A 72,089-nucleotide genomic window follows, 5' to 3' on the forward strand; every position below is an offset into this window, starting at 1 on the left:
CCCGGCCGGGGCTTGTATGTAAGAATCATCGGCAATAGCTTCTCTAGGGACGTTGTATAAATTATATAATAGATAGACGTCCAGTACCTGCCCACGAGCATGCAGTTGGGGTGGTCATGTTTACAAAAAAATGACATTTCACCGCCATAGTTAGTCTCGAAATGTCATTTGAGGGATTTTAACACTTTTATGGCAAATGATGATTTTACATGTAAATAAACTAAAAAGGGTTAAAAGATCGGCTTTATCTCGATAGATATCTCCGGGGGCTGTCTAATGTTGTGCGTATATTTGCTATCATTTTATTAATATATAACAGCGAAATGTAGTCTATATATTTCGCGGTGAGTGAACTTGCGCGATCACAGAAACAAGTGTAATTTTACCCCTTTCATATATAGTTGGCTAAATACGTCAATATTATCGATATTATCGACATTTTATTGTATTCTGATAGAAACTGATACATATCTCGAGAAAAAGTGCCTGTGCTATCCAGACCTAATCTGATGTGAGCTTCCCAGGCCACAAAGAGACATTATCATTCCTCAGACCACTGATTTTTTTTAAATAGTGGTCTGAGAGTATTGTATAACCTGTACTGTACATGCGCCTACTTGTACTAGTTGTAGATTGCTCTATTCATCGGGAATGCCGAAACAACTGTCTTTCGTGTTGTAAACTGTTTGTACCTAATATAATTAGAACAACAACAAAAGTAGCGCCAATATTGTGTGAACTTGACAAAGTGTCTGTCAACGCTTCACTTTCTAAATATAGCAAGCGTTCAATTATGTACTCGTTAACACCATGGACAATGTTGTCTTTTGTCGACCTTACACGGTGTTAGTACATAGCCTCCAGCCGTAGATTGGATCACTGCATCATGTTGGATATATATTATAGTCATGGGGGTAGGAAGGTCCTTCTTACCCATGGTCTCACCAAGGATGTATTAATACATCCATGGTCTCACTGATACATCCATGATCACATTTACATTCAAGAAAGTGTGTTTGACGTAAATGCACGTATAATCCAAATCGTAGCTCTCATTTTGTTATTACGTCACAAACACGATTATGACATTTTGTAGATACGTCATCAAATGACAAATAATGACACAAGATGCTTAAGTATGCGAAGGACTCTAAGATGTTTGAAGTATTAGTCCCTATCCCTAGGGGTTTTTGTTCACAAAATCAATGCATTAAAACAATCGAGTTAGAGCGATGCCTTTATAAACCCAAATCTCGTAAACTGAAACAACAATGCTCCGTCTATTCACATATTCAGATTAGTTTTCACATTCCATTAACTCCTCCAAACATTCTTTGTTTTGACGCAACCAAGTAATCACTCCATAATTATTCCTCTGTGATCCTTTCAAATGAAGAAACGTCATTCTCTCAAGTTATTTGACAAGTTTAAGAGTATGGATGTACCAAGGAGAGAATCTACTATTACTGTACCCAGTATAAATACATCCATGGTTCGAGACAACAACCTGTTTTCACAACACCAGCTCTGTAAGTCTCCCTTGGCAAGTCAATATGTATTCATCAACACAGTGCTCTCTCTACTTAAAATCCATAGATATCCACCTTTAAGAATGCCCCCTTTTCAGCCAGAACGGACGAACAATGGGTGAGGTTATTTTTTTTTCAAAACGGATCTACATATCCCTGAAGCAAATCATTAATTGTATTAATTGAAATCCCCTTTATCCCATTTCCTCAGTAAGTCTAGTAAAGATCCTTAAGACTCAGTGACATTTGAATGCATATTGTGATTTAAACCATAGACCCTCCACCCACCTTGGTGGAGGGTCTGTGCTTAAACACCTAAATCTAATATGGTAGTAATGCGCATGCTTGAGAAAATTAGAAAATAGAAAATAGTTTGTTTACTAAATGTATACACTGAAACATATAGGGGGGCAAAAACGCTTATTTTAAGTATCTATGCCATATCATCATCATCATCATCATCATCATCATCATCATCATCATCATCATCATCATCATCATCATCATCATCACCACCACCACCACCACCACCACCACCACCACCACCACCACCACCACCACGTGTACCACCATCATCTTGGTAGAGGAATGACCCTGACATTCATGGCAATGGTATGTACGTAGAGTGGGTAAAGTCACACGTCAGTATCTGGAGTACCACACTCAAAGACGTGACGTATTGAGGATGGAACTTTGTCAAGTACGTCTTATACAATGGAAATGACGTTTGAGTACACAATGGAGAACCAAAATAACCATACATGCATACATACATACATACATACATACATACATACATACATACATACATACATACATACATACATACATACATACATACATACATACATACATACATACATACATACATACATACATACATGCGTGTGTCTAGTTGGTGGGGGTGGAATAGGAAGAGTTACCTGTTGACCAATGTTATTACATTAAGTGTCTCGTTTACTCCCAGATTCCATGAATAACATTTGCAGCAGGTTGTCTGTCCAATTATCTAAAAACGAATTTCTTGAGAATTGAATCAAATTACCAGTCGGTAATGGGGTCAGACCTCTCCTAGCACAGTTGATTAATGGCGAAAATAATTAAATGGGTGATGATTATTGACGTCGCTCTCTTCATTTTCGTCTACGGTATTTTCATGGAACTAAATTTATGATTTTTTTTAACAACGAAAAACATTATTTGAATATATACGGATAGGGAGACATCGTATTTTCAGTCATTGGTTCATTGGAAATGATGCATGCGAATCCGTTTACTAGTATTTTTTATGTTGACTTTAATGTATACAAGACAGATAGTCGTAACTGGATTCAGACAAACTTATTCACCAAATCGTCCTTTTTTTGAAACTTTTTACACCCTTGTCATAGCAGTCTTCAATGTACTAAACGTGGTTTCAATGCTTTGAATATCGGGGTGTCGACGGTTAGAGCAAAGAAGGTCTCCAATAGATGTGAATACACACAATTGTTATGGTACCATGGCAATTCATCGCAAAACCCAACCTCTTAAGTTTCTCATGCATCACTGGAAGTTGTAAACCTCTAATTTGCATATGAATGGTTGAAAGAAATGCGCTCTTCAATAAAAGGTGAGACCGTAGCCTTCGTTAGCAGAGGAACACTACCTAAATTTTGCTTACTGCCGTTGCTGAAAGACTGGCAATACATCTCTCATACCATTCAGTTCGTGCATGTTGTGGTCTGGATTTTTCCGAAGCTCTTTATATTACAAACCGGACGGACAGGCGGCCCAGTTTATAAGTGTGCTCGGAGTTGTATCACTGACCGTAAGTAAGATATGACCATATTCTAGTTGAAAACCCGGTCGACAAATTCCACAGAGAGTTGTCTGTAAGTGCTACGAGCAAAAGTGGTATAACGTCTCCCCCATTGTAATCCAAGAACTACACTTGAAAGAACTTTTACATTGGGGGTTAGATAACATCGGACGTACAGAGACAACTTCGCTGTTTCTCCGTCAAATTTGAACGAGTTTGGTTAGAACATGGTTCACCACTGATGGTTAGAATCTTCTCTTTTTTGAGAATTTTTTTTTGTAAAAGTAAGTTGAGTAAAAGAAGGTATATAAGCTTACAGTCAACATCTCCAGGGCGCTATGGATATGTTTGTGACGGTTTCATTAGTTGTTGTATAAAACAAATTTTATGAATAGAAATGGGTCAGCCAGGTAATATGTAGACTTTAACACGTGATGACTTTGACCTTCAATCGGGTTTTAATTTGTTGAGATCCTGAATGGTGATAAAATACATGTAAAATCATGTCGATACAAATACACACGGTTGGCGCTCCAAGATGCGACTGGCGAGAAAATGAATTAAATCGCCTCGTTCTGGATGGATTTCGAAAAATTGACCCTCGAACATAGTTTACACTTCATTGATTTTGGTTGTTACTTTTGACACGCGATCGGCGAGTGTATTCAAAATGAATCCTAAAACTTGTGTAGGCTTCATTTTGATGTATTCAACCAGTCTGAGATTGCTTATAAAAAAAACCCACTAGTTTTAGATAAAAAGGGTTCTCTCAACAGTGTCCGGCCGTAGCCGCTGTGTAGTGCTGTTTGTGGCGAAGGTGTGTTGTCCTGAAGTACTCGACCCCATACCTAAATTTTGGGACATACCATAAAACTATTCCTGTTTTAAGTTTACATACACACTTGTGATTATTGACAGAGAATGGATAAGTAGTATAATATCCCATATCCTTGATAAAGTAAATACATGTATATGGTCTAGACGGACGTATGCTCCGAGGCTGTTATCAATGACATATTGATAGATAGAGTGGACACGGCGCGGTGGGCGGATCTTTCTCGATTCGTTTCCGAGATGTGTATCAACAGGTGGCCCCGCAGTGTTCCACTGTGACATTCGACAACGACACTTAGATGAAAGACGGGGAAATCTTACAGACGACAGACGAATCAAACACAAGAGAACAATTTTGCCAATACGTTTAAAATCCACAGGAACCTTTCCTCGAGTGAATGGAATACCGAAGAGGTTCCTTCTTTTTTTTTCTTTTATCTCTGAAAGAGAGACAGGAGGAGAAAAGGCCGTGGGAGGGTCAGTGGTCGGAGTTCACAAATAACTCATCCGGTTTGCCACGAGCTATACGTGTGTTGCATTCAAATATAGGCAGTATTCAATTTGAAATGAAGCATCGGAAAGTAAGGAAAGTTAGAAGACACGCATCGCATTGTGTTTATTTTAGTCTACATGACGTGATGTTTACACGTTGTCAAGGGTTCGTGTGTAGTACCTATATAGATGAATCACTCGCACATCCAGCTAGCTAGCTGAACACGCCCTACATTGGTACACACCCACATAATTAACAAACATGCCGACAATTCGTGTCACTTGCTTGCTAGTTTTCACCTGTCACAATTTTGACTTGTGAGACAATTTAGACGACTGCCACCAACAAAGTCAAAGGAATCAATACATAACCGCACCCAAATGTTCACAGCGTTTTATATTACAACGAATTTCACAATACCACTCAGCTTCTCTCATACAACCACGCAGAAACCAATAAAAATTCCACATGTCATATTTCAATAGCAAGATCACGTTTTTTCAAAATATCTAGTCTAAATGAAATAAACTATTTAAATGTATGGCAACTCAATAACCTTCAATTGGTATAGATCCCCTATAGCCAAAAGTTTAATTTACTCCACTCATTATATTACATGTAAATTTTACATTAAAGTCATCGACACGTGAGTTTGGAATGGAAGTCAGTGAAGATATTGGACTGACATATATATTACATGTAAAAATTAGCAACATGACAGACAGTAGATTGGCATGACAGTGAGCGAGATTGACATGACATTGGTAGTAGGCTAGACATTATACAGTCATTATCAGCAGTGACTTTACAAATTGTACATAGTATTTGAAGTATAGTCCCTTACTTGCGTTTCTATGTTCACTACGTTAATCGTCTTTATTACAAAAAAAATGTAATATATTGATGAGGACGTGGACCCTTTTTGTCACTGGTATGGATCTATGACCTAAAAACTACTTAAAAATAAAACCAAACCATTGAATACTTCGAACGCAGGTACACGTGTTTAGTAAATTGTAAGGGTGGAGAGAAGTACTTATAGAAGTGTGTGGGTGATTAGAAAGCGGGTAAAGTACGAGGCTTTCTATATACTAGTATAGCACGACCTGTTGCAAGTTCCAAGATGCATTGCGCGTCTCTCCATACAATGCCATGTATTCTGTACGCGCGAAGGGGTTTGCACGCGCTACTCGGGGTGGGGGGCCCGGGGTGGTTGTCATGCACATTACGGTACCGTCCCCTTGGGTTTACTCGTAAAATCACACGCTGTCATCGATGGCGTTCGGTCTTTGTTCTATAAAATCACCCATAATTAAAGAGGTCAACATGTCTTACCATCATTTCCTGATGAAAAATGTTATTTCAAATGTAATAAAGACAAAACAAGACTAAATCTAACAACATATAAAGCGACGTCCTTTCGCGCAATGCATCTTATAATCGGAAAATCGACTATACAACACGTGTACGGTGATCACCTAGAACTCACATTTATCATTAACGATGGGACAAGATAAATTGTACCAAAAGTGTTTTAGTCCTAAATGCCACCATGATATAAATGTCTTGTTCGTTTTAGACTTGCATTGAAAAGCCATTGGAAAGTACGGCTAACGCCTGAAGCCGCTTTGTAGGACTGTAGTACACGTCGCTGTCTTTACATATGTATAATATATATAAATTTCCGATATGATACGAGTTTTAACGTTTGCCGCGCCATCCGTAATACTTTGTCACGAATACCATAAGTTTTCACTTCCATGGCTCGACAAGTTGGCGGATCGAAATTTATTATTTAGAGCATAAATATTTCTTGTTCAGCCCTAGTGCATAATTATTAATTCATATGCACAATGAACAGCAAATGAATTACAAGAATGAAATAAGGTCGACTTGACATACTTAACTTAACGTAGACAGAAAGTGTAAGTTTTGATGCTTTAAATTGCACTGCTGACAAAAGTTGATTGATTTGGGTATATAACTATAAATGTACACTCGCACACATGTTTGACCTCGGGATTAGGTGAAAGTTTTTGTTTACGGTTGGGGGGGGGGGGGGCTTGACAAATTCGCTTCTATTTTTGGCTTTTGGCGACAGAAAGGGTATTCGGAAAGGAAACTGACGTTGTAACAGTCAGATATAGATGTACCAAGGTAACAATCTATACTTTGGCGTGACGTCATAATTTTCCGTTTTCAAAATTACCTAGCCTGCCAGTGAGATACACGTTACTTGCATATTCGGTTGTAGCTTTCTTTTTGAAATCGGGAATTGGGTACGTCGACTGATAAATGATAACGTACCAACGTAAAGTACGGTGACACATGAAACCATTGACCGTGGGCGGTGTTAGTTCTCTCCGAGTGAACGCTATTCACAACCGTGACCGCGTTCACAAATTAGTGTATTGTACAATTAATATGTAGTTTACAATACGTATGGTGAAACTGACCCGTCGTCGCGATGGTGTGGGATGGATGGGTAGCCAAGATTTTTGGTGTATTTTATGTAGAATCTTACAATGCAATAACATTGTAATTTTATACATCATTCCCACTATAAGGATTGCAGTATCATAAGTTGATAATGCGTATTTCACGACAATGTTCGGCTATTATAAAATGATATCTACCGTGGAGGAGAACATCGTGTGTATGTAGGTGATATATTCCAGTCTTTATCATATGATTGCCATGTCCCCTACAAAGGTGCTCTACTCGGTTTCAACATCTTGTCTTTCACCCCGAGGAGAGAAATCGGAATATCACCCCCAGAAAGTAAGAAAGTGATCTGTCTTATTTTTGTTACAAGTCGGCACAAGAAAAAATACTGACAAAATACCCTCTGCTGTATACAACGGCCGGGTACGTGTATATCATATTTCATGGTTAATAATCGTTCAAATGCGCGGCAATACAAATTATCACGTGACCTCACTTTGTGAAAATAACGTCAGATGTCTTGCTAAAATATAGTCAATGAGCCCAAAATATGAGAAAATTACGTTACTAACATTTGATGTTTCGCGTATATCCCTGTAAATATTGGCGAAACTTTCGTCTGGGGCCGGCCGATGACTACATCTTTCCGAAAACCTTCGTGCCCAGTCAGGTTTTACGAATAAACAGAAGAGAGCATGCGTAGTGAAACCCCTGACTATAAACATACAGTGTCAAGGACACTTAGAATTTTAGATAAATTATCTCATTTTTTTTCCTGAAATTGTCCGAAGAACTATTTCAAGTCTATGGAGAAATGGGAAATTGTTAAGTTTCATCGAATTAAAAATAGGAATAGTAATTTTGTCCTCAATAATCAGAACATATTGGAGAGATGGTAAGCAGATTGGTTTTAAGAACATAAAAACTGGAGGAGTAGTATACTGCAGATATTTATTTCTGGAATATAACATCTCGCTCGCGGTTACCAACATATGGTCATACATTGTGACCAATCAGACATCAACTAAATTTCTTATCACTCGAGATCCACCAAAGGTTTCTGTAAATAGATATACCACAACCATAGTAGACGATTTTTAAAACTCGGAGGCCAGTAGATACTTTTCGTGTAGTGAGTGAATGACGTGGTAGTGGTAGTGATTGATAAAGGGTGTGGTAGCTAAGAGCATATCGACAAAACTACCCAACCTGAAAGCAGGCGACAACTATAAGCAGGTACGGTGATACCCAACCAACACCCAGGCGACACTCAACAGCCAAGCACCCCCCCATATCTCTCTCACTCACTCACTCACTCTCTCTCTCTCTCTCTCTCTCTCTCTCTCTCTCTCTCTCTCTCTCTCTCTCTCTCTCTCTCTCTCTCTCTCTCTCTCTCTCTCTCTCTCTCTCTCTCTCTCGCATACACAGTTCTTTACCACTGTTTGATTGTCCTTTGATCGTAATATTACAGGTATATAGTTCATTTGATTCTAGACTCCCTTCACATCTTTTCACAATAGTTACAACCAACATACCGACTCTTGCTTTCTTGAAAGTCGACAAATTTAATTTCGTTTAACTTATAATTGTCCACCCTTTGTGTCTTCCAGATTAAAGCAAGGATTATTATTTAGAAGACAAACATGCGTTTACCATTTCTCACTTTCTTGGCTGTGGTGTCCAGTCTGGTGGCGTTCGCAGAAGGAAGAACGTTGTCTGATTTGGTTGCTGTGAGAAGCAAAGTAAATGACAAAGGAGACTGGTTGGGTTTAGATGAGAATGCCAGAACTCTTGACGATGACAGGGAGGAAGGAGACGAACTCGTAGACTTAGAATTGTTACTGAAAGAACTCAGCCTGTTTTCCAATAAACTGATCGAACAAGATACTAGGGATACAGAGGGTTATACTGAAGACACTACATCTGATGAACAACCCGAAGATTCTTCGAGTAGCGAAAGCGAAAGAGAATCTTCTTCGTCCTTGCCTTCGTCTTCATCATGGTCATCGTCTGCAGGATGGAGTGATGAAGACGACGGTATCGTTGTTCAACTGCCTTTGTTGGTGAAGCTCATTACTTTACTGAAGGTAACACATTTCTCGAAATTAATGATAAGAATCCTTTCTCCTAAATTTCTTTTATCGATCACGTTCATTCAGAGCAAAATATCAATACTTTGTGGTTACCATAGCGACGTATATATTCTAACTATATATCACGTGAATACTTTATTTTCAACTCAACAGAATCAACTTATTTATAGTTTGTAAGTTTCCATAGTAACTGTTGCAGTGGTACAGTGTGCGTTATTAGGCATGAAGTAGGGCGATAATGTGATAAAATATTGATTCGATATTTAATGACATTTATGTATATTTAATCATAACTTTGGTACCAAAGCCTACATTCTTTGGATAACTCATAGAGGAAGTCTGACATTTCTTTTTCAGACACACAAGTACGAATGGCAACGAAGAAACACCGAGAAGAATGATAATATGATAGATGATTTACCACCAATGCCAATGAAGAAAGAAAATTGGTACGGTGACAACGAGAAAGATGGTTTGCCACCGATGACGATGAAGAAACAAAACGGTTACTATGGTAAACACAAAGAAGGTTTACCGCCAATGACGATGAGGAAAGAAAATGTTTACCATGACGACGAGAAAGATAATATGCCACCGATGCCAATGAAGAAAGAAAACGGTTACTATGGTAAACCTAATGGGGGTATGCCTCCGATGACAATGAGGGAAGAAAATGGTTACCATGACGACGAGAAAGATCATGATACACCATCGATGCCAATGAAGAAAGTAAACGGTTACTATGGTAAACCTAATGGGGGTATGCCTCCGATGACAATGAGGGAAGAAAACGGTTACCATGACGACGAGAAAGATCATGATACACCATCGATGCCAATGAAGAAAGTAAACGGTTACTATGGTAAATCTAATGGGGGTATGCCTCCGATGACGATGAGGGAAGAAAATAACGATAACAGTAAACGAATGCCACCGATGACGATGAAGAAAAAGAGTGATGAACAGATCGAAAAAGAAAGGGAACTATTGATGAAATTAAAGAAAGCAATTTTACAGAGAAGGCAAACATAGACATTGACGATGGAAGTATATCAACTTATACCGGAATACAGGTATCAAAATAGACAATTTATTTTTGTGCTAAACTTAAAGTTACTGAAGAATATTTGTATTTTTTGACAATACTTGACAAATCTGTAAGCTTTGTCGGGCGAACATCAGTCATTGTCAAGAGCCAACTCTTTTGGACTAGAAATCAATGACAAAAAGGTTTGACATTTAATGATTTGAACTCTGAATAATCCTATGGAAATGCTTTGCTAGTTGTAGGTTTGTGTCGTTGCCTTGTTTGACTCCATGCAGTTACAGAATGCAAGGTAGTCGGTGGTGGCGCGCTTTAAAAAAACAAACCCGGAACCCAATAACAGCGCCTCCAACGATAGCATTAATAAACCAGTACATGTCAAGAGTTGTCGAGGAACGATAGTTGGGCATAAGAATTCATCACGAACAATAAATTGCAATTGCCGCATTCATACTTTTGGTCTTCTTCGAATGACAGAGCGGTGTGCATTGAATGGAAGATGATAACCACCACATACCCAAGCCGCAACAACGATGATACATGTATATGTGCCAACTTTATACAACTTTTTTTCGACGTACTTTTGTTGTAAATATTTCGCTCATAAGCTTCGTATATTGTAAAAGTGTTGCTGTGTTACTAAGGGAAGACGTATCGAACCTCGTAGCGTATTCATTCAGAGCTATAATTACCCATAAGAAGGTTGAACATTTCCTTGCATTTCTCCGGAGTTCGTGATTTTAAGAGTTTTTTTTAAAAAAAATATAGTCACAGATTCGTACTTGGACACGGATGTTGCTTAAAATTAATATATTACACGAAAGAAAAAAAAATATATGGGTTGTGGGACCGGGTACACATTTCGTAGTTCAGTTTGAAATGAATTCTTTCACCTTGATTTTCTTGCAAAAACACTGCCATTTTTCCCCAGGCTACCCTACTTAATATTGTGTACATATGTTCAAGAGACGAAGTAACACTAGATTTCTCACAAGATACCTGGTCAATCCTAGATCCCATCTCCACTGACAGAACAGGTGTTTCCACAGACACCTGTGGTCTGCGTCCGCAGACCCCACGTGACCTGTGATATGTTTTATAATAGAAAACAGCTGATTGACTTGGTGAAGAAAAACGCGTACGGTACCTTTGGTCCAACAAAAATCTCACTTACATTGCTGCATCGTATGATCTGGCTCTGCAAATTCAAATTCTTACCAATATAGCACTGCATGCCTGAACATCCGGGTCCTCATTAATTGTACTGTGGCGTTTCTTCAAAGAGAAAAAACGACGGTTTGTTCATATTGCGTAAACTGTACTTTTGCACGAAACTATAATCTTGGTTGTAAAATATAACATAGCCAGACGACAGTTTGTTTTTTCTAATTGTAGAATGGAATAAATTATCGATAATATTGACGAGTACAGTCGATGATATGTGAAAGAAAAAATACATAATTACACAGGTGTCAAGGACTGTGAAACCCATCAACTAACATATAATTCCGTGGTATCATTTATCTGTGTAGTTCACATACTATCGATATATTTCAATATTATCCATCCATCACCTACTCCATTTTATTCATATGTCACGATCCACAAGTGCCTGTGGGTACGGAATCATTAGCAAATACACTTGTACTAGTATTACTGTGCACATGACACTGAGAATGTTTGCATTTGTCTTTTATTTAATATTATTTGTTTTAAGTCTACTTTCTGCTGAATTATTTGTAACTCAAGTGAAACTGAATAAAAAAAACTTTCTTACGACATTGTTTCCTGGGTACTTGCTCTACGTTAGACCTGCTGCAGGCGGAGTATTAAAGGCAAACAGATGCGTACATCGTCTCGCTGCCAGACTCGTGACTATCGCCCCTTTTATAGAATTGTAAGGCACACGGCAGCGAAGCCGCCAGAAGTAAGGGACTTGTCCCGACCTCAGACCACTCAAAGTTCCCTCACTTCTCGCGGCTTCACCGGGACAATAGTCACGAGTCTGGCAGTGAGACTAGTCTGGACTCGGATTAGGGCAGTGTCCCTTTAAATCACAGTCACCTGTGAGCTAATATAAATTATATATATTATAATATTCAATGTAAAAAAATATAGCAAATCATTTTTAAAAAATAATTGTCATCGGTGTTTGCACGGAAACGGTGTTTGCACCTATGTTTTCCGTGCGAACACCGGTGACGGTATTTTTTGATATTTGTGAATACCTTACGCCATTATTTTGTATCACGACCTCCATGAATAGATTAGCTCACAAGTGACTTGCCAAGCTTCCAGTGTCCACGATGCCTGGGTTCCTACACACCCGAATGACGTATCGTGACGTGATACACAAAGTTTGTGACGTAGGGGATTGAAAAAAATGTCTGTCAATGTGTATCGATAGAAGATTATAGAACTATCGCAAATTATAATGGCGCCCTCAACCAGCTTAACAATAATTTCATTTTATTTTATCTTTACAATTTTAGTTGTTTTCACTTTTTAAAAATATTGCTTTGAACCAAAAAACAAACGAAATATCGGTTAGAATACCCCTTCTGTGATAGTTTGTTGAAATCTGTACAGACATCAGTGGGGAAAGAAAACATTCATGAAGGTCGAGAAGACAAAGAATTTCTTAACTTTTTGTTTTTATAAAATATTTGAAATGGTTAGGGTCGGCGGCTTAAACTAGAGTAGGTCTGGTTGTCGGAAATACAATTTTCAGTAAAACAATTATCTGTGTAATAATGCATGTCCCTGTGATCTAAACTATTATCCTCACAGTACTACATGCATAAAAATATAGTAAAATATATATAAATAAATATTTTAAAGATATAGTAGTTGCTTTTATTTCTTTTTTGTTTTAAGACTCCTATAAGCATAATTTAACATCACGTGAGGCAATGCTTGCCCATGGCAAAGAACTGATCTGAACAATGAATGACGAACAAGGTCATGCGTATGTTTATGAAAGTCTTGATGGTTGTCAGTGGCCGAGTGGTTAAACCATTTACCTCTTACCACTGCAGTTGGGGGTTCGAACTCATTCAGGGTTTGATTAAATTTACCACACTGTAAGAAGACTGTCGTTCAGTTTGTCTACTGAAACCATGTAGGTCTTCCCCAGATTTCATTCTGCATTAACCTATGAGGAATGGCGCCCTCACTGGACTTCTTGGGAGACAAGTGTTTAAATACTTGAAGAACTATCCAGTATAATTAAAATATTATTATTATAATGTAAGTGAGTCAAATCATGAAATGAGTCTGGATCTCCAGAACCAAGAAATTTACAAAACTGTCTTTATTTTTGGGAGTGGCATTCCCTTTTTAGTTCAGACCATATCAAGGATATCATATTGTCTTCAACGGTGATTCATCTTAACACAGACACTGACACAGACACGCACACACACGTAGACAGCCATTTCACCATGCCTATAGTACCACTGAACCTCAGGTACAGTCAAAATATTTTTAAAAAAGACATGAAACTTTTTGTTTACTTACATTTGTTTGTTTTAATACCTCCAACACTTATAAACATACATAAGTTACAAGCATTTGCCATGTTTTTGTTCAAAATTTTTTTTTTTAAATGAAAAAGATTTTGACGAAGTATTTTCAATCTTTCACAAGTATATATATATTTCCTGTCCTTGCTACGTCGGCATACAACTGATGTAAATTATACACATTCTTTTTCTATGACTATCAAATATGATACATTCATTGTTCCTGAGTTTGGCAGAGCGGTAGTAGTATACAAGCTTTTTACATCACATCAAATTGGAAACTTTATATCTAAATGAAAAAAAAAAATCTGAATTGTTTCCATAATTAAGTAAATTGTTTGCATATAAAAACCACAATAGTTGTAACTTTGGCAGACTTGCTGATATTTTGTTAAGTGAAATGTGTATGTAAAAGCCAAGTTGTACAAGTTTGGGCAGAAAATACGGGATTCATACGATGGTTGTTGTGCATAATGATAACCCATGCCTATAAAACCGGTTCTGTGGAGCTCATATGTGAGTCGAAATATTCAGACTTGATATCATTTTTGTTTGGAAAATTACATGTAAGCTTGCACAGATACAGTTATATATCATTTTCAAATATTCCCCCCCCCCCCCCCCCGAAATACTTGTAACATAAAGGTATTCTCATTCCTCATCTTTGACTGGTAATGACAAGGCCCCTTAAGTCATTCAGAATTTCCTTGTCTGCATACAGGAAAATATTGGGGAATAATATCTAATGGTGTGCTGTTTTCTATTCATGAAAGCTTGTGCTATAGCAAAATGGCTTAGATTTGTATCTGGGTCACATGCTTGTCACATGACAAAGTTATGCAAATTACATTTGTCTGACATCATTTTTATCCACGAGTAATAATGGTGAATGGTTTATCAGAAAGGGCGGAATTTTTGTAATTACAGCATCATACATAATATATGTACTGGTACATAAAGCCACATTGAAAACATTTGTCACTCTCGTTTCTCTCTATGGGAGCAATAAAGGTGAATAAGCAGTAGGTTTGTAATTGAAGCATCACTCATATAATGATGCCAACTTGATATTTTCAACTCTCATTTCATTCCATGTGAGCAACTAGGGTGAATTATTCAGAGAGAAAGCAGTATCATTTATGAAGTGTTCATCACATTTCTACCCACTCGAAAAGGCCTTAAGTTACAACTAATGGGGCTTTTTAATATTCAGCATTCCAATATAACTGTACTTTGGTCATTTTTTTGGAAGAAAAAAAAAAAACTTTCAATAATAAACATGTTGGAAATTTAAGGAAAACTTGATGTGGTAATTGCTAAAAAAAGAAGTGGAAGCAAAAACAGGTCAATCATTCATTTTCAAAACGCAGACTTCGACCTTAACAAATTTGAATTATATACATAAGTGTGCAACCCTGTGCCGTAACGTTCAAAATCTACTGTATCATTTAACTGAATTCATCAAATCTGAATTGTGTCTAAAAAACCCCAAAATATTATAATTAATATTATGTAAATCATCTCAGGTAAAGACTGACTTTCACACAATCTGTGAAGCAAACATGTAGGTGAAAAAAACGTCCAAAACATTCCAACTTTCCCCCTACATATACAGACAGACTGCTGGATGATATGCATAATGAAGAGCAAAATCACTTCAAATGAATGCTTCTGACAGTGTAGTGTTCGTCCAACTAGAAAACAGAATGGATGCGTAACAATATGTACAAAATCTCATGTTATCTTTCAATACTTCTTTTAACACTCTTGATTAAACAATGTGGAAAAAAAAAGCTGTAAAAAAAAATTACTAGCTAAATATGTCAGTTTATAATTGCATAAGTTTTTAGTAAATCTGTGTTGGTCATTTGGAAGAAACGTAAAACTCAATATTTTTTTTTTTTTTTTTTTTAAATATTTTTGTATTTCTAATTTACAATAAAATACAAAAATCAGCTTTTCAAGGTGATGTCCTGCAGTGGGAAATATATTACACAATATTGATAGTGAACTTGACATTTGAACTGGTCATAAGAGTGTAGATGTTCGTGACGACAGATTAAGAGATAGGCAACTTTTAAACTTTTACTGCAGTAGATGAAAGTATCAAATTTCACAATTTAACATCAAGAAAGACAATGTCCCAAATAACTGTGCATCAGCTTGGTAAATCACGTGCAACCAACTGTCAACACTGCCCTCAAGTGGCCAGTTGTGTTCTGAAGCTCATCAACCAATACAAACAGTTGAATGGTAAAAAGTTGAAATGCTCGAGCGATAACTTTTTTAATCATACAGGGTCTAACAGTGTATCATTTACCTTTATTTACAACTGTCATCTCACAACTTTAATTTAGGTGAACAATAATAAAAAATATGTTCTGTTATATAACTGTATCAATATTTAAAGTACATATATGTTTTCAATATGAAAGAAATATTTGATTTTGGAATGTTTAGCTAAAAATTAATATCACAATAGCTAAAGTAATTATTTTGTAAAAAAAAAATCAACGCAAAATGCTGATGTATGGAATGGAAAACCAAAGGCTAGAATTATTGATATAGAATAATTAATATCAGGTATTTAAAATTTAAAAAAAAAAAGATAACAAAAATATGAATATAAGAAATACTAAATTTCAGAAAGGTGTCTACACTTCATTTAATATCTAGTAGTGGTGAGGTGATGTATACTACCTCTACAGGTGGGTTATCCAAGGTTTACAAGAAAAAAAAACAACCTTTTACATGATTTCATCAACTACAGTTTATGCCTATCTACTTACTAGATATTTGCAGTGAAGAGTGGACACCTTCATGGAACAGAATAATTGTAAATTAATATTGCATAGCATTCTGATTTGACCTTTGACCTAGACATCCTTCAAACTGAAAATTTACATATGCCAACCAAGACTGCATAGAGTAGCATATACAGTAGACTAAGATATGTCGCGTCGCTCCACCCTCATCGACTGATGTGTGAGGGCGCTCCGTCATGGCATACCTCACAGACTACTGTTACACATACAGCAAACGCTAGATGGATTACTAGTTGCCATGGTGGATTACTTGTTGCCATGGTGACTGACCTTCTCAGTATCATATGACTATACAATGTAGATTTCAAATGACTCAACTAATGGTACCACCTTAGACTTTGGTTGACCAGTGTTAACGGACGGTTATTTCTTACTATGTAAGGTCATATCAAGTTACTGGCAGGACAGATAAAATATCAAAAATTGACAGATAAAGTTATTGAGAAATTAAGTATCAAAAATATAGAAGGGTATGAAAAGTCCAGATCCTGAAGATACTTATTTACATAACAATACAGGCTTTACTCTCTGTTTTTCCTTTCTCCTTTCCACCAGATACATGTGTTCCAACACGAGTGCCTCTTGGTTTGATACCTTTTTGGAAACTCTGTTTGAGCAGAAAGAATAGAAAAAAACATTGATGTCAGTTGATGATTTCATTGTGTGGATGACAAAATATCCACATCGTTGATGTTGGTAGGATCATCAGTGAGTGTTCTGTCTGAAGCACAATTGCTGGTCTGTCTGTCTGTCTGTACATATGTATGTTTATGTGTGGGTGCCTTTCTATATATGTATGTATGTATGTATGTATGTATGTATGTATGTATGTATGTATGTATGTATGTATGTATGTATGTATGTATGTATGTATGTATGTATGTATGTATGTATGTATGTATGTATGCATGCATGCATGTGTATGTGTGTGTGTTGTGTGTGTGCCCACGTGCATGCATGCATGTGTGTGTGTGTGTGTGTGTGTGAGTGTATGTGTGTATGTGTATTGTTTGTAGAACATCATTTTCAAATATATACACTCTGTTCTTTGTCTTTCTACAAAGGAGCAATTGTTGCAAGGACTAGAATAATCACTGGAGTTAAGACATGGAAAAAAACAGCAAAACACACCAGTACATACATTCAAAAGCTACATTGTGTATTTAAAAGAAAGCTGATATATCCAGTCATAGAACAAACTCCAATGTAGAAAGCAAAGAACATAGTCTAGCTGTTAGTGGTAAGTATACAGATACACAATGTAAATACACGAAGATGTGTACATGGCAATCTGATTAAAATCCAATGTAGATGTCAGCTAATCGTTCATTGCTATTTTACCTTCTTTATTTTGCCTGAATTGACCTTTGTGGTACATGTTATGTTTTTATCCTGATCGACTCCTCTAACTCTAGTCGAGGAGGCGATCAGGATAAAAACGTAAACATGTACCACGAAGGTCAATTCAGGCAAAACAGAAATGAAAGATTAGCCGACATCTACATCGGATTTTAATCAGATTGTGTACATGGTAGTATATTAAAAGTTCATCCCAGTAGTTCATCATGTATGTTAAAGTAACATGATTATTTGAACAGAAAATGAAACAGTACATATGAACAGATATTACACATTAAACTTAAAACACAAGATATGAATTTAAATAAAATTAAATTTGATTATATACTTTATTATTACTATGGTAGCAGTTGTGAAGTTTTGACATTGCAATATGGTATGTGGTAGGTGTTATATGGTAAAATGTGTGCATCGTTCCTTATTTACCAATACTTTGGGGGTTTATTTTTATCTATACTGGTATTAATTAGATTTGTGTATTATGTGTTGTTGGATAGTGAATGCTATCTATAACTGTCAGGTGCTGTGAGGCTGTGCCAGTAGTTTTAAACTATTTTTTTTTTCTGCAACAATGATGGAATAATTAGGTTTGATATTAATACCATCAGTTATGCATGATATCCACGCTATAAAGCGTATTGGTCGCTGCTTTATGTACGACACTAATTACGAAATCCAAGCATTTTTAAATACTGTTGTTTATTTATGCACGTCACCAATTATGATATCCAAGTGATTTTACATATTGTCGTTGTTCTATCTCTATAGCTGTGGAAGCGAAAACTCAACATTGTATTAAAACGATACAATCTATGCACAGCTACCATGAACCAACATTCACCAAGAATAACACTTTATCCTAGATGTAAACATGAAAAAACAGAATCAATGCAATAAAACAAAACAGTACATGGGGTATGTGTAACAAAACACAGAGTGCACTCACTGGACAGGCAGCCATATTAACATTTTAACACAACTAAAACAGACAGCTTGATAAGCTGGGATAAGTCTATTGGCTGTTGGCATGGGAATTACACACCAGAACTTTCAGGTAAATTTGGCGAAAAGTTTAACATATGGCACTACAGTTCCACTAGAAGCATGTGATATTGTGACACCTTAAGTTCCATATGATCTGTCCATACAGGTCCAACGTTCTTTCATTTTCATTTTTAAATTTTTTGAGTGGAAAATTTGTCTAACTTGCATGGCCACACAAATACCATAATTTGATAATCACATGTTATGATATACTTAGGGTGTAGCTAATATTTGGAGTTTGTGGAGAATCTGAAAAAGGTAGATTGTGAAATAATATTACTAGTAAATGGAGAATTAGCTGGTATTCAAATTGTTGAAATATTACCAAGTACTGTAACCCTAGATATTTTCACCACTAGAATATTTTGTGATTTTACAGTCTTCAGCTAGTTCTCAAAAACATATTTTTACTAGTTACCAGACTGGTACATTGTGTTAATGTACAAGAAGGCATTTAGTCACCACTTATTTTTGCATATTTGCTCTCCAGTGAAATAAGTGAAAATGTCCAGGTTTACAGTAAACAGTTGTTTTTGCTGGCTTTGACTCTTACAGGAGATTTCATGTAAACTTTCAAATACTACTGGAGTAAAGTATCAACATCAGTGAGACTAACCACAAGTGTTATGTTGCGATAGACACGATAAAGTTAACACACTAACTTTTAATTACACAGTATATCTGGCTCTGTATTTTGTTACATTTCTATTTTGTTCTTGTTATCATTAACAAAAAATGTCTATCTCAACATGAAACATGGTGAGCAGTCTTACTGACCTGTTTAATAGTATTCGTGGCCTATTTACGGTGATTACGGTATATTCCGGTATATTGAACGGAATATACGCCGCAAACAGCCTACAGCATTTGCAAGTTAAGACGTAATCTCCTCTATTTAAATCCCTGACAAATGTATGAATGTTATTCCACAGTAATAATTATAGTACATATATTTGTATTTTGATGCGTTTTCTGGTACACATGTAAAAAATGTACTACCTCTAAAGGATCGTGTTTCACCTAATATTCATTTTCCTATCACTAAAATGTTTGTTTTATCCATTTCAATTATTTAGTATTTGTCTTTGTGTAAAGGTACAGACATCAAAAATTGATATCTATTCAATATATGGTATATATGTATGTTATTTTAATTTTATATGTCATACATGCATTGATCTGACAGGACAGATGGAAAGTGTGTAAAGTGATATTTTGACTTTTAACGAGGTATAACGGACACTACGGATAGCACAGATACAGGAGGTGGTTACTATGGAAACATATCAACACTACTTATGATAATCTGTACATTAGGGAACATGAATGAGAATGGTGGGCGATCATTACCATGGTAACCAACACCAAGGGATGTTTGTACTTTTACAGGATTGTACAGGTGGTGGATTTTTGTCCTGTAGCTTTCTTTTGTACATCTTGCATCTACAAGGAAAACATACAAAGTCATCTTGGGGTTAATCTAAAGTTTATGAAGGTCAATTTGGGTCATAGGTAAGGAGGTCAAGTTGGGTCACCCAAGTTACTTATCCAAGAGGTCAAGTCAGGTCACCGTCAATGTTGAGGTACATGTACCTGTGGGATGCAAAGTTGGGTCATCCAAATTATTGAGGTGAGAGGTCAAGCTGGGTCATCCAAATTATCGAGGTGAGAGGTCAAGCTGGGTCACCCTAATTGTTGTGGCAAGAGGTCCTAGTGGTCATCAACAGTGCTGAGGTCAGACATCAAGTTGGATCACCCAGACTGCTAGGTGAGACCTTAAGAATTGCAGGGGTAGAGTGGTTATACCCTGGGGGTTGAGTGGTTATACCCTGAATGTCTGGCCAAGTCAAAAAATGGGAAGGTAGTCAATGCATATACCCACTCAGATAAGATATTCAGTGTATTTTTTACAGGAATTAGGCATACAACCCTGTACATTATACTGCTGACAGTGATGTTTTTCATCCAGTCAAGTCAGTTATATCAATTAAAGAGATCTACCATGGTTGTGAGTACCCAGTGTAATTATACAGTGTCACATGGCTTTGTAAAATGTCACATCATTACCATACATAGAACAGAAAGAAGATTTACAAACACTATATGCAAGGGTAAATACTAAACCTTTACCATTATTTCTTAGAAATCTATATCCATACATAGAAAGTTATCTGAAGATTTATTACTTTTATGATTGTTGCAATTATACAGGTAAATACACCACTACCTACACCATAGTATGTTGCATTACTACTATCTACACATACACATGTACAACACAATCCAAGTGTGTATCCCTGTCCTGTACTGTGATGTTAACCAGAGAGTACCAGCATGAGAGTCACCTTTGACCTCTCCATTTTCAGTTATACACATGTAGAGGTCTAATGAGTCTATATATACACCAAATACAATCAATTTATATAGTTCATCGTTGTCACATTGTTAACAATATTACACACAACACATACGTACAATATAGCAACTACCACAGTATAGTTGTACAGTACGTGTAACACATTAAACATGACAATCACATAAGACTGCAGAACACACGTGAGTACAGTACAATATATTGCACATAGCACACTGTACATCACAGTTCAATGAAATACAGCACAGCATTTTATGTACACAGTACAGCACAGCACATCACAAGTACGGTATAGTGTAATCCAGTACAGTACAGTAAAATACAACACAACACAACCAACCAACCAACTACACTACTGTTACAGTACTGTTACAGAGAAAGTCTCTATACAGCATGTATGTTTCATATATGTTACAGTTTCAATACTGGAGGACCAACCAACAAACAAACAAACAAACACACACAGAGGACACAGTGCTTCAAACATTAGGACTATGGTAGTACATGAAACAGAACGGAGACAACCATCCAGTTCATAGTGTACAGGTACAGCATGCCAATAATACAACAATAAGTGAACAGAAATGGTCACCTTGTTATCACCATTGTTGTCTGGCTGGTTTTGTTTTGTTGGGATCACATAATCATTACCCAAACTTTGTTCTTCTCTTGTAACCTGCTGAAAGTTGATCCAACAATCTATCAACTCTTCTGGTTTGATATTGAATTATTTGAATCCCTTGTGTGATATTTTGACTTAATATTCTGAACTTACTGATTTGTACTGGTATTGAATAATTTAACTTTTTCCTTCATTAAATGGTAGGAGTAAATTTTGGCATTTTTAACTTAATAGATGATAAAACTTTCACTTGGGAAAATCTGTTTTGGTTGTCAATAAATACTATCCTAAACAGTTTGTTGAAGGAAATAGTTTTTCTTAGAATTTTATTTTAGTATCCTGTACCATGTTTACAGTTAATGATAAAATTTCACAATCATTTCAGACTTGCTGTTTCAGAATGACTACAGTTTGCTACCTACATGAAAATTTTCCTTACTCCTGGCACACTTTGTCATTATGACATACAGTGAAACAGTGTACTCAGATGTTATGGCTTGTATATTATGACAAAATAACACAAACAATATTAACAAATCTATATGTACGTTATGGATGTTACTGTTGTATTGTATGTGTTGTGTAGTGTGTCCTTGTAGCACATGTGACATATGACAAGCAAACAACACACACACAACAAGACAAAAATAAACAGGAATAAACATGCAAACTAAGATCTGGTGATTTAGCGTATAAAGGTCTGGGTTTCAGTTTTAACAGCCATCACACTGAGGACTACAAATTCTAGCAAGGAGGACATGCAGTTTGGGTAAAATACTTAATTGTAATTGTGGATGTTCAAATTTAGCTATACTACCAATGAGAATTGAATTTAACTAATGCTAATGAGAGAACCTGGGAATGAAACCCTGGCCTTTAACACCAACACTGCCTTACTATTAACACTGCGCATACTGTAATGCTGTAATATACATTATAAGATACACATGGAAAATTTGCTGTCAACACCTACTCAGGCATTGACTTGCCATAGTGTACACTGACTAGGTACATTCAAGAATGGGTATAATGTTTTAGAATGGGTATACTCTAAAATAGCTATACTCAAGAATGGGTATGCTATTAGAATGGGTACTCTAAAATGGGTATGCTGGGTTTTGTTTTTTTAAAAATTTAATGCAATGGACTGCATTGCTATCGGCACTCCGCGGGTTCAGTGTACTGTTACAGTGTAAAGGTAACTTTCACTTGGTACATCAGGTTGCTGTCAACACCAACTGAGGACAATGGACATTTGTCAACACAATGAATACACCAACACACTAAATTCCATGAAAATGATAGCTCTGGTACATCACAAGATGAACATCCACTGCTGGGTAATTCTTGATGACAGCATGGGTATACTGAGGTTTGTAACAAGAGTTGAAAACAAACAAGGAAAATAGGGATGCTGCTTGCAGTCAAACACTGGCTGGGACACACTTGGCCACTACACTAGCAGATATATAGACAACCAACTCATGCATGCATGGGTACGTTAGGGTACCATGAAAAAAGTATGGGCACCCAATAGGTTGCTAACAGCTATAAACAACCAATATGGGTACATTTGGGTATAATGAAAAATGTACGGGTTCACTTGGTTGCCAACAGCTGTAGATATGGGTACGTTATGGTACATGTACCATGAAAAATGTATGGGTATAGACTAGGGTGCCAGCTAGCAGCTATATAGACAACTGATAATGTGATATGGGTATACATTCAGGTGCCATGAAAAATGTAAGGGTACACACTCCATTGCTATCACTACTGGTAAACACCCCACTGCAAGTCCACTGCAATTTGACAACACTTCAACAAGAGTACTACTACTCTAAAACAGCTAGCATATCACACGGTATGGGTATAATGGACCAAATCTAACATGCTGGGGTTGATCAAATCTTAGTAATTCATATCTTACTTTAATCAACTCCTCAGTTGTCATCTTATTTATGTCAAGACTTACAACACTACCAGTCTCTTCCTAAAAAAGTATTTACAAGTATAAAAAAAAAACAAAGCAAAAAGAAACAAACAAGTAAAAAACAAAGATACATAAAGAACAGAAAGAACTATTTTGACTATAAGCCTGCAGTTGTGTGCACTCTGTGTTTTATGTTATATGTGAACTGTTATGAGTGAGATATCAGTTTTTTAGTATAAAATTAAATGAACACAGAATTGTTAGTTGACATGCACACTTGAACTCTTACATTGGCGTCACCACTTGTGACCTTGTCCTGGGCCTTTTTGTGACCATGTAAAATCTGAAGAAAGAATGACATGATTGGGTTAGGAAGAAGACGCTACACTAAAAGATAGATGGACTGTTAATTTGAGATAACACCGATGATCACCTGAAGTATACAAAAACCAAGACAAAAATTTGAAAGATTGAGGATATTATATACAAACGTACTAGTTATTCTCGATACACATGAGATCACTATAAATTTAAGTGACTTCACCTTTATCACTTGGGCTCAAATGAAGTAGTACAATTGTCTTCATTAAAGTCAAATGATTTGAATTTATACAACATTATAAGATGGTCATATCGTTTCGTACGTTCCATCTCATCAAGTTGGCATAAATTATTAATCTGATTTGAGAGACATCCATGCATGCTACTTCTGATGACCATTGTAAAGTCTGAGATATATATACAGACTTGACCCATTTAACTGCCTGGTGATTCTTTAATACTGAATATCAAAAACACACACATACACACACACACACACACACACACACACACACACACACACACACACACACACACACACACAACACACATTCACAAAATCAGGTCTTGTTGGTTGTGACCTTTAGACAATTAGGGACTTTAAATACAAGATGAGTACAAGGCTTGGTACACTCCAATAGATGTCTTCTGTGAGGGGAGTTTCAGACATTAGCAGCTGTATAGTTCACATTCACATTGAGTACAACATCAGCCTCAAGTTTCCTTTTCAAGAGGGAACCTGTTTGCACACACAAGCTCATACCTCAATAATTTCCTATTCAGCATACATACTTCAGATAACATTACATTCCATCAAAACAATGGTAATGATGATATAGTATATTAGTATGTACAACGTCTTATGCCATTTCATTCACATTGACAGCTCTACTAAAAACATCTATGCCAATGATTTGAGAAGTTCCTTTCGAAAATTTGACAAATATTTCTTATACATGTACATTATGAATTCCTCTTTGCAGTACCAGAAATGAAGAATATGTTTGTGGCTCAAAAGACACAACAATAAAAAAAAATAGTTTGATCCCAAAAATGCAAATTGCCAATCTATAGTATAACTATTACAGCAAACTCAATAGCCAAACTTTGCCATCTAGCAGTATGTCTGTGACGTTGATGACAAGTCAACTTAAAAACATCACCACTTATTGACGTCAAATCATGGTGACAATACAGTGTGTCTCTTTGCTGTGATTGCTGTAACATGCCACCATACCATACATACATCACTCATACATCAGAGAAAGTTGGACAGAAAAATGGCAAGTAGATCAAGAACAGTATAGAAATAAGAAAAGGTAAAAAGATAAAAACAAAACAAATTAATCTGTACATTCATAGAAGGCTATCAACTCAATTTTTTGATTAAGAGGAAACAATAGCGCTGATCATTGGATTTTCTAGTACACCAGAGAAAGATAAAATATCACCCTGTTTATATATTCTCGTAAGTTTCAACTTTGTTCGGAGAATTACTGGAGTTGAAAAAATATTCCAAAAAGTTTGCAGTAAATTATGATAGAAATTTTTATGCAGCAATATCAGTGAATTGCAAATTGATTTTCAACTGATGTACACAACAATGTTTGAAATTTGAAAGTGTTCAGTTGTAAACTATAAATTTTGAAATGAAAAAATCACGGTAAATTTTATTCTGCATTGATTACTGACATAATAAAATATATTAAGTGATTTAGTTTACAGGATTGTTGTCTATGAAAATAGTCCAAGCAGTCCTTCTATGAAGCAAGTCTTCACTACATTGTCTTTCTGGCGATGCATAGCTCTGCAGACTTCAAATAGTCTACAAAAAAACTTGCCAAAATAACCTACCTGATTAAGAAGATGTACCCTTGTTTTCAGTTTGGTTCCAGTGCTGTAAGCAACTGCAGACACTGCACGGTAAAATGGTTCATATTGTTGTTGCTCTGGGGTTTTGCCTTCCCATTCTTTGCATATTTCCTAGAAAAGAAATGGTATTATTATTATTTAGAAACAGCTGGCAGACAAATGACATTAACAAAAACAAGACTACACATGGAAAGAAAAATGTACTGACCCTAAAATTTAAAAAAAAATAAATACAATGTGAAGCTCAAAAGTTCAATAATAGTCAGCTCTTTGTGAAATCATTAAAATTGGCAAGAGGAATGTTTTGACAATATTTCAAGCAATGCATTATGAATTATGTATATGCATGCTGTTGTGACGTAGAATGACCATATATTTTGTTTGAACACACTCAACTTGGCTGGTGTGTGGTATGCTATTGGACTGTTATGCCCATAAACAATTGTTTGCCTCTCCACCCTGTTTTTAAAAAAAAAAAATTTTTCTTCTTCCTCTGATTTCTAGGTAGATAAATTTACCTGCATTCTTTTCTCTTTCTTTTCAAGTCTTTCATACTTTTTGTGCAGTAAGACAAGTTCTGCCTTCAGCTGAGAGGAATCACTACTCCCATCAAGTCCAAATGAAGTCATTCTTCTCTGGCTAAGACCAGGTCTTTCCTGGTTTGACTTGATTGATTCCATTTCACGGAGTTCCTACAACAATTAAATAACAGCAATGAAATGATGTGATGATGATGATGGGGGCGGGGGTGGTGGGGGGGGGGGCAGAGAGGAAAGGTAATCAGATTATAATAGTGCAGTAGGCCAATTTTTCACACCTGTTTGTGGTGATGGAGGCAGTGGTCATGTGAGTGGTGGTGGTGGTTATGCGAGTGGCGGTGGTCATGTGAGTGGTGGTAGTAGTCATGTGAGTGGTGGTGGCAGTAGATGATTCTTATGATACAGCTTGCATTTGACATTTAAACTTTGAATTTACTGATTGGCAGCCATGTTTGATGTGGCCTTGTGTTCTAGCCAGTACCATGAAGATAAGCCGGAGATAGCCATGTGAAAGGTCTGTTTGTGTTGGACGTGGCAGTTATACATGTGTGGTGGTAGTGGTAGTAGTGGTAGTAGTAGCTAGTGGTGGTGGTAATGTTATTCATGATGTTGGTCATGAAGATGGTAGTGGTGGTGGTGATGGTTGTAGTGGTAGTGGTGATGTTGGTCGTGATGCTGGTCATGATGATGGTAGTGGTGGATGTGGTAGTAGTAGCTAGTGGTGGTGGTGGTGATGTTGGTTGGGATGTTGTCGTGATGATGGTAGTGGTGGCTGTAGTGGTAGTGGTGATGTTGGTCGTGATGTTGGGTGAGCGTGATAATGGTAGTGGTGGTGATGGTTATGATGATGTTGGTCATGGTGGTGGTCATGATGGTGGTAGTGCTAGTGGTAGAGTTCATTATATAAACTATAACTCCTTACCTTGGTGGTCATTTTGACAAGTTTAGAGTCAGCTACCTGGTCTTCCTGTACTCCGTACAAAAGGAACGTAATACTACCATTTTCAAAGTAATCCAGATGGTCTTGTGAAACACTAGGGAAGGCAATCACCCTGGAGTGATTCCATTCTGGTGACAAAGTACCTGATAGCGTTTTTGTCTGAGTATAGCTGTCTTCATTATACACCTTGTATTTCACAAATAATCCCTTGGAGTACCTGGCTTTGTTGACATCAGCATTACGTATGGTTACCTAGAGAAAAACAAATGTAACATATGAAAGAGTATAGAGGAAGGCAAATAGTAATAATATATTTCAGTCCTTAAAAATCAAGTTATTATATATGTTTTAAGCTATGGTTTATCTTCAGTGTAAAGGCTAGATTAGACTGTAAGACACGTCGTGATGTTCTGCCCTCACCGGCCTCCTCTCACCAGGCTTCCTCTATTGGGAGGGGTTGGCCGATGTGTGAGGGCGCCCCGTCATGGTGTACCTTACAGGAACCAAACAGAAACAAACAACCAGTATATAGAATACATATAGCATATACTATACACACCCACAAAACACGCGCTAGCATGCGTCTTCCCGGCAAAATTACATGCACTTTCACAACTAATTACAGATTATAAACACTTGGAATTCTTCTTCCTGTCTCCTGCGAGTATTTTCTGTTGCTTCTTTTAACTTTGTTTATTTAAGGCCAAAAAAAGAAAAGCATAGTTTCTGGTCAAAACATTTTGTCTAAAGTGGTGTAACAACATGATTTTTTTTTTTAATTCTCAACAAACCTGTCACTCGATTTACTATTTATTATGGAAGCTATAGTTACTGTTCTTTTTATTTAGTACTTGAGAGCAAGTGTGTATGTTGGGCAGATATCATTTGCTTGTTCAAGTTTTGGCTCTGCAGTTGTCTTCACTGAAGTAGGGAGGGTTATTTTGTGTTTTCCCCTAGATCTGCAGGCTGCATGAGCTGGTCAAACACGAAAAAAAAAATCAATGCGGTGGTATTTAAAGTGATGTGCATGCTGACCAGAAACAGTTCTTCTTTTTTTCTTTTTGGTATTTAGCCAACTTATTGACGCACATGACGTAAACATGATTGGCTTACCTTGAAGTAATACGGTTTACCAAGTAACTCTTGTGGATCGTCTACAAACTTGTCCTCATCTACAGGTTTACCTGCCTGTGTACATGGTGTGATGACCAAACTCATTTGACCTTCCTCTGTGCCCTTTTACAAAATCAACACACATACTAGATAATTAATAATTGAATATCATATTATTATAGGCCATCACTAAAAATACATTCAGACATGTCATCACTAAAAATACATTCAAACATGTCGCCAACATTTTATTTATTTGTAAGTCTTTGCGTTTCTATTTTATTGAGCTCCCAGAGTTAGAAAGCAAAATTACAACAAATACTGGAAATCTGGAAATTTTGCTAAAGATTTTTTTTTTCATTATTTGGCTGGATAACAAAAAAAACAAAAATACATAAGCAGTGACTAAAATGTCTTCTTGGACATGAAAACAATGTACCAGTCTGGTATTTAGTGAAAATTAGTCTTTACAAATACCTCTGACATTTAGTCATTTTATATCTTCATATTGCTGTATGTTGCTTGTGCCCTTGAAAATTTGTCATGGGAGAACATTGTGACCTTTGAACTGAACACTATGACCTTTGAACTCCATCACCACTTTTTAACTCGCAGACTGATCTCTTACTTGGTGAAATCCCATAAAGTAGTAACATACATAGTTTCATGTCACAGAGGGCACTGTTTATATGATCAAATTATGGTTTATGGATTCTACCTTGTAGTCAGTGACTGCAAGTTCATCATCGAAATCCAGAGCGTATGCTAAACTCTGTAAGAAGGTATTACAACTACCAATCAAGACATCCTCTGTTGGTTCCCAGAATGGATCGGCTTCCTTGGAGATTTTGTTGATATCTTCATCCCCGTCTAACCATCTTTGGTACAAATCCTAAACAAAGTGAACACATATATTGAAAATGTGAATTGTTTCGAAAGAAAATTGCTACCTATGATATGTGACATATGGGCCTGCTTTCTCCCCCCCCCCCCCCCCCCCCCCCCCATTATCATACACAACCATTCAGTCACCCTCCACACACAAACCCACATACTCATAGTGACACACACACATACCCATAGCCACATAAACATACACTTATGGGTACAACCTGTGATATACTGTGATGAACACAACCACATATAATGAAATACATATGCAACCTGCAGTGACACACAAACATGTATATACATCATAGACACATACAGAGAGAGAGAGAGAGAGAGAGAGAGAGAGAGAGAGAGAGAGAGAGAGAGAGAGAGAGAGAGAGAGAGAGAGAATAAGAGAGAGAGAGAGAGCAAGAGAGAGAGAGAGAGAGAGAGAGAGAGAGAGATTAAATTATCACTCTCTAAAGTACAGTACATAGTACAAGACAACACATAATAACATGTCTAGTCTATAGCATACCTGCATCAGATATCTCCTGTTCATAAATTTGCCTCTTTCCCAAAGCCAAGTGTTGCCATTCAACAAGTTCTTCATTTTAACCATCACTCTGTAAAGAAATAAATTGTACGATTAAAAAAAATATCATGCCAATACTCTTACATGTATGACAAAATAAATTGAATGAGTTGAATGAATCTGTGCCAAAATACTTTGAATTAATTTATTCTCAACATAAAACAAATTTTGTAAATTGTGAGAAATACAACATTTCAGACAAAACCTTTGCTTCAATCTACTTTCCTGGGTAGACACAGACATACTGATACATACTGAGACAGATACACACAGACACATATTCACACATATACAGACACACAGATTGACTGACTGACACAATCAAAACATATTAGGTATTTCCTAAAAAAAACCATACAAGGCTCTTTTAAAACTCTTTTAATTATTTTTATTTTGATACTTTCTACTCATGTTTAGCTGGGAATTAAGCTGAGCTAGACAAACACAGAAAAAAGACGAATATCATAACATGACATTAACAGTGATATACAGAAGACCATGCAGTAACAACAACAACAATAACTTACTTGGTTTCTTTACCACTTCCTTCCTGGGCAGCTCCACTAAGAAGCACCACTTCAAAACTCTTATGTTTGTTAAGTTCTTCACTGACAGCATTAGCTTCACTCACCATAGGAAGTATTTCTAAAACTTGTTCTTGTGCTCTTTGTTGATCTACAAATCAAACCAGACAGAAATCTTAGACGTCAATTAAGTCGTCAATATGACTACAGCCCATTACTTGGAAATCTTACTTTCATTTCTGCTGCTTGCCTTAGGGTAAAGGTCATTTTAGGATCATTCTCACAGCCATAGCTCTTGGCCATTATGCATTGTGATTTTCTCAAAATGGAATATAGCTTACAGGCAGTTGTAATGTTAATGTACTTCCACAAAACCTTTGCTCTCTATTTTATAGGGTTCAACAATATTAAAATAAATTTATCAAAGTCTTGTATCTAAAATATGCCATTTATTTTCTTGATTCATATTTCAAATCAATAAAAATCATAAACTGTTGCAAACATGGAGTTTACACTATGGTAGTCATGGTGATGATGATGTCATATATCTTACCTTTTGTAAGTCCCGACATAGCCCCTGTGGCAAAACCTTTGGCCTGTGCAATCTCCTTCTGTGCAAAATCCCAATCTACCTTGTCTGGCGTTCCCTCACCCTTCTTGGGTTTCATCGGATGTTTGAAAACATACATGTGATTAGAACCTGTAAGAAGTGGAATCAGACCGCTTTTAATGTTTGACAAAAATTACCTTTTGTATTTGATTTCTTTACATATTTATGATTTGTATACCTTCCTCATTTAAAAGTTTGGTCAGTCAATATATTAATTATTAAACTTTTACAAAGGTTAGCCTTTTATTTACATCATAAACAAACTATGATACATCAAAAGTTAGATGCTCTAAACTTATCCTTCCATGTTAGTGTTTCATGTGCTGTATAATTCAAGACAAAGCTATAAGATTTGTACATGGATCTTGGTTTACATTAGGCTCATGTGTCTCCCCCCTCCCCTTCCCATTCCTGTAATTTGTTGATAGTCTGCACCTTTTCAATACCTTTCAATAAAAGTTTATAATTTTGTCAAACTAACCAAACAGGACTCTGTCCAGATGATCTAGAACTCTAGCTCCAGTCAGTGGAGTTCCATTGATTTTTATTTTAGCACCTGGACCACCTGGTTTCAATGATATCTCTCCACTTTCATTGGTCACTACAGCATGATTCTTCTGAATACTGGAAAACAAAAACAAAAATGAACATTCGGACATTTTCTCACCAAAACCATCTAAACAACAAATTTTGTACTTGGAAGTGTTTCTTGACAACATGTAGTACATTTTATATCCTTCTTTGTTACTTTTAATTCTTTCAATACCTTTTTTTTAACCGAGCTATTTTCACTTTGTTTCTGCTATTTACCTTCTCTTCATCCAATTTTCAATAGACAGTCTTCGAAGTCACAGTGTTTCAGTTTGCACCAATTTTTTACAACAAGGTTTTTCTATCATTCATTTTCATTCCATACATGTAAAACTATTTCTTTGTCTGAAAGAGGCAAACTTATTTTTTTAAACCAGGTAAATCGTATTTGCACTATCACAGACGATATACACATACTACTTGACTTTCTAACTAGTTTGAAACATGTGACTGATTTTGATCATGAAAGCGATGTTTCACAAATGAAGTTTATAGCTATAGCTAACATTGTGTTTGTGTAACCATGGAGATATATACCTCCATGGTGTAACATACTATTGACCATATGGTATGATGAGATGACTTTTAACATACCTCAATCCACTAAGAGTAATATCAGGTGCGGGGGTGGCATCTTTCCTACCAATGGTTGTCTGAGTGGCACCAACAAAGTAAACAATCATACCACTCAATAGAGGATCCTCATTCAAATTTGCGAAATGTGCTTCTTTATTTTTTCTGACATCAGCCATTGCTTTCTCCTTGTTTTCAGCATCATATTCAGCTTGATCTCGTTTCATCTTAAATATAAATCAATAACAACAAATGTCAATAATCAAAATCTATCATAATCCTAATCCTAAATCAAAATCATTTGTGATCTCACATCGAATTGGATTCTTATGTTCAAAGTTAAAGCCCTTGCAAATTTTCAGTCAACCTATTATGACAAATGGCACTAAAGCGAAGAGTAAAATGTAGACGAAGTCGACAGTCAAGATTGTATATAGATGTTATATCTCTAGTCAAAGTGTCATGACATGATATTCCATAAGGGCTTCAGTGTTTTACTTGTATATTGCCACTAGGACATAAAATATAGTTATTTTGAAATGGTAAATTAGAAACATATATGACTTTGCATTCGTCTACACCTTGATGCATATGTTTCTATCTTACCATTCAAAGTAACTACATTTTTACGGTCCTATTGATTCTTGGAACCATGAACAATATATTCTCCATCATGTACCTCTATTTTGATGTCAGTGAGCTGTACCCATGGTTATCTCGCTTAGATTCAATATTCACTTCAAAAGTTTAACCCATTGTACAATTCACAGCTATCAAATTTCCGTACCTTTTCTTCCCAACCTGTCCCCATATCACCTAATGCTTCTGTATTTGCCATTAACTGTGCACGAATCTCTTCCTCCATTTCTTTCTTCATTCTTTCACGATCTGATACAAACAAACAAACAAACAAACAAACCAATCAAATTACTGACAGTTATAGCTGTACATGTAGTAATTCTATAAGTAGTCCTCCTGTCATGTGTACCACTATAATATCAACAGACTTTATAAGATATACGAATGAAAACAAAATGAGTTCCATTACATTTATCCTTACACCTACAGCCAGCAATCCTTACACTAACTCTGTACATGCTGATAACCAGGTATGTTGTATTATTTGCAATGTGTGTGAATTAAAATACTGCATTCATGCTAATAGATATACATGGTTTTATCTATTATCCAAAAATATTCATTAGAATGTACGTCTCTGACAGCTAACATATTTTTCGACAGATTTTTCAAGTTAAATTTCAACAGACTTGCATATTGCTGCTCTTACGAAAAACTTTTCCATTGGCTTTTAGCTCATGATCTCCAACTATTCATTTGCATGTGAAATGACCCATAACTACTTCTTGCTGCTTATGACAACTGCCTTGTAGTTCGTGAGCGATTGATGATCAGAGTGATCGAGACGGGTTCAAACTTTTCATACGGGAGACGATTCTAGAAAATGATGTCAATTCTCAGTACTTGCAATAGCTTTTTAACTCATGCTAGAGAGTCAAAATAGAACAAGAAGGTCAACTTATTCTCATGCACGCCTATACTAATGCATGTAAAGCATGTGAAGCTGAAGTTATGGCATCAACCAAGAAATCAAATGTTCCTTATTTTTATGATGCACCTAGGCAGTAATATTCTATTTCAGGTACCAAGAATTGTGTACTTGCATTAAGTGACATACCTTCTGCCGACATACTAGCTCCAGCATCCAAAGCACCTACACCCCCACCAGTCAAAGCTTTCTTTAACCTCTCGTTCTCTTCTTTCAATTCACGGATCATTTTATCCAGTGGGTTTTCATTGACAACAGCTTTGTTTTTGATCTTCTTAGCTCTGTCAGCATATCTCAATGTACCTAATGTCTCATCATAATTGATGTCAGCTGGTGATAGAGCAGCTATCATCACGGTTTTACTATGTAAAAGAAACAAAACACCATGGCAACATCAGATCCATCGCTTTCGTTGAGTTGTTTATATAATCTTTTATTTATATCTATTTATACTGCATAGTTCTTTTAAGAATATAAATGCTTGTCTCCCATGAAGTAGAGTAAGGCTCAGTGAGGCCTGTCTCTTATGTGTTTAGTGTTAGTGCAGGAAGAAACCATCCCATTAATTATCATGGAAATTGACTTCATAGTAGTGCGTTTATAGTGCATTTGTTTTACTTTATAGATGTCACAGGTCAATAAACATAGAGGTCAAGGGGTATATAACCATAGAGAGGTCAGAGGTCAATAACCATAGAGGAGTCAAGGGTTAATAAACATAAAGAGGCCCCGGGGTCAATGGCCATAAAGCAGTCAGCAGGCTTAAAGAGCACAAACACAATATCACTACATGTACTGTCACTCACCTGTTACCACCCAAAGCATTTTGCAGTAGTTTGGTAAGAACCGAATCTCTGTAAGGTACCATAATTTTCTTCTTTCCCATTGACAAGTCAGCCAACGCCTAAATACAACAAAACACCAAATAAGTCATTCACAGATTTGGTTTGTACGTAGAGAAAGTGTCAATTCAACAAAAGTAAGCCAGAATGTAAAATGCTAGTGGATCACTTCGGATCACAAGAGTCACAGAGTGTTAATTCTGGCTTACTTTTTGAATATGTGGATAATGGGCAACTTAACTCACCAGTGGAGCATTATAGCCACTGAAAAAATATTTTGTAAGGGATATGATCACTAAGGTATCAAAATCATGACATCATGGAAATGTGTAGAATGTAAAATACTTACTGAAATAACATTACCCAATGCTGACAAAGATTTATTGATATTTGCTCCTTCCTTGAGTCGATCACCAGTGGCACCTGTGCTATCGGCACGTTCACTACCTGGTGATAACAACAACAATCAAATTTTGTAAGCATGTTACCGGACAATATAGTTTGACAAATATGGCAAAATATGACATCATGCCATATGTGTTCAAATAAATATAGTAGTAATAATTAGTTCTTCTATTATGACCAACAATTCTAATTCTCAGTACCTGCAATAGCTTTTTAACTCATCCTAGAGGGTCAAAATAGAACAAGATGGTTGACTAATACTCGCACACACCTATAGTAATGCATGTGAAGTGTGTGAAGTTATGGTGTCGAGTAAGAAATTGAATGTTCATTATTTTTATGATGTGCCTAGGCAGTATTATTCTATTTCAGGTACAGAGAATTACTTATGAGTAAAATTTCTTATCATCTTATCAGGTCGACAGGCTTTGTCAAACTTTCCATTTGCTAGGATGAGATGATGTTTACCACAGAAGCCATGGATAGCTTCTAGACGAACACTATGTTTGATAAAGGAATAAATCTTACCTGCTAAATCCACCAAGTTTATAACACTACTTTTCTTAGTTTCTTGGCCGGCATCATTTTTACTGATTTGATCAAAGGTGATAGTAACCACCGTATGGGCTCTACTGCTGGTGGCATTCATGTTGGTTGAAGCTACTGTACGATTGGATGTACCTGAAAACATAGACAAACTACAGGTCAGCAAATATATTCACTGCAGTGTGGATTTATTCCAGGTAAAATCTGACATAAATGCATTGTGACATAATTATTGGTACATTTGTAATAATCTCTCTAATTATCATTATATTTCTCAATTTTGTCAATAATTTTCAATAAAGTGAATGTGTTTCAGAAATTTAGGAAAGTCAACTTTTGAAATCAAACTGGTCTCAGCTTCTGTTTTTATTATAATTCTTTATTACACAATACACCAAAAACTATTATTTACAGACAAAAAGAACTGGAGAACCATGTTTCAATATTTTTATAATCTCCAAAATTGTAAAAGCGTGAATATAGCTCATCAATAGTTGACTTTCACAATTTTTTTTGTGACCCTGGATTCGTTTTGTCAGGACTGGTGACATTTTTCAAATAGATTTACATTGAATTGTAAACATGCCATCCAAATGATGGGTTCTTAGTTACCACAACAACTCTTCCAGGAACAGAAATGTGCATTCTATTGGTTTCAAAAGCAAGCTTAGGTATTGAAGAGATTTAAAATTGTCATTCAGACTGAATTGTTCTTTTCACATGCCTCCAGGAACACTTGGATGTGGGTCACACAGAGGTCAAGACAGCAGTGAATTGTTTATTAAGTGGGATATTTTAGATGTTTTCAAACTTCATAAATACATAGTAGGTTTCTTTTATGTACGGTTTGATTCATCAACAATCACTGCATTCTTTGCATGATTATTTGAGAGTTACTAGTCACAACTAGGATACTCAATCCTACTGATGTATAATCCACTGTTATATCATGCCAAATGAATGACATCCCTGTCAACATAAAATGTATTAACTATTTATATCATTTCAAACACCCCTTCAAGCAACATCTACTGGAGGAGTATAACTGATCAATAGTATATTTGTAATTTTAATCATTTATACATAATACCTTATATCTTTTGAGTCATATGAGTACTTTGCTGTGAATTTCTGAATATAAATATGTGAGGGGACAGGCCCAGACAAGCTATAAGCTACTTCCCGACTCCCCAACAATTTTACCCACTGTTATAGTTTATATTTATTTGGGTAAATAAACTGATTATTTCAAACCTAGCGACTTCCATCATAACCACATCTGTTCACTCACCTTCAGCAATTCTTTTCTCTATTTCTTTATAACTGCCGACGGCCACTTTTTTCAAATCTTGTACATAGAAGAGACCCAGTTTAGGATTCTGTCTGACTTGTAGTCCTCCTTTAGGGTTAACCTTCTGTAGTAAATCACGTACTTGTTCATTGTAAATTTCCAACATTGAGAATGTGATTTGGTATTTCTGTAAAGATGAGCATTCAAATAGTTGGTCATTGAAATTGTAACATTCATAACATAGATCAATAAATACATAAAATATTTCACTGAGTGTAAATAATAATGATAATAATAATAATAACATGACAGAAACCCATGACGAGTGAGTGCAAGTGTGACGTACTTGGAATATTTGAACGAGTGCTACTTTCACAAGCGTAGAGAAAAACACTGCAAGCACGAGTGCAAATACCCCTTACTACCCACACTGGTACTCATGTGGCATTGGGTTCTTTTATTATTACATATGTATCTGAAACGGCAAATTTCCATAAAAATCATACGATTTCATGTGTAGTGAACTATCGCATCTCCATTTACATATCATTTGCATGCAGATATGCAATAACGTTTTCGGTATTGCACTGCAGGGAAAATACCACTAGTATGCGCGTGCACCAGTGCAAATAATCTCTGGCAGTGGTACGTACATATGTAATATGGTGATTTACTGCATCTGTAGGAAGTCTAATACAATTCTATCAGTTTGGTAGCAATAAACATTACAATAGAAATACAACCCTTGCATCACATGTGTCTAGAAATGCTGTTGATCAGAATGTCGTTTTATCAGTAGTAGGCAATTAAAACTGGCTTTGTAGGTGTCGAAAAGTCGTCTCCTTATCACAATATCAAGCAAACATATATTGATACAAAATAACAGTGTGAGTCTCTGATGCAGGTTCATGCTATGTTCTTATATTGCCATATACAATATGTCACAACTTTCACAGACATATTAACAAACTGATAAAAGCATCCCATACATCTACATCTGAGGCACCTGCTAGCTATTGTTTTTGTATCAATGTATGACAGTTTGATATTGTGATAAGGAGAAGAGTTTTAGGCACTTTCAAAGCCAGTTTTAATAGTCCACCACTGGTGAAACAACATTCTGATCAGCAGCATTTCTAGTCAACTAGTGCAAAAGTTGTAAAAGGGAAATTGTTGGGTGACACATAACAAATGCGTAAACATGAAAATAAAAACATATACGATAGTATCCTAAGATTCATGATTTACTTCATAACTCAACAAAAGTTTCAACTTTCCCACAATTCTATTAATACTTTTTTCCTGGGGACACAAATTCAGATATTTAAATTAAGGATGTTTAGACATACCACATCACCACTGTTCCTCTCCATTGTTTTAAACAGTTCATCACATGTGATTGGAACGATACCCCTATAAATGAAATAGATTGGGGAAACAGTTTATTTCACATTCAACACTGAAAAGTACTCAATCATTTAACCTTGAGAATAGAGGTCAAGGTCAAAAGTCAATACAATATTTACCTATTTTCTCCATATCCGACCATAGAATAGGACTTCCCAGAACCAGTTTGTCCATATGCAAATAAGGAACAATTGAACCCTAAAATATAAATAACAAAACAGTAAATGAGAAACACTTCCTATCATGGTATCGACAAAAAACTATTCTGAGTTGAGGAAAATTTATCTTATTTACACAAAAAGTTCATCAGAACAAATTTACAGCAATAAGTTCATTCCTAATTGAGTGCAATAAAAATGGCTTAAATTTTGTATATTTATTAAGTTTCACGAATTTTCAAAAAAAAAAAAAAGTTTAATTACATTGTAACAATTATTTAATTATAATGTAATGATAATAATGTAAGCTTTTATATAGATATTCCCAATATTGAGCTCAAAGTAGTACGCTACAACAGTATGCCCTGGCATGGACCTATAATGACACAGTGGCTGTTGTAACTATACATTGTTACATGTGTTGAAATATAGAATTATGCAACGATAGATAGTTTTAGGCATGGACCTATAACGGCACAGTGGCCATTGAAACCATACATTGCTACAAGTGTTGAAATGCAGAATTGTGCAATGATAGATAGTTTTAGGCATGGACCTATAACAGCACAATGGTTGTTGTACTATACATTGTAAACAACAAGTTGTGTTACAATGTAGAACTGTGCAACAACAGTTTAGGCATGCAACTATAATGACACTATGGCCTTTGTAATTACACATTGTAATACATTTTGAACTCAGTGTGCATCAATAGATATATTTTTTTCATACTTACCTTTGAAAGCATTGTCTAAAACGCCTTGTCCTAAGTCATCAAACACTCTTTGTTGTGAGGCATATTTACTGCCTGGTTTAGGTTCTAGTACACCGTTAGCTTGCTCTACAAATCCATCATGGGACCTGTTAATGTATGCATCATATTATGAATAATTTAACAATGGAATTATAATAATGAGACTTGTATAATACCAGGTTGTTTTATTACTAAATGTCACCAACTAATTAGATTGGATCATCAGGAAAGGTTATTTCTGCTGTTGTGTATGACATAATATAAACCACGGACATCAGACTGTGGGCAAACTAAACTTGTTACAAACAGGGGGAGGAAACAAATGAATTGGATTAATAACACTTGGTACAGCATGTTGGAACAGCAGAGACTTGTATTAAATTTCATGCTTTGATAAGAACAGTTTTATACGTAGTTTTAAAGACACATCTTTTTAGACAACATTTCAAGTGATTGATTTTAACTTTTTTTTTTACAATGTGAATTATTTTAGTGGGTTAGTTTTACACTTAGTCCCGCTATGTGTGCTGTTATTTTCTTTACTTTATTGAAATTTTAAACTTCAGTCTGTACAACGCGCTGAGAGCGTTTTCTTACAAGAAATAAAATAATTAATAATAATAATAATAATAACAGTTTTATGGCCTCTTTATACGTACATGAAATGTCAGGGAAATTTCTAATTTGTTTGCGAATGTGACCTATGTAAAGAGGTCATACACAACTGTTCTGGTTGAATGATGGAATGCAATACAAGTCTCTGTACTTCCAATATGCTGTGCCAAGTGTTATTTTTAATCCAATTCAGTTGTTTACTTTCCCTGTTTGTAACAGGTACCGTTCGTCCACAATCTGATGTCAGCAGTTGTAAGACATAATACAACATATTATTTTTGCCATACATGTCTTCAACATATGCTATCAACTGGAAGAATTTAAAATTAATGATGATTGATTAATAATAATAATATCAATGAATTGTTTAATCAGGAAATTTAATACAATATCCTCATCAATAATCATTAGCATTCTGATAAAAACAAATATTTGATATTTACTGAACTGCAATATTTACAATGATACACACTTTCTGATTAAAGTGACTGTATGGATGAAGATTTGGTATTTATTTAGGATTTTTGATTTATAAAATAATTTTATCATGGCTTCCTACTTGAAAAATCAATACAAACACAGACTTTATAAAGTCAATGTTGTTTCACATTGATTTTTTCAAGTAGGAAGCCATGATAAAATTGTTTTATATAAGTTGAAAATCCAAATCCTAATCCATATGGCCACTTTCTGTTTAAAGGAAAATCACAAGAATTAGCAGATATATGTATTACAATTTACAGGTAATGAGTTACTTAATTTCCATAGAAACGATCACTGAAACTTTCAACATAATACAAAATTCTCCAAAAAAAATTTACCTAGTAAAGTAACTACAGCAGGCAATGCTTGCCAGAAGTCTACCTGGTATATATAACATAATACATTTATCATCAAAGTCAACCATTTTGCAAGTTTAGGTTATTGTTTGACTTGATAGATAACAACACTTTTACTGATGAACACAGCATACTTGTTATTGAGGGAAGTCTCCAAAGCTGAATGGACATAAATAAAACTATCTCTTCAATCACAATCCTGCTGTGTTTAGCAATAAAACTGATCTTGTCTAGTGAGTAAAACGACAATCTCAACATGCCAAATGGTATATATTATTACGTTCTTCTGGTGAACATTCCCTGTTTTAGCTGTAAAGAAATCCATGTAGAGTACATTTAGGTTGCTTAGTATATCTTTAATCCTTCACCAGACATCCTATCACAGTTTACTTCCTAGATGTCATCAAGTTTACAACTGTCTGTACACTCAGTTATATTAAAAATACTCAGTTAATTCATGACGAATTAGTCAATTCTAATGAGTTTTTTATTGTGGTACAAGTAGAAAACAAATTCTATGTACAACAGGAAATGAAATAGTTTTGTAACTTTCAAGGACTCTATCTTCTTATTGAATTCTATTCTAAATATTTACGTGATCTCTTTCGAAAGACAAAACACTAATCAATAGTCGACTGATGACATCATTAACTCATTTGCATAACAACACAGTGATTACTCAAAGCCTGCAAAACTATTCCATCTTGATGTATTTATTAAAGCCCAATTTTTTTTTTAAATAATGAAGTCGTGACTAGATTCAGAATCTTAAGTATATTCTTTAATATACATTTACGAGAGACTGCAATGGTAATTTAACACATGGTAAAGTAGATGGTTATAATGGCCTGAAGTTTGTAGAGTATGTACCTGCTAAAGGACGTTGTTGATATGTCATTTCATTCTTTCCATTCTTTGAAGTTATAAGGGCCATAATACAATGTATATAGTCGTGGTAAAAGGACAAGACAGACATGCACACCCATCAATGAAATAAGCGACCCCTATGAACACAACAATGTACTTGTCGTCGGTCTATAAACTGCTAATCAGATGTATTTATCCCTGTCCAATTGTATTCCTGGTTTCTATTTACATACATAGCAACACTCAGTATCGTGTCACACAGGCCCAGTCTCTATAGCACAGTGCAGTAACAACAAGCAATACGTCATGCTTGAGCTAATATACTCCTAAATGGCCACTACAGGGATCTGCATTATTTATGACTTTAATAGCAGAAATAACCATTTTCACTGTTGCCATGGTGATGTAATCATCATACAAATATGACTAATTTGTTATATGTTTAGTCCCTGAGGTACATAATGCCTGAGACAGGATGAAAGAACATTTTTCACAATGACCAAGCAGGTGAAAAGTCTATTATCGGGACATACAATATTGCAATGTATGCTATAATGCAAACACATACATTTGTTTGAGAGTTACGTGTAAGAGCACCATGTCTACAGTGGTAAATATAAATATACACATAGTCTACATAACAACTACATAGTGGAACATGTTCATGCACTCACTAAATATCATTGCAACAGGTGTACATTTATAGAAAAATTTATGTGTTAGTTGCATAACACTGCAGGACAAGTTCACTCATTGAATAATTTGACAGGTGTACATACATTTGTATATATTTACACATCAACTACATTTGCAGGTCATGTTTTGAGGAAACTCATTAAAAATCATTTCTACATTTGTAATAGAAATATATGCATTTCATGAAAAAAGCCCACTGAGGCGCGAAACATTTAAAAATTCAACTATAGTTTTTGTACTCATTTACATTACATTATTGTAAAGGTTACATTCACAAATAGCGCTGATGGGGCTGGGAGAATGGGGGTGGGAGGGTGAGGGGTGGGGAGAGTTGAAAGTTTACTGATATAAATGTATACATTGATTATTTTTTTATGTGTCGTTCAATGCCTCTAACAGGGCAAGATTTTAATACAATTATCCTTGCAAGTATATCCACTACAGAAAATTTATAATTTAAGCACTGAATTATAAAGTCAGTATGTTCTCCATCTAAAAAAATCCATTTTGAATAAAAACGGTTGAACTCAGCTTATGTCATACTCCACTGTTTGGTATATGACATAAGTACATAAACTGAAGAGGGCATTCTGATCATTAAATTCTAATTGTGCTGGTACATCAATTATTGGAGTACTCTCATTCAGAGCAAAGTGGTTATAAAACATACAGTAAAATGACGTCAGTCTGCTTAATGGAGAGCTTTCTATGTGCCTTCTCAGACTATATAGTTAGATTGAAAACCTAATTTTTGATGAGAGGACGTTGACTTTTGATTTCAACACTTAGCTATTCTAATATGTTAATATCCCATTTAATATAAGAAATATTTGAATGAAAATTTACATATTATGGATAGTTGACTGTAAATGTGATATTTTCACAGGACTGGCTCTGGTCAATTTAAAATTCACAAAAATGTCATCATTACAGTTTTCTGATCTGATCACATGTAATCCATCATACTAATGAATGTTAGAATTGCCTTCAGCCTATTTATCAAAAGTCACATTATGAATTACCTACTTTTCTGCTCAAACACAATGTAAGCAGGCTCTGGTCTATTCAAAAGTCACAAAATGATCAAATTTCCTAAATTTTTTTTTTATCAAACACAATATAAGTGTATTATTAAACCAAACAGGCTCTGGTGTATTCAGGAGTCACAAAATGACTGAATTTCCTGATTTTTTTGATCAAACACAATAAAAGTATATTTGACCCAATTGGCTAAGTCCATTCAAAATTACGTATCAAAGAACCTGATTTTCAGATCAAACATACATATTTTACTCACTTTACTTGTAATAGCTGGGGTCTATTCAAAATCACACGATGAAATCATTCTAGCTTTCTAATCACTTTGTTATGGAAATCTACCAGGAAATACACTTTTCCTTTAAAAAGCCATTTTCATTCCTTACTTACATTGACTGTATTAATACACGCAAGTAATATGCTAACCTGTACTTAGGGTATACCATTTAAACATTATTACAGGTAACTACCCAGGGTAACTACACAACAATGGATCACATTTTAAGCCATTTGATATTTGTGGAATGTGGAGACTGCATGGAGATATTTGATTATGTTTTGTATCCTGGTATTCAAGGATACACTATTTACATATGATTGCATCAGTTAAGTCAAATAATGACTTCATCAATGCTTCTTAGCGTTCAGGTTCTTGGTTGCCTGGAATCTATAAGCAGGACTACCTACACTTTTACACTGACTGTCTACATCTCAATGGGAATAATATTTACTATATCAGTCTAGGTTCTTGATGACGATGTATGTTGATTCTTTCACTTCAGACAGCAGGTATTTTGACATGATGAAAAGGCGGCAAGTATTTTGACATACTAGTATATGAAAAGTATCCCAGCAGTTGGTATTTTTTACTAACGTGTATCACTTTACTGTGTCCAAATTACATATTATCTCATCTTTTATCAGCTCACAACGTTTAAATAAATGACTTCTGGTTTCCATAAATTGTTCATTTATACTACAGTATACCATTTTAATTTTCACTCACAATACAACCTGTATAACTTTAAGTTTAATTCACTCAGTTAATAAATGTTTTATTCCACAATTTCAGGTTATTCACCCATGTGATAAAAGTATTATTCCATAATATTTTCAGAATATTCACTCATATGATAACTGTATAATTCCGTAATATTCACCCATGTGATAACTGTATTATTCTGTAATATTCACCATTGTGATAACTGTATTATTCCATAATATTCACCCATGTGATAAATGTATTATTCCGTAATATTTACCCATGTGATAAATGTATTATTCTGTAATATTCACCCATGTGATAAATGTGTTATTCCGTAATATTCACCCATGTGATAAATGTATTATTCCGTAATATTCACCCATGTGATAAATGTATTATTCTGTAATATTCACCCATGTGATAAATGTGTTATTCCGTAATATTCACCCATGTGATAAATGTATTATTCCGTAATATTCACCCATGTGATAAATGTATTATTCTGTAATATTCACCCATGTGATAAATGTATTATTCCGTAATATTCACCCATGTGATAAATGTATTATTCCGCAAAATTCACCAATGTGATAAATGTATTATTCTGTAATATTCAACCATGTCATATATGTATTATTCCAAAATAATTTCAGATTATTCACCCATGTGATAAATGCATAATTCCACAATTTCAGGTTATTCTCCGTGTGATAAATGTCTTATTCCATAATTTGAAAGTATTCATTTATGTGATCAATGTATTACATGTATTCCACAATCTTATACTTGTATACCAACTTATCCTATGATTTCAGATAACAAATAAACATGCAACTTTGCTATTCATTTCCCCCAACATGTGCCATAAATACATCATTCCATACTTTGATTTTCATTTATGAAATACTAAACTAAGTATAAGTAAAAGTTGTTTATTATAGCGACATGTGAATATACATTTACAAATTGACACCAAAAACAGCAAGTCAATACATCACCCAGCCCATCAGACTTATTTGTCATTATGAAATTAAATAACTAATCTAAAGAAACGGGACAATGGAAAGAACACAATCATAACAAGTAAAGAAAAGTAACAGTACTACAATGAAATATACAAAGGATTACACCTTCTGGTGTATTCTCGTTGAAATAAATTTACTAGTTGCTCTCGGCTTATTGATCATTATAAAGTTCCGTTTCTTTGACTCTTTGAAGTTTACAAAATGTGGACATGAAACAAGTAAGATATTACAGAAGTGCATTCGTAAGTCATGATAGAGTGGACAGTGAATATATTAGACATGATGAGATCATTATTTATTCATTAATATGAGTATGTATATCTTATATTTTGATAGCAGCTGTCTACATGTGTTTAAAAAAATATATTTATTATATTTCTTGTGATAATGTTATCATATGTATCTATATTAGTTTAACATTCGTTTTGAGGTCAAAATACTCCCGACTGTCCACAGGCTGAATCTGAGCCTCCATTTTTGCTTGCTCTTATTCATGAATGTAAGTGTATGGAGTCACAAATTCAGCCTTTAGTAGACAGGTATAAAAAACCATAAAAACATAAAACACATTTCAGTTTCTAAGAGAAAAGGATTACATCTAAGTAGCATACTTACTTAATTTCATGAATAAATCACTACAGCTATTACACAATCATTTCAAAATTAAAACATATATATATCAATAATGAATTATTACTATTTTAAAATATGTAAATACTTAATTATTAATTTTTTACATTAAATACTTGAAAGCACTTATCTAATACCCTTGTGTACCATTTATCCAATAGAAACCCTAGAAGTGCATAATATGTTATCCATGTATGCATTTATTTCAATATCTAGGTACCAATATAACATAATAATGAAAAGAACGAAGGCTTCTACTTACCAGTATGAATAATCAAAAGAAAACTGTAATATTTGATAAAGTCAGGAAATGATCCAATTATTAAGTTCCACGCAGCGGGAGAAAAAAAAGAAAAAATCAATTTATATATGGTTTTTTATTTGATATACACGTACTAGCTGACTTGAAGTCATTAAAAGTGTTAATATTCAACAGTGTTTCACAACCAGACAATATGGCATTCTTATTATATTAGTTTGGAGAGTACTGGGGGCATAACAAATGAGACATCTTGTTCAGCGAATACCCACTGCACGGTAAACATGCATTTGTGTTGTAAGGGAAAGTTGGGGTTGGGGATATGCTGTGGATATGGGGGAGGAGGAGGGAAAAGACGTGGCCGTGGGGAAGGAATAGGAACGATGTGGTCAGGGGAGAAGTGACATGGTCGTGGGAGAGGAGGGTGGGGGGGTGGAGGTTGTACAAGGTGAATAGTATATTATTTTCTATAAAATGATGACAAACATTACCAGTATCTTCAACAACACAATTTACGGATTTTGGCATTCCTGTTAGCATACATGTATACCGTATATGTACATTTTGTTAGGTTAATAAATTTATATTTTTTGCAAAAATATCATACGGGAGAAACCACTACAGAAATCTTAGAAGAACCCTGACAAAAGTATAGGTGAGAAACATTTAAAGTTAAAGTTTTTTGCTTTAAAAAGATTGAATGTGAATTTCTTTGAGATATTGTAATGGATGTCTTTGCACTTCTTAAACCTGATACCATATCTAATAAAGTATCATTCTTTATCACTAATCCTCCATGATCAACAGATTTCAGACTCAACTCAAACAGGACTGTGGAGGACACATGTCATGTACTGGCTGAGATCATCATGTGAAATTCAACATGTGGTGTGTGTATTTTAGTATACCAGTATAGCTTATATTAGTTGATATTATATACAAAGTATACAATAATACATTATCTAAAATCAATATTATATCTATAGAAACAACTACATAAAACATCAGGACACAAAACTACTGCATTATATGAGAGAGAAAATGTTTCCAATGTTTCTGTTAATAAAACAGTTCAATTTTCTAAATGAATCTTTATTACAGCCTTTATTGATAAGGAGTCAATAAAAGTAGATATAATTTATATGTAGTGTACTCTTTATGACAAAGTCATGTTAGATAGTCAAGTCTCCAGGCTAACAAATGTTTACAAAGAACAAAGTTCACTTTAAGAATTGTATTGCTTGTGTAGAGTTTAAGATTGTGCTGAGCCGTGAAACTGTGTCTAGATAGATAGACTAAGAAACCCTGGTGGATTATGCGGTGAGGTGGGGTGGGGGTGGGGTGTTTCAGGTTGGGGATGAAACAGACTGGAAACTGTGCAATCCTGTGTCATGGAGAGGTATGGAATTTCTTGGGATTGATATGTTTATGGGTTCCTGGCCACGTTATGCAGCACAACGTATCAATATAAATTTCACACTATAGTATTTCTTTTCATGTGTGATTGAGAAACTTATTAAATCATTTTAAATTACACTTTTTAAATGTCAGACTGGTTTGACAGATTGGAAGTGAAATGTCAAAGATAATAAAGTTATATAATTTTCACCTGGTTTTTCAGGTGTAATGTGAAGTAGACAGTTCAGTTTTGCACTGTTTAGACACATTTTATCACAAACTAATAACCTGTCACTTCTTATTAAAGTTACAATAGCTGTAAATGGGGCATTATTTTTTCATTTAGACAACCAACAAAATATTCACTGCAAATTGTTAAAATACAAATAATTTGACATTGTACATGTTAATGATAGTCTGAGATTATCAATAACTAGTAAAGTAAATGAGTAACAGGTCAAAATAGTGATTGCGTTGATTTTTGGGTACTGCCCTCAAAAACAATTTCATTTATTTTATTGTATTATATTATGTAAACAGCTATACAAATATGTTTACTCACAAGAGATTTAATACTGTTCAGGGTGTTCAATATTATAAGTAAGTTGTTATATTTAACAAAAGTGTTTCAATAAATTTTTCAGTTGTAGCTAGTGCTGCTTTAAACTTTCTAATATTATTCATTAATGAATGTGTTATGACATGTATAACCATTGCTAAAATTTACATATCATGAATATTCATGAGAAAGATCACATTAATTAAATTACCAAGTGATGACAGTTTCAAATATCACACTATCCTCACACTTTGCTAATTTCCTTTACATTCTCTCAATTTCCCTGAATTAATGGCGATGTATTTCTTTGAAATATTACTTCCTAGCTTCTCATTTCAGTTATCGATTGATCACAAACCTATTATTTACTGTTGGGGCTCAATGTGAAGCAATTAGTGATGACTATTGAACGCAGACAACTAGAGCAATCTAACTTTGTATGGGGTTCTTTTACTCATTAACACACATACAAGATTCTATACAAACATGGCAGACAGTGTCCACCCCATCGACAATAGAATGTCAACCATCATGTGTCTCCATTTACTGAGTACTCAGCAATATTGAAGTCCTATTAGCTGTCACAATAACTATACAAACAGACATTATGAGCCCATCTTGATGTCTTAGCACAAAGGGATGTAGATACATGACTGTGGCTGTCTGAATGTCTTGTTCTTTTTATGGACAACTAATAGACCTTCTCATATTACATCAAGAATATGTAAAGATACACTTACAAGAGGCTTTTACAAGTAATATGTTTCTTTTTCACCTCTTTTTATCTTTCATGAGAGGAAACAGCTAATTAAAGTGAAGAGGCTGTGTCAATTTGACTTTTAATTAGTTCAACTATATTAACCCTTTTTTACAGTTTTTAATTTCACACTTTTTTTATTACTAGAGGCCTATGTCATATGAAAATATGAAAATTTAGATGCCAAAAAACAATTAGCTGCAGAGCTACACAAAAACCGGGCCTTGTACAAAAGAACGATCTTATCTAATTTGTATGACTTCAAAGACAGGGTAATGTTAATGCAATAACCTGGGACTGAATCATGGGCCTTTAAAGCCAATTTGCTCTGAATGAGATTTTCACCTAATGTTTAAATACAACATAATTCCTTTTTATTTTATTAGTGAGATATATAGAAATTAGAATAGATCTGATTATTCTTTTGTTAAGAACCATTTTTTTTTCCTACAGGTCTGCCAAACAACTAAACATCTTAATTGTTAATCTTAATTTGACATTGGCCTTTAAAAACTGATGTTGTGAAACAGCCACGGTTGGGAATGGGGGAAGGAGGGATGGACAATATACAAGTTCATATGACAACATTCAATGAAAATATATATAATGCTGTTAGTATAACTGAGTTCAGACTTACCATTTTGGGCTCATCCTCTGTAGGAAAACAAAAAGAATACCATTCATTAGAAAATATAAAATATTAACATTTTAAAAGTGTGACACATAAAACAGACAGAGTAAGTCAGGACCTAATTCTGACAATTGTCCCCTTCTTTCTCCATCCTGTGAAGAGCTAGGTATGAAACCTGGGCTTGCCACAAATGCCAGTAACTAAAGAATTAACACACTTAGTTGTCAAATATTAGCAATAAATCATTTGACATTTGTTCAAAACTACAGTAGCCCCCCACCTAATTTGGCTGACCAAAACTAAAAAAAATCGGAAGTTTTCATAATTTGAAACACCAGGTTCAAACGTACCTCCTTAACCAACTTACGTTCCATGGTGTATCCAATATGGCGGAATACATTCATGTACATTAAGATGGGTGCTTTGAATTATGAAAAGTTCCGATTTCAAGAGTCTTGGTCATCCAAGCGGGGGAGGGGGGCGTACTTTTGTTATCAAAGATATGTGAAATAAGTAGATAATTAATCAATTGCTAATATTTAACTGCTGGGCTTGATATTTTTTGGTTATTGGCACACAAGCATTTTGCTTATGTGCCAAGAATAGGCTTATTACATAAGATTTCACAGGATAGTGTATTGGGACAATATCAGAATTGAGTCCAGGTGATATATTCCTTCAGCGAACAAGACAAAGCCTGTCAATGCTAATTGACTTGAACTAGAACTGTGAATGTTTCTACATGTCCATCATTCACGTCAATTAGTATACTAGTCTACAGACAATGAATTGGATGAAGAACTTTTCCAGTAAATGTTATTTTCTCAAAATTAAATATCCTCTCATAATAACAATTACAGTTCTGAGTTCCCTAATTGTTCTACTTGACAGCACTTAACAAAATTATTCTGTAATAATTCCATTATAAAAAATATGTTTGTAAAATATCTTTTGTTTGGTAAATTAGGTGCCTAATTCTAATTATCTAATTTGAACTCATGTATCCTCCACTTACAAAGACAGCATTATAAAGTTACACATCAATGTACTATATGCATGTGACATTGCCTGGAGGTATTACAGGGAAAATTTGACATGTGCAAGCAATTGATGAATTCACATCTCATATTTTTGACATGATGAACGCTCTATTATGGATTCGATGTCCGATTTTGATATGATAGTAATTCATCACTGTATTATCATTGCACTGGTAAATTCTTCTACAGTATTTCATTTTTATCTGTTTTCACATCCAGTGAAGATGGTATCAAAGTTGAGATCGATGCATGGATAGCACGATAGATGTGTGGATGATAGTCTAGTTCCTGTCGACCGTATTCTGATTTTACACTACGTTATCTTTACACATTACGTCTAGTCAATGTCATTACTCTCGCACAGAATTCTGTGCTCCTCCCTACAGCATTCATATAAGTGTGATGTGTAAAGATAACGTAGTGTAAAATCGGAACACCATTGTCAGGAACTAGACTGTAGATGAGTGTTTTTGATTGACACTGCTGAATAGATCTGATACTCATTTCAGTGATACAGTGATTTAATATTAGTATAATATATAGTTTATTATAAAATATCAGAAGAAGAAAATTTCCTCTGTATTTTGGAGACATCCTGTTTTCATATTATGTTATCAAAATTAATAGTTGTAGGCCAAACAAAATGACTTATGGAGTTTAGATACCATTAAATGAGTACACTTTGGCTAAAATTAAAAATTTTATGACAGTAAAAAAAAAAGTGGCAAAAGTCCATTTTTAATATTTTATAAATAATACATGATCCTGAATAAAACATGAAATTTCATTTTTGTACCAAAATTCTGATAGATGAAGTAGAGCTAGCTTGGCTTTGTAGTTATTACTTTACAACTAGAATATTTGACAGGGATAATGGCTAGCAGTGGGATCCAGCTTCAATTACTACCTTCTGATTACGAATTGTTAGTCCACGTTTGAATGTAAATAGAGTGCCACCCCTATCATTGTAAGTGCAGGGATGCACAGGGATGGACCATGAAGGTATACCTCCATGGATGGACCAAGCAGATACCAAGGGTGATTCTTAGATCTGGGTGCAATGACCTTTGCCCAAGTAAAAACATTCAACTTGGACCGTGGGTCGGACACCAAGGCCAGTACTCGGATCAACTCCAAAGTAAAACACTCCACGATACTAAACAAATATTCTATTAAAAGCGGAGAAAACGATACTCACTTGGGGCGTCGGGATTTTGAATCCGTGTCTGGGTACCGGTCATGTCAATAATACACTTGGCTCCTCTGTCTTTTTCCCTATACAAATGAGAAACATAACGTTACAACAGGTCGTGTCAAACCACGTAATACACAAGTCAGCAAATGCTCTTCATCAATCTTCAATCTACGAAAACAATCCCGTGTAGTTGTGTTTTAAAGAAGTGACCAAAACGTGTGATTGTGTACATACCTTTGGTTGAAGGGTCGAACTCGAACAGCGACTTTCACTCTGCAAAAAAATGAGAACATGGGACGAAAATTAGTTCCATTGGGTATCTAGATCACGAATGTCGAACAGAAACACACACACACGTTCGCCACACTTTTCAATTCAGGTGGCAACACTTACGATTCTCCCTTGTCCGCCATGACTTCCGATTATAAAACAACCGCTAAAACCATAAAATACACTACTCTAAAGTTCCCTTTCGTGGATGGAATACACTAGTTCTTGGCTACAGGTTGCAAGGTTATAAACTTATTACGTATTCATGAAGTCTATTATGAACGCCGAGCTCGCCTGCCTAGCAACTCTCATTTCTGTGACGTCACAAAATGTCGACGGCACTTCAAGGAGCTGGACCCTACCACTATTTAACAGGGGCGGTTCATCTTTGTGTGCGCAAACAACGAGCATAAGTGTTATTGAAAAAATGTTTGATATAGCTTTTTATTGTACACATTTCATCTACTTTGTTATCCACTCGAATAAGTTGTCTCAGAAATGATAAAAGGCTTTCGAAGACGAGTAATGCCATTTTAATTTTGTAGCATTTCCCACACGGCACATGTACCACCTCCGTTAGAATACAAGGCAACACCATAGTACCACCAGTTGACTCTGATATTTACTCTCGTGGTACGCGCATATCGCATTTCAGCGCGCCCTTTATTTTTAGCTGTAACTTTATCCAAAATATTGATGTTTTTGCCAGCAAATACACGCACACAAATAGTATGCGTCAATGAATAATGAGATCATTTGACCGTAAAATCCTAGCTACAATAATTAGCGGTAGTTTTTGAGCTTTTTATCGTTCCGGGATTCAATTGCACTCCAAAACAATATTATTATTGACTCCAACAATTCGATAAGACTGTACTTGACCGCTTCTACTATAACTAATAAGAAATTACTGTTCAATAACGAGGTGTTATATTGTACACAATGCGTGTAAATGGCATCCTTTACTTTTCTTGTGGATCCGGCGTAGCCTGTTCGTTTGAAAATGCGCCTACCGAAATTCAAATCGGGATCATATTTCGCGAAGCAACCGTTTTAGTGGAAAGACCACATTTTCCAAATTGATCCCCCGCACACACACACTTGTAGTATCAATCATGTTCTCATTATGCATTTATTCATGTTATTGAATTTTCGACTTTTAGTAATTAGATCGTCACAGGAGCATTTGAATAGTTACAATTCATTATTTACCAGCAGGAGTTACTTTTCATTTAGTTTTCTCTGGGATTAATGGCCACCCGCTCATCTCGTAATATCCCAGAAGACCGCATAAACCCACGTATGTATGAGGCGGTACACTACATTATCAAAGCAAGCTCGTAGAATTTTACAGGGTAAATCAGAAATGGACTTTTGTCACTTTTTTGTACTCTCATAATATTTGTAATTGATAGCTGTCAATATGATTATTTCTATATGTTTCCATGGAGATTAAGTTTAACGCAGATTAGGATAAATCACAAACGATAGATGAGGTTTTTGGTAAAAACAAAAGCATTTCTAATTTTTCCAAGAATATTTCAAGATTTAGTCCGCGTGATGATTACAATTAACATATTTTCAATGTAAATGTATCACGTACCACACTCTTTCACCACTGGAGATTACAGACAGACGAAAATCATTCAGGTGGGTCAGTCACAACAAAAGTTAAAATATTGAACACTAGCGGGCGCTATTCAATCTACACTCACAGGGCAAAACGAATGAGCACTGTTAATTTCACTTTTTACGAAAAGTATCAAGTAGATTGACTGCAAAATACCCTTTATTAAGATGGCGGGAAAACATGAATGGGGTTAATTTTAGGGATAGCAATAGGGTTACAACCCCTGATAAAATTAAATTTGTGTCATGACCTTGACGGGCGCTTATATTAAAACTCATCCGAAAATTCTAACCTATGGGGTCGGAACAAAATGTGGGCCCAGAAGTAGGCACAATATTTCTTTGCTTGACAAATATGATGCAATTATATATTAGATGTGCCTAAGTTTTTCTTTATTACTCGAAATAATTACTTTAGTTGGATATAATATTTTTGAAAAATATAACACCATACTTTTACCAAGTGCTCAATAAACTTTTCATCGTCAACAATTAAAAAACGGTTTAAAATGAATGGATTACTCTTGGCTATATCTAGCATTATTTGCTTACAGATAGATAAACAAAGATAAGAAGACTAAAAAGAAAACTTAATTCAAAACAACAACTTACTCTGGTAACAATCAGCTGTTACAATTTAAGTTTCATAAAATTTTGTGGTGATACCATACGCCTCTGTTTCGTTGCTTCAGCAATTGTGTATGTGCTCTGGCTTGGGAGAATGCCTGGTGGTACTCATTCATCGAATTCTGCCAAAACGAGTGAACAATCGGTATTGTCGAGTGAGGGCGTTAGTCAAGAAAAGTTTTTTTTTTTAAAAGGGGTGGGGTACCTTCTCAGTTGGTATCCACATGACTTCGATGGATGAAATGAATATGTACGGTGCTCACAAATGAAACTTTAATTTTCAACACAAAAACTTACAAAAATTCATCAAAACTAGTGTCGACAACAAATATGTGAAAAAAGTCCAAAGAAGTCTTGAAGTCCAAAGTTTGAGTGGGAGTGGGGAAACACAACTGTTGCCTATAAAAAGCATAGAATCATAGAAGGTATGGGCCACTGCAGTGTACTTTGTCACAATGACGTGCAAAATGTGACCCCGACTTTTTGAAGAGATCGACTCCTATCTGTGTTGTTTAGGATACTCTCAGAGTGTTTACAGTTATCGATAACAATGTGTCTGTGTGAGTCACACACCATGTAAATATGACACATGCCATACTATCCATGCAATAACAAACTACGGTTATAATTTATACTTAAAAAGTCATTCTGCTCGAAGTAATTCAATGATCTGATGATATACTGGTAACTGACACGACCCGGTCTCTATCATAGGGGCGTGTAATATTTCATAGATTGTTGTTTTCCCAGGTCAACAGACTAAATATAACAACCTTTTGACTATATATTCCTACCTGCAAGGAGAAAAGAATATTTCTACTAGTATAGAGATTGATACATTTGTAGCAGCAGGATTCGTACGATATTTTCCTAAGAAAACGGCAATCTAAGCAACACAATTACTATTCAAATTAGATAAAGAGTTGGATGACAGATGTTTACATTTCGCACATCGTTGCTGTTGTTAGTTATATTAACAGGTTAATTTAATGTTATGATGTATAATTTATAGAACGTTTGTCAAATTCACGGTTATATTTACCTGTCACGTCGAGACGTTAGCCTGTAGAGACCTTTCTGACTTGAACAATTGATGTCATTCGCCCAAATATATTGGCCAACAACACTAATGGCCCAGATTGCCTATATTGTCTAGTCTAAAACTAGTACTGGGGAGGTCGTATACTTATTAGGTAAAAATATATATAAGGAGAGAGGATACTATAATAAATACTTTTCAGATAAACTATATCGTAAAATAACCCCAAATATAACGAATTCTTTCCGTCCTAAGTTTGGTTTAAGTCAGTGCCCGATTTTGTATACTTTTCCGTTCTTTCTTCCCAAAGCTGCACATTCTTAGTCAATTTCAAGATGTTTTCCCAAAATAAATTTGTACCTTTTTATATGTAATGTGTAAAAAAAATACCATTGCGACTGTTTTGACTACCACCATGTACTGCTATGCGAGTTTCCAAGACACAATCATCGGCGGATCTGTGGCGAATCTATGAACAGCGCCCTCATAATACTACCTGTGATGTTGAGACCGGACCACCTTGATGTTAAACATAAACTTTTTCGTGAAACAAAACAATTTTGGCAACATAAAAAAATATTTGCTAGAGAATTGGTACTTTATATGATCTCCCTGTTACGTGTAAATTTAGCTCGTGTTATCTTCTGTGATACATAGCTGCAATAATTGTAGCGTTAGTTTAAGATTTTATTTATTTTCGTTTTTTTTAGCCTTTTTTTTCGTTCCGGGCTTAAACACAAAAGTAACGTAAGTTTTGTGTTAAACCCAAAACGAGAAAACTAATAAAGTAATAAAAAAGAACAACAAAAAACTCAAAATCAAAACTAACGGTACTGTGGTACCTGATGATCCCTGATGTAGGACACTGTTGATAATCACATTGTTCTCATTGTTGACATATCATTGGACACTTGTTTTCATTCACACCAACATGTGCCGTGTTGTGTGAACAGTGTTGTTCTAGATCTGGTGACATATGTAATAGATGCATATAATTAAGTGATGAACCACGCCCTGAGGATTGGTATACCCCGAGGTTTGATTGTACAATATATTCTACGACCCATCCGACTATCATTCTTCCTAAAATCAGTCTGCATTCTTTCTATAAAGCAGTCTTATCAGTTTCCAGAACGTTGTGATATTGAACAAAATGTACCTCAAATATTTAACATTGTATTTGTCTTTATTCTTTTAAAATTGAAATACTAAGTATTTCCTCATCATACACATGTAATATATATAACTACTGACCGTATAAACTCCCCGATACTATATTGTCGTCATCACACATTGTGGAAATATATCGGCTGTTTCACAATCAATGCTTCTCTTAAATGGCGCCAACGGGCAAAAATGGAAATGGAAAGTCCCGAAATAGGCTTAAAAGTGATCCTTATAGGTAGTTCAGGAAATAAGTTGATAAATCTCAATTGTTCTACTCTTCGGTCTGCAGTGTTTCTGATACTACATGTTACATACACTACAAATCACATCTCATCAGAGTCTAGGGCACTGAAGTTGAAACAGATTGTAGGTATGGACACCTAAGTTCTGTAACATATATCAAAGTGACCTTACTATAGTAAAGCTGCAATAATAGTTTTATTATACCAATGTTTAACACGGACACTGCCATTTGTATTTGACATGCGAAACTTTGTACCAAGATGACGTACAAAATGAGCATTCTCAGGCCTTTTTATTGGGGCTGACTGTGGAGGGTCTATGGGCTGAACAGGCGTTGTGGCATACAAATGTGGTCGAAACTTCCCTTTGTTAATTGTAGAAATAGTTATTATAACACGGGGTGGGGTGGGGTGGGGGCTAAATTACGTTTCATAGTTGTCTGCCATGCACACTGTCATGTAATACATATAACACAGTTACTACTCATATGCACTCTCCATATAATTCACCATAATGTCATATCACACATGTAATATATAGCTACATGCACTTCACCATACTGCCTTATCACACATGTAATATATAGCTACTGAACATTTATACTCTAAATGCAATTCTCCTAGCTGCCATATCACACATGTAATATATAGCTACTGTACATACACTTCACCATACTGTCTTATCACACATGTAATATATAGCTACTGTACATACACTTCACCATACTGTCTTATCACACATGTAATATATAGCTACTGTACATGCAATTCACCATACTGTCTTATCACATATGTAATATATAGCTACTGTACATGCACTTCACCACAGTCTTATCACACATGTAATATATAGCCACATGCACTTCACCAAATGTCATATCACACTTGTAATATATAGCTACATGTACTTCATACTGTCTTATCACACATGTAATATATAGCTACAGTACATGCACTTCACCATACTGTCATATCACACATGTAATATATAGCTACGGTACATGCACTTCACCATAATGTCATATCACACATGTGATATATAGCTACGGTACATACACTTCACCATAATGTCATATCACACATGTAATATATAGCTACGGTACATACACTTCACCATACTGTCTTGTCACACATGTAATATACAGCTACATGCACTTCAACTGTCATATCACACTGGTAGCTATTGTATATATTTTTTTAAATTATCCACACAAGACATAGAAGATTCATGGGACTTAAAGGCAAATTTATTTTGATTTGAATTATTACATTTGACACTGTTGTGTACAAAGAAATCTGACACTCTCAAAGATGGCATGTGCTCACAATAATTCAACAAAATGATCTAACCTTCATCACTACAAAAAAAAACTGAATTCAATAGGGTCATAGTCTTATTACTCATGTACATTATGTCCACTCATAGAAAACACAACTCTGAATGAAACAAAATAAACAAATCTTTTAAGAGGACAAAGTACCCCAACTTGGTTTTGTTTGGGCAATGTAAATGCATTATAAGCAGTCACTTACTAAACACTTTCTGCATGACCATATTTCTATGTTTAATATATAAATTGCTGAAATGTGAGAAATAGTCTCATTTTGACCGACTGTAAGATACGTAGTGTTGTTGAGAAGGGTTGACCGACGTTTGAGGGCGCCATGTCACGGCGTACCTTACAGACTAATTTTGATATTGCATATCAAAATACATACTCGTGCAAACGCACTCAAGTATGCATTTTGGTACAAAGATTTTAGCAGCGAGACAGATTTTACATTAGGTCACCAGTTTCCTACAAGTTTAAAACGCTTTTAATAGAGCTCAAACCTGATTACTTGATTGAAGACATTTTATTAAATTCTCTCTGTATCCATAATTTATAAAATCTTGTAAAATTTACAATTGCAAATATATTTGAACTTGTAAAATTACCTATATTGAAATTTTTGGTAAAAATAGTTGCCTTTCGGCCAACTATGATCAGGTCATGAAACAAAGTGACCTGTGTATGCCTGTATAACCTTTGTACCAAGTTTAATTGAAATTGGCCTATGCGCAGAATTGCTGCAGACTGACATCTATGCATAAAGAGGATGGAGCCCATTCCCGGGTACCCATGTGGGTAGTGCCTGTTGGGGCTAAAAAATAAATAAATAAAAATCATTAAATTGTGACTATGTTGCTGCTAAACTTTGAATGAGCACAACTGACAAACTCTATACAAAACAGAGAGATGTGATGGCAGCTATCAGCTTTTACATCCATGCTATAACTCAACATTTGGCACCACACACCCAATAGACACAAGTAAGTATTGATATTTTATTTCACTATTTCTAAACCTCTCAGCTATTCTCATAATTTGACACTGATAATAACAACTGTACGTCAGTTGTCATATTATTATATGTATACAGCAATATATACTCTCAATACTGGTGAGTAAATGCTTCAACATAATAATTCAATATGGGATTTAGGGCCACTCAAGTGAGAACATCTATGTTCTAGCGAGCCTACTGTATAACATCACGGTAAAGTCAGCATACTGCAGTGCTGTGTCACACTGATGGTAAAGGTTGGCCTTCAGCAGGGCTGAGATACACCACTGCTCCATTAGGGCCACATTAGTGCTGTATGCACCACTGTTTATATCAGCTGACTACAGTGCTGTATTACATTTCTGTTCATGTAGGCCTTCAGCAGGACTGTATTTCATCACTGTTCCAGCTGCCCGACATCAGTACTGTTTTATACAAGACCTACAGCAGTGCTGAAATTTATATGCATTGTACTTTAGAATGCTGACTTACATGGTCAATACAGTGCTGTTGTTGGGCTGGTGAACACGCAATGAATATACCGACTTGTAGTGGCATTGTGTCTAAATAAGATTGAAATTTTTTCCACTTGTTCCTATCAACAGCTTGTGTTTTTTACTGCAGCCAGGATAAGCAGTTTAGTCAGAACAGAGAAGTATGACAAATGGAGACTGATATCCAATGATGTATGCTACTGATGTAGGTATGGCAAAGACAGGGATACACTAAACATTACCAAGAGTTGACAGACAAGTCTAGTGATGGTTGAGCTGCAAGACAGTGATAGACAAAAAAAGCCAAAGTACATATATGATCCATCAACTTAACAAAATCAAAACATGACAGTATTTTGCATGGTGAAATATAATTGAAGATAAAGACAACCTAAAAATAGCTTTATAAATTTTAAATAATAACAATAAAGACAAAAAAAAAGAGTCACTCCCATTTTCTGCTGTGTTTACATGTATTCACTAACTTCAATCTTGGAGTTTTCCTCCCTAATTTCACTGCTTGAAATATACCCCTCCCCACTTTCACTGCTTCATATATATATACCCACCCCAATTTCACTCCTTCATAGATATATCCCTTCCCATTTCCCTAAGTCCAAAATGACCCCTTCCCAATTTTTGAATTTGCACTTGATACTACCTGAGCTAAAGATGCCTCGACTCCACATACTACGTATGCTTCTGTCTGTACATATATATGCCAAACAAAATTAAAAGCTTCCCAATTTTGAAGGCTATTTGCCAATGAATTTGCACTTTACACTACCTGAGCTAAATATGCCTACACTCTGTATACCGTATGTATGATTTTCATCTGTACATACGGTATACACCATATCAAATAAAAGCTTCATATTGCGTACATGATGCCACGATGATGGTATTATCTACCAGAATCTACAGTAATAAATCATTTTCCCTTTCTCTCTCTCTACTTTACTTTATGAACTGTTGAAAAAAATCCAGTTTTTACACATCACTGTGACACAATTTAAATAATCATATATAAAAAAAAGGAACAATTATGTTATTTTTTTCGACTTTTGAGATACACATATAAAAATTGTATAAAATTGAACTGTAGAAGCACACAAGAAATCAGGCTTTAGAAAACTGTCCTTACAAGATTGTTGCGAGAAAAACTGATGGCTGTGTTCTCATTCCTCTGTATACTGATATGAATCTACCACAGAATTAAATTTCTTACCTCATAAAATTGGCGTAAAGAAAATTGTACCCAAGTTATGGCAGTATATCTGTTCCATGATGCCATTTTGAAGGTATCTGACCAATGCTTGGTATTTCATTGAAATCCCTGATTCATTTATATTTGCACTTCTACTGTATCTTTCAGCACAGATACATACATTAAAACTATGAGGTAAGAAACGAAGGAGTGAGAACACAGCATTTGCAACAGGAAAATTATAAAAAGAGCCGATATTACCTCAAAATTTTCCTCTTGGATTTGTGTTGCTAAAAAGTGCATTTATTTTTTAAAACTGACATGATTATTTGTGCACTATATAAATATCTACACTGATGTCTACAAAGGTGTCTTTTTTATGAATTCACGTGCTGTAAAACATGACCATACACAACATATAGTAAAGCCCATCATATTCATCAACATTTCCTAAACTTCACAATGGTCTATGCATAGTGTATTAGAAGGATTCACCCTTTGTCCCCTAATAAATGACAGCACATTTTAGTTGTGGGTCAAAATGACAAGAAACTAGCCAGGGATTCTTGAGATATTGATGACGCAGACAGACGACACACAGACATACACCTGGTATCTCATATATGTAAGCCCCTCTTTTGGGAGGGGGGGGGGGGGCTAAATAAACTTGGTTTTCTTGTGAATTATCACTTCGTAGGGGGATGACAACATCAAATTTTAGTGTGTCATGAGAAATTGCTTTACGTCAGTGACATACCAAATTGGACTTAGGGGGAACACTGCATTAGACCCATTGGTGATAAAACTCCATCTCCCTTCTTTATCTATTCACAGTACTTGTAAATACATTGTTGCCATCTACTATATATCAGTGTACACCCAAACAGTGTATTACGATAAACATTCTTTCAAGACCATTCCCAACGAGCTGAAATTCCCAACAGAGCAATGTAGAAACCCTGATGTCTCTAACAACAAGTTCCAGTTCATTAAACGCCGACTACAAAAATACACTTTTGTAGAAATTTGTAAAGAGCTCGGATGAAATGAACTAGGTTTGTTGTGTATGGTCATGGCTTTCAACTTCTGATTCACACACCGCAATGTGCTGGTAGGACTCTGTGTATCCCAATCTCAACAACCAAACAGGAAATGCTTTACACTCATATACATATAGAAAGATAACTAAAAAAATGGATAAATTTTACACTTAAAAAAAGAGCAACTTTTCATATTTACAGTATATACAAAGTTAACGTTTTGTCATTTCTTTGGAAGTAAGCAAGAGTAAAGAGGATTTCAACTTTTTTGTTTTTATATCATTGGCCTGACTGTGTAATGGGATAGTTGGCTTTGTTTATATGCTTGCTTGCTTACCGGGAGTCTGGAATGCAAAGGACTAAAAACCCTATTATTTTTCTCACCACAAAATGTGAGCTTGGTTTTCAAAATTTCTGAAGCTCTCTGTATGATTTTACACACTGTATGTGTATAATCACTTTTCCATTTAGATGTTAACTAATTCCAACAGAGGAAATTCAGGTAATTATTGAACTTGCTCGACAAACAAACAAATAAACAAACAAATATGCACATTTGAACCTCAATGAATTTGAACTGCACAACTGTTGTAAATTTTGAAGAAAAAAAACATGTTCTTAAATTTTACGTGAGCAGAATTACCTGTAACAAAATTTACGGTAACTGGGGTTGCACATCTTTACTGACAAAGATATTGCACATTGCATTGTGGTCTTGTGAATGTTGATTTAGGTGTACTACATCAACAGAAATGCTGACAAAATCATTCACAATTCAAACAGGTTGAAAGTGTATAAATTATGTGAACTCTGACCTATGATCTCTGATATCAACACCACACCAACGTCTGAATATGACATGACAAGTGTACAACACTTTTTACTTTTCTATTGCTAAAGTATCCCTTTCTACTCTTTGGTTGTAGTTTTGATCAACATGTATCATCATGATTGATAACGGTGAGTAAAAATAGTACTTTCAGACATTACACCTTGGGCTACTAGTCATCAGTTCATTCCTACACAGTGCAGAAGGTATGGGTATGACTATAGTAATAGCAACAGTTTTTCTCTTGGTCTCTCTACCTGTAAAACTTGGTGTACAAGAAAACTGATGATCGACCTCACTTGATGTCATTCTTCTGGAGAGAAATTGAAATTAAAGAGTGCTTTGATTCAATATGGCTTGTTTTCAGACCAATGATGTACAATATATAGAACTATATAAGTATTCACCGACTCTATCCCATAATAAGAAGGGTTCACCGACAGTATCCAATGATGAGAGGTTTTGTTAACTCATGATATCCAATGATACGCTGTAATCACCAACAATATTCAACTGAGTGTTCACCCACAACATTCCATGGTAAGAAGTGTTCACCTATAAAAATCCCGCTTACAAGAGTTTGGCAACAAACTAATCGTCATCATCGTTATACAAAGTACCACTTTTCGCAAGCTCATCCAGTTCTTCAGGCTGGACTCTTTTGTGTTGTGATCTGAGAGATACGATGGACTTGTTGGACTTATTCGATTTGGTAGATCTTGTGGACTTCATGCTACGACTGCGTGACGACGCCCGTTTCAACAGGTTTTGACTTATGGACCGATGCAGGTTCTTCAGACTTGATGACGCTGCATTCGTCACAATCCAAGGATGTTTCATGGACTGTGACGCATTCATCCGATCTTTGGCGTCAATGGTCAGCAGTTTAATTATGAAATCTTTACCCAGATTTGACACATCTTTCCAACACTGCAAAAAAATGAATGATAAAAGAACTTGTTAAATCATTTAGAGATAGTGAAATATAGTCACGTTGGAGCAGTACGTTTGAAACGGTGTTATGTTGAAAAAATGAAATAATTCAACATTACTTGCCATGACATTGTCTAGTAGTATCCCAATCTGATTAAAATCTGATGTGGTGAAAGTGGCTAGATGTCTTATTTACCGCTATTTCCATCGTGTAAAGAAGCGTGCGGATTCGTTGAAGAAACTCAAAAGCGTGAGATTTGAACAAGGTTTTCTATTACAAAGGGTCAGATGAGGGAAGGCAGTGATCACCCATAACAAAACAAACAACACAACATGATGGAAATAAGAAATGACACAACACGATGGAAATAGAGGTAAATAAAGACATCTTAGCCGCTTTCACCATGTCAGATTTTAATCCGATTGGTGGTATCCATGGCATCAAATCACAAGATCTCTCTTTATAAACTGAAGTACATGTAAAGAGATGATTGAATACCATGGGTACCATCTAGCTAACCATTGGCGAGACTCATCCCTGGTATTCAAGCACAACACCATGACAATTTGAAGACATAATATCAGTTTACTAAATTGTCTAGAGAACACTTATTATGCTATCACCTGTGCCGACAACGATGAACAATGATTTTTAATGCCACCAGAAGCATGAGTCGACACTAAAATCATACTAGAATAGTTTGACCAAGTATTTTATGTAAGTCTTTCATCCCCCAAATATTAAAAAACATTACAATCCCAACTTGTGCTATTTAAACACTTGATATTACATCACGATAATTTGAATTATAACATATTCAGACATTTCAAAGTCCTCTAGCTGAGACATTGAAATGGCTACTTAAGACAAGTTTTATGTGTTGGTGCACAGTTTCAAAAGATAAATCACCGGGTTCATAGACAACTAACTCTCCTATGAGATTATTGCAACTAGTATGCCACTATACAACATTTATGGCCTCACTAACTATCAAACATGAAACAGTACCACAATGCTTTTATTACGTAATTCAAACTACCAATGAACCAAAGATTAATGTTAGAAGACACTGGGGCAAGACCAAACAAGTAACAAAATTGAAGACTATCAAAATGGCGGAGCCTCTCACAGAAAGGGTTTTGATACAGTTTTCCCAATGTTAGATTGTAATATACATTGTGTCATTCCACCTGGTGAGACAGGCAGACAGGTGGGTGTGGCCATCATAACATGGCTTATCTTACACCACCCAAAATATGATTTCTCAAGATAACTGCAAATGATAGACATAAAGATATTGTCTTGTGTTATGCAAATTTCAAGTAACTCCACTATTATTTTGTGAGCCTCTGATATGAGAAAAACACTTGTATTCCCTGGATGTTAAAAGAGTTGGTTGATAAAATGGCCATTCATGGCTTTATAAATGTGTATGTGTTATTGTGTGAATGACTTGACCAAGTGTTTTTATGGTGCTCCCAGAGAGAATATCGACTATGTTTTCATAATAGTAACTACATTAAAAGATTTCTTGTTGTGGGCACTGCCTTACTCATTCCCTACAAACTTTTGTGTGTTGTGAGTGTTATGTTGTCAGTACAAACAGCTTTCTGAAATTAAATGCTGGACATCTCTTGCTATTGGCAGAAGAATTAAGATCTGTGTGGCGACTGATTTTATGAGCAACCACAATGCCAAATCTTCAGTAACTTTAACTGATAGTTTTATAAGACAACCATGTTTAATTTGTAAAAAAATTCCAATATGTGAAGGTACAAAACACAACATACAGGTACTTTAATATTGCGTTTAGTGTTCTGTCACCACTAGTCTGAGCAAAATTGATTTTATGGCTTCAGTTAGCTCTATGACAAATTCTTGGGGAAAATAAAAAAAATATCAATTATGGTGATTCGATTTCATTTTATTCAAAATTGACAGAATGTATGATGTTCAACTCTGTTGAAGTTTCACTAGAAATATGGATACCTTCCCCGCCTCCATTCCCAACTATTCAATTTCAAAGATTTTCTTGAATAGCTACGTACTAGGATATCATGGTTTCTAAATTAACATGAAGTACACACCGACCACCAGCATAGTTCACTTGAAGGGCTCCTACTCCAACCACGCTGTTCACATCCAAGGAAAGGGGAGGGGTACTAAGTCAATTAACATCTATTAGAAATCCACAAGAAATGTTCTGATTACAAAATATATGTACTAACATTTATGAATGTAGTTATACAAAATCTGACATAAATGACTCTGTTTTTGACTTGTTCAAGGAAGTAGTACACCTGTATTTATCAATTCTAGCTGAATTGTTTCACTAGTCAGATTATTCCTCCATGTGTCATAAAAAGTAGGACAAGTGAAAGACTGTCTGCATACTGCCTGATTAGTGGTTGTTTTTTTCATGAAGTACAAGACGACCACCAGGGTAGTTCACCTGAAGCTCTTTTCCTACTCCAACCACCCTGTTCACATCCAAGGAGAGGGGAGGGGTACTAAGTCACTTAACAAAGACATTGGCTTGACAAACAAGTTGGTCTTTTTGTTTGCTCATTTACATATCACGTGAGATGACCATGGGTACTGTCTATCTGTCTGTCTTCCAACCTGGCACAGTGCAATATGTTATGAAATGAAACTGAAAATCTACAAGACATTTATTACTGTTTCTACTAAAATACGACATATTATTACACCAAGTTTTGAGTTCATTGCCAGGACTCCAAACAAACCTGCTTCATAATCAAAGTTGCTACTTCTACACAAAGGACATCTCTATCATGCCAACTTTATTTTTACTATATATCATATAACCACAAAATCGCAGAATGGTTTCGGATGACAATGATACAACAGACTGGCAAACCCAACCTTACAAACAGACATAACACAACCCTATCTGGTGACATCTTCATAATTAGTCAAAACAGTTTGCCTTTCAGGTTTGTTTTTTTTTCTAAATTTTTTTTTCAAAGTTTATTTTGAGTAAGGGAAACTTGAGAACTCTCCCCATAGGTGATCTCAATCTGTGGGATGTGAATGACCTAATTCTTATCCATGTATATGACACAGTCTCAATTGTTATTCTACATCCATGGTGTGTTGGTTTCATTGCCATCTGCTTCAGTTTAGCTGTAGGTTCTGGACCACAGTTCCTCACTGAACTTAAGCTTTACGATATACAACAACCAGACAATTTCAATTCGCTGGTAGGTTCTGGACCACAATTCCTCACTGAACTTAAGTTTTATGATATACAACAACCAGACAACTTCAATTCACTGGTAGGTTCTGGACCACAAAACCTCTCTCAACTTCTATGATATACAACAACCAGACAACTTCAATTCACTGGTAGGTTCTAGACCACAATTCGTCACTGAACTTTTACGATATACAACAACTAGCCAACTTCAATTCACTGGTAGGTTCTGGACCACAAAACCTCTCTCAACTTCTACGATATACAACAACCAGACAACTTCAATTCACTGGTAGGTTCTGGACCACAATTCCTCACTGAACTTTTACGATATACAACAACCAGACAACTTTATTCTTCTGAGTCTTTGTCTTCATATTCCAAAAGATTAACAGAGACCTCTGGTTAGACATCTTTCTCTGTGGTGTTCCCCTAGACTTACTACATAGTGATTTACAAGAAACACAATTTTATCGATTTGACTCAAAATAAAATTTGCTGCCATTTCTTAGATGGCAAACTATTCTCTCAATGATCAGAAGTACTCTGCATAAGAATTATAACAATTTGCATACACTTTACACACGACTTTTATCATTTCAACTCATACTGTTGGATTCAGAATTTTGTCAAAATTGGGATATTGAGACGTAGGCATATTGAATATGTAAATAGAGTATATTTGTATGCAGACTGTAAGATGTGTAGTGTTAAGGCAACCATGTGACTGAGCTGGCCAATGGGGGTGCCCAACATTGCATATTTCACTAATTTGTATGTAATGACAGTTATCACATCAAACACCATTTTATTATAGGTGAAAGTGATTGAAAATAGTCGAGATATTTAAGTATATCTTGAAAATCTAAGGTTGATAACTGGTCAAGGGAAGGTGAGATGTCTAGACAAGATGTCCCATTGCATCTCTGATACAATATCTTGTGTCAATGTAAATTTAGAATATTGATTTGTCTACATGAAGTGACTCCTTGTCAATATCGTCGGAAACATCAAGGAATTGTGTTCTGATATCAAAAGTGTGACAATGTCAGCACCTGTTCGGACTGGACTGTTAACAAACAAAGTCTGGCAAGCACATGGCCAAATATGACAGATAGAAGTAGTGAAAGATCAAAGGATGGCGACGACACAAAGCATAGCGGGCCAACGGCGGAAGTGTAGCAGCGAGGCCACCACAGCAATATGGCCTGGGGTAACACTTGTATAGTAGGGGTCAGTTTAAAAACTGAAATACAAATATGAATGCCTCCTATGGAATGTTTACTTTTATGAACAGCAGCTATCGTGTTACCCCTTTTATTTGAAAACATCCTATAGCATGTGACTGTATGACGTAGGTACAGAAAGCCACAAAACATGTTAAACTTACATAACACCTTTTCAAAGAATCATATTGATAACATTTGTGCGTCAGTTTAGCCTTTAGGTTTTCAAAAACCCTGCTGATCTCACTTCCAAATATACCCAAAAGATTGATGAAAATCTTTTGGATTGTTATAACAGTCGGTCTGTTATTGTGTATTGCACCTGCATGCTAAGGATTGATCGCCTAATCCTGTAAGCACTCCATCAAGTGCACTTCTTAACAATTGAACAGATCTTTGTATTTTGCTCCTCACAACAGTTACATGCAAAGTACATTACCAATGTCTATAAATATCCACAAGTAGTAACCACTGGATATCGTCTAATGCTACAACACAGACACTAAATTCAGCAGTCAATGAAAACTTGTAACTATGTACCATTTGTATGATATATGTCATGACAACACAGACAAATGTTGTGGATCAACCGTGTTTGGTACATCATGTATATTGTACTTGTGGATTTAATGAACAACAGATCTTCACTTGAACAACCTGTCTAATTGCAACCACATTTAGTCATGAAGATGTTGTTCAACTTAACCATAGAAACACTACAATAACTTGGCCAACACATCATGATCAGCGGTTGGGATGATGTTGGTGAGCCGAACTCTAGTTAGTATTCCAGGAAGCATGCATGGGTCATTCATTATACGCTGTGTGTGTAACAATGTTGCCTGCAAGCTGTCCATGTGCTTGTAGGAATTTGAACGCACCCAAAGCTGTCTTTCCAAACACAAACAAAAACTTGCAATAGTCTGATTCCTGGTTGATTGTGGGAATGTGATTATTTGGATAGAATGGAGGTGTTTTCACTGCTGCAAGGCACAGTTACATTGCTGACAAAGAACTGACAGGCTGACCACTACACTTGCATAGCCGGCGTTGGATAGACTACCGGTGGGAGGCAAAACTATACTGTTTGGTGTCTGTTGATTTTGTTTCTTGCTCCGGGCTAGTTGTCTAACTCTTGCGTCAATCTCTCCCTTGAATTCTTACACTTCACTTATCTTGCTTACAATCTACACACTCCTTAATGGTTCATGAAATGTCCAAACATCTCACATCAAACGTTACACCAAGGTAATGTTTTCCAATGTCTATGTAGATCACATCAAATTAGAAAGGAAGCCTTGTCTTTCAAATTGATGACTAATACATTAGTGGGTGTATGTATCTCAGTAAACAATGTCCACCACGTGCCTACTCTTCTTCAAAACAAGCATTTGATATATGTCATTCAAATATCTCCCCAAAACATCCTGTGTATAAACATTAAATTCTGTATTGTAAACCACAAACTGCCAACCTATAAATATGTGAACCTTCAGTTTCTCAAATCTTTATTTTCTTCCACTATGCCTTCCTTCATCAAATAGGCTGGGGTGGGGAAAGAGCGAAAGAGAGGGGGGTAGGAGAGAACGATTAGAAATTCTGTACTAGTTGTTTTCTCAGAATCACATCACTACATGTAACTACAGTCATTTCGTGTGTGTCTCGGTACCTTGTTCTCTTGCCTGCCCATACTTACATAGACTCATTCATTCTCCTATTGTTCCTATCGTCATACTACTTTGGAACTTTTACAGGACAAATCTCCTAAACTAAGTGTAGCAGCTATTTAGTGACATGAGAATGATATAAAATACGCTCCTTATAGCTGTTTTCAGCATCAGTGAAAATCACTTGTAACAGGACAACTGAAATAAATTGGAACGACATGTAATTCTACTACAGATACAGGAGGACATGACATGAACCTCAACCCTAATCCAACCACTACACTACATATGCAATCATATTAGATTGCTCAACAGTGCTGTCACAACACAGTTATGACCAGTTCTGTGAAAAAATAGTGAAGATTAGCCGATTTTAATGATATTATTTGTATTTAAGTAGTCTATGATTGAAAATCAATCACATTCTTTCTAAAGACATTAACAGAAATCACATGACATTACATATTTCCTTATACCTGGCGTTTTATCTGAAAATAACTTACGTGAAATCTCATCTCAATGATCAGGGAGCGTATGAAGAAAACAAGGAACTGTTGAATTATCTACAGTACTATACACTTAGCATACCTTTTAATTATCTACTACACCTAGAATATGTTTTATTATTTGGCCAAGATTTCAAATTAGTAGACAATTGTCATTTTATCATGATACAAGTTTTATAAATGCTTGGTGAAATGTATAAAATTCTGTTGGAAACATTCCATGCTCTTGGTATGTGTTTCAGTCCACAGAACTTCACAACAAATACAGATATAGTGTCACAGGTTACATTCTGGTTGTCAGGTACAATAAATTCATTAAACATAACACACTTCCTTTAACGTAGGACGGTTGGCAGTACACAAGTCATACATACTCCCTACTCCTAGACTGCAGTTTGCGGCAGTCAGCAAATGCAAACTATAAAAAGAATTTCACTAGGTAACAGGGTACAGATCTGAAATTTTGTCTCTACTCATGAAATATGAAATTATACAAATGGGCTATGATAAACATGGAACAAAATAATAACTCTTGGAAAATACTACAAAATAATAAATTTGGTGTTTAAAAAACATTAGCATATTTTTCCTCTTCGTTGAAACATTAACAATTTCTAAGCATAATTTGACTTATCAAACATGCTACATATTTAATATCTACAGTACAAATTAAATTTTTGGTATGAACTACAGGTATCTGTACACTACTTGCCAAAGATTAATTTTTTTTCCTTCCTCTTGAGGCTATATATGGTAATGACATAATATCAACATTAATTATTAATAAGTGGGACATTATTGCAATGAAATGTAAGTTTCAATTTTATTCACAGGGGTTATTTATAATGACATGTACCTTAAAATTTCACAAAATATGGAGGCATCATGATGAAATGATAAACTATTAAATTATAATTTGATGTTAATTTTTGGCCAAGAAATATATATCTTTGACTCCCACAGAAAAAGTCTCCGATCTAGAATGTCTGTATACATATTGATAGTGTAAAGAACGTGAAGAATGTACTCTAGTGTAAGTTATAAGAATGTTACCATGGATATTGACTAACTGTTTATGTGACACAGTTTAGGTGACACACTTACTACCAACAAGCATACTTCTGATATTTAAATCAGGGCACCCATTCATTCATAACAATACAGAATAATAAATGGCACTGTTATTGGGAAAACTGAAGAGGCAACTGTACAGTCAGAAAAAAAAGTATGAGATGGCTCTCACAGGTACCTTGTTTTGTACGAATTGCACAGCAAGTGTGCACAGCCGCCTGATGTTGTGGCACACCTTTCAAGGTCACTAGCATACCTCAACACATTCTTGGCTTTAGTGGTTGAATTGTATTCAAGCATCTGTCATTGAAAGTAGGACAACCTTATCCCTCATTACCATATTCATTAACAATTACAACAATTGTGTAATTAGATCACTCTGCTAAATATTTGTCGTCCTGTGTAAACAGTGCTCCATCATGTCACCCCCTCCAGTGGAAAACTCAACTACGCTCACTTTTGGAGCTCTTCTGGACTCCCCAAATGTACAACAACACTTCTATTAACAAGGAAATGTGGTCAAGTCCTGGCTTTGTCCACAAGTAGGCCCGTCATACAAAAGTGATAATCTACCATGCATATGGAAATTATCCAAGTCTCAAAATCTTGCCCTTTTCCTGTCT

The 72,089-nt window shown here is 35.4% G+C and overlaps 3 protein-coding genes across 5 annotated transcripts in view; 1 reads left to right on the forward strand and 2 right to left on the reverse strand.

Annotated features, from left to right (window-relative positions):
- Positions 1–3,156: 3,156 nt before the first annotated feature.
- LOC144437616 (uncharacterized) lies at positions 3,157–12,104 on the forward strand. 2 transcript variants are annotated; one of them, XM_078126593.1, is made up of 4 exons: positions 3,157–3,339; positions 8,713–9,189; positions 9,553–10,268; positions 10,718–12,104. In XM_078126593.1, exons 2-3 carry the CDS (start codon positions 8,746–8,748, stop codon positions 10,225–10,227), a joined length of 1,119 nt encoding a protein of 372 aa, XP_077982719.1. In that variant the 5' UTR covers positions 3,157–3,339; positions 8,713–8,745; the 3' UTR covers positions 10,228–10,268; positions 10,718–12,104. The 2 variants fall into 2 exon arrangements, with proteins under 2 accessions (XP_077982719.1, XP_077982718.1); XM_078126592.1 differs by having other exon boundaries at positions 9,553–12,104.
- A 2,260-nt stretch (positions 12,105–14,364) lies between these two features.
- Positions 14,365–52,542, reverse strand: LOC144437339 (kinesin-like protein KIF28). 2 transcript variants are annotated; one of them, XM_078126263.1, is made up of 26 exons: positions 52,367–52,542; positions 52,208–52,246; positions 51,977–52,053; positions 49,745–49,761; positions 46,397–46,419; positions 39,422–39,546; positions 38,647–38,725; positions 38,470–38,533; positions 37,121–37,307; positions 35,812–35,964; positions 35,228–35,325; positions 34,843–34,940; positions 34,166–34,398; positions 33,257–33,357; positions 32,491–32,696; positions 31,787–31,929; positions 31,249–31,395; positions 30,699–30,846; positions 30,115–30,202; positions 29,425–29,598; positions 28,707–28,829; positions 27,576–27,845; positions 26,633–26,806; positions 26,097–26,225; positions 24,211–24,264; positions 14,365–17,196 (listed from the first exon to the last, which is right to left on the reverse strand). In XM_078126263.1, the coding sequence occupies exons 1-26, from the start codon at positions 52,384–52,386 to the stop codon at positions 17,092–17,094; spliced, it is 3,075 nt and encodes a 1,024-aa protein (XP_077982389.1). In that variant the 5' UTR covers positions 52,387–52,542; the 3' UTR covers positions 14,365–17,091. The 2 variants fall into 2 exon arrangements, with proteins under 2 accessions (XP_077982389.1, XP_077982390.1); XM_078126264.1 differs by lacking the exon at positions 24,211–24,264.
- Positions 52,543–58,789: 6,247 nt separating this feature from the next.
- Positions 58,790–72,089, reverse strand: part of LOC144437865 (serine/threonine-protein kinase H1 homolog) — a 19,174-nt gene continuing 5,874 nt past the window's right edge. Inside the window, exon 2 of the mRNA XM_078126897.1 lies at positions 58,790–63,775. Within this exon, the coding sequence (XP_077983023.1) occupies positions 63,437–63,775 (339 nt within the window). The 3' untranslated portion in view covers positions 58,790–63,436. The remainder of the gene's footprint in view (positions 63,776–72,089) is intronic.

This window comes from Glandiceps talaboti, chromosome 7, assembly GCF_964340395.1.
Source record: "Glandiceps talaboti chromosome 7, keGlaTala1.1, whole genome shotgun sequence".
Lineage (NCBI taxonomy): Eukaryota > Metazoa > Hemichordata > Enteropneusta > Spengelidae > Glandiceps > Glandiceps talaboti.

What these genes read in the sequence shown, in the direction of transcription:
- LOC144437339 (XM_078126263.1), bottom strand. Translation starts at nt 52,386, where the DNA reads ATGGCGGACAAGGGAGAATC. An exon ending in AGCTAGTATGTCGGCAGAAG is followed by an intron (nt 33,358 to 34,165) that starts GTATGTCACTTA and finishes TGTTTGTATCAG; the next exon opens with ATCGTGAAAGAATGAAGAAA. An exon ending in GGGTACATCTTCTTAATCAG is followed by an intron (nt 24,265 to 26,096) that starts GTAGGTTATTTT and finishes TTCTTTCTTCAG; the next exon opens with ATTTTACATGGTCACAAAAA.
- LOC144437616 (XM_078126592.1), top strand. Translation starts at nt 8,746, where the DNA reads ATGCGTTTACCATTTCTCACTTTCTTGGCTGTGGTGTCCAGTCTGGTG. An exon ending in AGCTCATTACTTTACTGAAG is followed by an intron (nt 9,190 to 9,552) that starts GTAACACATTTC and finishes TTTCTTTTTCAG; the next exon opens with ACACACAAGTACGAATGGCA.